Source organism: Vulpes lagopus, chromosome X, assembly GCF_018345385.1.
Source record: "Vulpes lagopus strain Blue_001 chromosome X, ASM1834538v1, whole genome shotgun sequence".
NCBI lineage: Eukaryota > Metazoa > Chordata > Mammalia > Carnivora > Canidae > Vulpes > Vulpes lagopus.
In genome coordinates this window covers 12,362,313-12,434,231 of record NC_054848.1, presented here as the reverse complement: position 1 = coordinate 12,434,231, position 71,919 = coordinate 12,362,313, and the positions used below count along the sequence as shown (strand labels likewise).

The 71,919-nt window shown below is 44.0% G+C and overlaps 1 protein-coding gene across 3 annotated transcripts; it reads right to left on the bottom strand.

The window, feature by feature from the left end:
• Nucleotides 1-30,380: 30,380 nt before the first annotated feature.
• Nucleotides 30,381-67,006, bottom strand: GRPR (gastrin releasing peptide receptor). Of its 3 annotated transcripts, XM_041740170.1 has the most exons (5): nucleotides 66,229-67,006; nucleotides 39,492-39,843; nucleotides 37,033-37,412; nucleotides 31,126-33,392; nucleotides 30,381-30,912 (listed from the first exon to the last, which is right to left on the bottom strand). In XM_041740170.1, the coding sequence occupies exons 1-4, from the start codon at nucleotides 66,639-66,641 to the stop codon at nucleotides 33,353-33,355; spliced, it is 1,185 nt and encodes a 394-aa protein (XP_041596104.1). In that variant the 5' UTR covers nucleotides 66,642-67,006; the 3' UTR covers nucleotides 30,381-30,912; nucleotides 31,126-33,352. The 3 variants fall into 3 exon arrangements, with proteins under 3 accessions (XP_041596104.1, XP_041596106.1, XP_041596105.1); XM_041740172.1 differs by having other exon boundaries at nucleotides 31,126-37,412; XM_041740171.1 differs by lacking the exon at nucleotides 30,381-30,912 and having other exon boundaries at nucleotides 31,052-33,392.
• Nucleotides 67,007-71,919: the final 4,913 nt, after the last annotated feature.

The following is a 71,919-nucleotide window of genomic DNA, read 5'->3' as shown; positions in this document are numbered from 1 at the left end:
GTCAACGTTCTCAGTGTTCCTGTAACTCCCAAAATTAGTCTAAAAAAGCAAAGGCCCTTGCTGCATAGGTGTTGAGAATGGTAGTGAAAATGGTATCTGTGGTCTCCCACAAAAACATGACACATCTCGGGACGCCTGAGTGGCTCAGCGGTTTAGTGCCTGCCTTTGGCGCAGGGCCTGATCCTGGAGTCCCTGGATCGAGTCCCGCATCAGGCTCCCTGCGTAGAGCCTGCTTCTCCCTCTGCCTGTGTCTCTGCCTCTCTCTCTCTGTGTCTCTGATGAATAAATAAAATATATAAAAAAAAACATGACACATCTCTGGTCACAGACTTGCTCGTCTGTGAAACTGGGCAGGTGCTACTGGAGTGAGATTTTTCAGCACTACCAAGTGATGAAGGCTGATTTGACAAAGCTTCCTGTGGGCTGGAACCTCTCCTAACAAACACTCCTGAGAGCTGGTATGGCTCGACAGAGAGAAAGGGAGCTGGATTCCTAGTCTGTTTGGCTACCAAGGTGCATCCTGAGAGGTGCATCCTCTGGGTGGTAGAGACTCAAGAGAATGTTCTCACTGGTCACGAAACCAAGTTCTTAGGACACAGTACAAGATGAAAGGAAAACTTCATCTGCTTTTTCTTTTGGCTAAGTCTTGGGTCTCTCGGAGCCACATTAATACCTAGGAGGGATTTGCCACAGGGTAGGGGATTGTGTGCTGTCCTATAGTGTACTTCAGTGTGCAGAAGTTTTCTTTTTTTCGTTTTTTAAAAAGATTTTATTTATTCATGAGAGACACACTCAGAGAGGGAGAAAGAGGCAGAAGGAGAAGCAGGCTCCATGCAGGGACCCCAACGTGGGACTCGATCCTAGGACTCCAGGATCATGCCCTGGGCTGAAGGGAGGCGCTAAACCACTGAGCCACCCAGGCTGCCCGCGCAGAAGTTTTCTTGAGGTTGGTGGGTGAGTTTGTGTCAATCTAACTTGTTCCATGACCAGCTTATCCTAATATGAGAGTCTTCCTGAGGTGGCAGCTGCTCTAACGACTTCTAAGCGCTCATCCAGGGCCCACTAATTTTGTGGCTTGGGCTTCAAAAATGTCCCTTAGCAACAGCTTTTAACTCACAGCAAAGTTTGTCTAGACGGAGGCCAATCTGCTGAGAACTATGAACTCACCAGTGTGGGAGGCCAGTTCAAACAGTAGGCTATGGGACCTATGCCTGTGTTCTGTCGTATGGAAATTCCTTTTTATGAAACAGGACACAGAAGACAGACAAAGGAAAACAAAGACCATCTCTGGGATGAAATGGATCAGTAACCAAGAGCAATCTACCGAATGTAACCCAATAGTTGCTAAGCCCAAGGAACTAGTTCAACAAATATATTTTTTTTCTGCTATCTAAATTTAGAAAGAGAGAAAAAGGAATCTCATCATTCTCACTCCATCAGACTCTGCAGATATTGATTCCAGGAGACTGACATGGTAAGAAATATCACCTTCTGCCTGCTGTATGTCAGTATTCCCAAAGATCTCTTAGCGGCGACGTTGTCAGTCTGAGTAGTGTCCAGTGAGTTAAAGTATTCTGCTGACTAAAGCAACTGTTGGGGAGGAAGAATTACTCTGCCCTTCCAACATCCTTCTAGCTGGACTAAGAATCAAATTGACATGAGACAGATGAACAGGAAAAAATCAAGTTTAATAATGTACGGGGAACCCACAGACATGCACTTCCGAAGAGAATGAGGCAACGTGAGGCCTATGGGAGCTAAGGAGAGGGGTCTCAGGATACAAAGGAGAAGAAGACCATTATCAAGAAGGTGAAAGGAGGGGCACCTGGGTGGCTGAGTGGTTGAGCATCTGCCTTTGGCTCGGGTCAGGTCGTAAAATATTTTTTAAAAAGGATGAAAGGAGATGTTTCAAAAACAAAAGTTGCCCTGTAATGTGGGGATAAGTCTTTTTGGTAAAGAAGAATCTCTGTTAATAGCTCTCTTTCTGGTACAAGTGGGCAGTTGAAGGGGAGGTAAAGAGCTGCTGGATTTTGTTCGCTTTTTTTTTTTTTTTAAGATTTTATTTATTTATTCATGAGAGACACAGGCAGAGGGAGAAGCAGACTCCATGCACATTGAGCCCGATGTGGAACTCGATCCCGGGTCTCCAGGATCAGGCCCTGGGCTGAAGGAGGCGCTAAACCGCTGGGCCACCAGGGCTGCCCGGTTTGGTTCACTTTTATCTCCAGATTAGATTCACACTAAGTGGCCTATCTTGGGGCCCATCTACACCTCCAAATTGTTCTTCTTTCTCAAGATTGTTTCTGGCTATTCTCCATCTTGTATTTCCATATGAATTTTAGAATCACCTAGTCAGTTTCTTCAAAAGAAGCAGCTGGGTTGTGATAGGGAATGTTTTGAATCTATAGATCAAATATGGGGGGTGTTGTCTTCTTAACAATATTGTCTTCCAATTCATGAACAAGGCTTGTCTTTCCATTTATGTAGATCTCTTTTAAATTCTTTCAATGGGGACACCTGGGTGGCTCAGCGGTTGAGTGTCTGCCTTCGGTTCAGGGCATGAACCCCGGGATCTGGGATCGAGTCCCGCATCGGGCTCCCCAGAGGGAGCCCGCTTCTCCCTCTGCCTATGTCTCTGCCTCTCTCTGTGTCTCTCATGAATAAATAAATCTTTAAAAAAATAAATCAGTCAATAAATTCAATGATGTTATGTGGTTTTCAGTGTACAAGTCTTGTATTTCTTTTGTTAAATTTATTACTAAGTATTTTTCAAGTTTTGATTTATATATGTGAAATTATTTAATTTCATTTTTGGCTTGTTCATTGCTAGAGTATAGAAATACAATTTTTTTGAGTTTTTTTTTAAAGATTTTATTTATTTATTCATGATGAAACACTGAACAATTTCTCCTTAAGATCGAAAAATACAAAGACGTCTGCTCTTCCCACTTGTAGTCAGCCTTGTACTAGAGGTCCTTGCCAAGGCAGTTAGGCAAGGAAAATAAAGAAAAGGCATCCTGCTCAGCAGGAAGACTGCTTCTTCCTCTCCCTCTCCCTGCTGCTCCCCCTCCTTGTGCACGCGCTCTCTCTGTCAAATAAATAAAATCTTAAAAATAAAAATAAAAAAAGAGGTCCAATAATGACATTAAGACCTAAAGAAATGACCAGAGTGGGATGTTTTTGTACTTTTTAGATAAGGAGACAATAAATCTCTGAGGAATTGACAGGACAAAGAAAACTTAACTTTGGGAGCTTCAATCAATAAAGAATTCTAAATAGAATTTGGCTATCAGAGTAAATTAGTAAAAAGTAACAAGAGTTGTTTATACAGGCTTTTCTTGGCCCTGAATTTCCTATCTCTGGTGATAAGAAGGTCTCTTGACCTCCTGGTGCAGGAAAGATGTATTTTTTGCTTTCAAAGGGACGGAAGAAGGTCTGAGTGTCTTTCTTAGGCTATCTCTTAAGTAACTTTTATTTTTAAAAAAATCAATATACCAAAGTGGAGCATTTTGGGACAACCTGCCCTTGGCCCCTACCATCAGTATAGCTAAAGGTTTGTCAATTTTGTTGATATTTTAAAGAATCCACATTTGGTTCCATCAGTTTTCTTTATTGTTTTTCTGTACCATGTTTCATTTATTCCTGCTCTCATCTTCCTTATTTCCTTCTTTCTTCTTGCTTTGTGTTTAGTTTGTTCTTCTTTTGCTAGTTTCTTAAGGTAGAAGATTAGGTTATTAATTTGAGATCTTTCTTCTTTCCCACCTGAGTACTGCTCTAGCTACATCTCACAAGTTTTGATATGTTGTATTTTCATTTACTTTCTAATTTCCATTATGATTCTTTCTTTGACCTATTGGCTATTTAGAAATGTGTTCTTTAATTTCCACATATTTGTGAATTTCCTAAATTTCCTTCTGTTTTTGATTTCTGGTTTCCTTCCATTATAATTGGAGAATGTACTGTGTATAACTTCAGTTTTCAAAAATTTATCAAGATATGTTTTTATGGCCCAATGAATGGTCTGTCCTAGAGAATGTTCCATGTGCACTTGACATGAACATGTATTCTGCTCTTGTTGGTAGTGTTTTATGGATGTATGTTAGGTCTAGCTGGTTTATGGCATTGTTGGTGTTTTTAAGAGTGAATTTTCAGAGGTCCTTATACTACTGCTCTGGAAGTGATTTTCCACTGCAGTTTAATTGAACAAAAAATAGCTTTAGGATGATGCTTTCAAAGAACAAGGATTTTCTTTAGATTGACAACATCAGTATTAACAAAATAACTTACTTAGCTTGTACTTGTCACTTCAGTGCCTCATGAAGCTGTAACCTCATGTTTGGTTGCTTCTGGGAAATGTTGTGGTTTTAAGATACTAGTGAGAAATTTTTCTTGGGCAAGCTCTCAAACTATACTTAGTAGTTGAAGATGTAAAATAATTTTCCTGGAAGTATCTAATGTCAAAGGTTGTGGTTGAGTTTTTGAGAAAACCATACAGATAAAAAAGTAATAGGGAGACATAAGAGACCAAATTTAATTGAGATTTTGCCATCTATAGGACATTTGACAATGTCTCGAGACATTTTTGGTTATCTTTGCTAGAGAACATTACATGTATCTAGTTGGTAGAGGCCAGGAATGCTGCTAAACATTCTAAAATGCACAAGACAGGCCCTACAACAAAGAAAAGCATCCGGTCCAGAATGTCAATAGTGCCAAGATTGGAAACCTTGTTCATAGATTAAATCTAATCTGTTGAGATCAGAGGAGGAAATATTTAAATCTTATTAAAGTTTTACTACTATAAACATCATGTGTATATTAGGTGCCTTGATTTTTTTTTCATTATTGACTATATTCCCATGACTTATTTAATAAGTGTCCTAATTTTGTTTCATTGAGGAAAGGAACTCAGAAGTACGAGGTAGAAGAACATTTCTAAAGTTAATGGATGACAAACTTGAAATTCAGGATATATTACTGAAATTAACATAAGAGATCAACATAAGATAAATAGTATTAATGGAAAGAGGCCTTTTTTTTAAAAAAAAGATTTTATTTATTTATTCATGAGAGAGAGAGAGAGACAGGCAGACTCCACGCAGGGAGCCCAACGTGGGACACGATCCCGGGTCTCCAGGATCAGGTCCTGGGCTGAAGGTGGCGCTAAACCTCTGAGCCACCCAGGCTGCCCCTGGAAAAAGGCCTTTGATAGGAAATAATTATCTCACTCAGCGATTAATCACGAAGAGGTGTATTTTCTTAAGGACTGAGAGCAATTCAAAAATTGATCAGATACCTCTTCTCTGTATCATACTAAATACTTAGAATACTTTTATTAAATTTTGTTTTAGATTTCATAGACTCTGTAAAGATATTTAGGTTTTTAACTTATTTTTTTTTCTTTGTCTAATAAGTAGCGCTCATCCTCTAGATTCCACTGGTATGTATGTTCCATGAGGGCAAGGATTTTTTTGTTTTATTTTATTTTGTTTCAAGTGTTTTGTTTTCTAATGTTCTCCCATCATCTAGAATAGGAGTCAAAAAACTTATTCTATGAAAGGCCGGATAATAAATATTTTCACCTTTGCAGCATATAGTTAGCATCACGACTGCTCAAGTAGGATTGTAATTGGCTATTCTTTGTTTGTATGAAAGTAATTGTTTTCTGTATATTGATTTTATAACCAGAAATATAGTGGAATTCTGTATCACTTGTAAATTTTTTAGTTCATTTTCTTGGGTTTTCTACCAAAAATTATAATTTTATCCATGATAATGATAGCTTTATCTCTTCCTTTCCAATTTTTATGCCCTTTCATTCCTCTAGCCTAATTGTTTTGGCTACATTTAAAAAAATTAAATAATGTTAATAAAAACTATCCTTGTCTTGTCCTGGTTTTTTTTTTTTTTAAAGATTTTATTTATTTATTCATGATAGAGAGAGAGAGAGAGAGAGAGGCAGAGACACAGGCAGAGGGAGAAGCAGGCTCCATGCAGGGAGCCTGACATGGGATCCGATCCCGGGTCTCCAGGATCACGCCCTGGCCCAAAGGCAGGAGCTAAACCGCTGCGCCACCCAGGGATCCCTCTTGTCCTGGTTTTAATGGAAATGCTTCTAGCATTTTCCTATAATCATAATACTGACTTTGGTTATGTTCTATCATAAGGGAGTAGATTAATCAATTTCTGTTTTATTAATAGTTCATTTAAAATCATGAGCACATATTGAATATATCAAATGCCTTCTCTGATTCTACAGAAAAGTGTTAAGTCCTTTTTTTCTTATTTGTTAACCTTCCAATCTCCAGTTTACTTAGTCTTCCAAACATGCTTTTTATAGTCCCACATTTATCAGATAGAATCATGGTCTCTAAGGATTTAACTTCCAGTCCTCACTGTTGTCCCGTTCTGATGATAGTTTTAGCTGTCAGCTCACCCACGACGCCCATGGTCTGTTCACATCGTCTTGGATAGAGAGTTCCCAGAGAAAGACTCCCTGTATCGTTTTAATTTATCATCCAGTGGAATTCTATTCTCTGACATCCACATTCCCAAGGCTACTTCCAGTCTCTTATATTATCATCCAGTAATTTCATGGTGGGAAATTATCCCTGAGTATTTGCTCTTCCTTTGGAAAGCAGGGTATCTGTGATACCTTTTCTATTGTGTTTCCCATGCTTCCTTTCCCTGGAAGCTTCCAGCTGGGTTAACCAGAAGGAAAACTTGCATGAGATTTGGAAGCTTAGAAGTTAAGCAGCAGCTACGTTTAGCAGCTATATTTACGATCTGCTACAGAGGGCCAGGCGAGTTGTCACTGATCGGCTGGCTGACCTTGTCAGCAGGGGCGGTACCTGGACACACAGCTCATCCAGCTTCTTACAGGTTCCCTCCTTAGAGTTCTGTGGGACAAGTGCATGTGCTGTGCTATGGCAAAGCCAGCCTCTCTTCAAGGTTACCCATGGCATTGAGGCTGGAGAGAGTAAGAGATAGATGCAGGTTCCAGTTGGTCTTTGCTGTTATCTGCGTACAGGTCACCTCCAGTTGCGGGTCTAGCTGATCTATAGTGACTTTTGGCGGGCTCAACACTAAGTGCAGAGAAAACAGTCTTTTTTTTTTTTTTTAAAGATTTTATTGATTTATTCATGAGAGACACACAGAGAGAGGCAGAGAGACAGGCAGAGGGAGAAGCAGGTTTCATGCAGGGAGCCTGATGTGGGACTCGATCCCGGGATCTAGGATCACGACATGGGCTAAAGGCAGGTGCCCAACCGCTGAGCCACCTGGATGTCCCCAGAGAAAACAGTCTAATGCAAACTATTCTATCATCCCTACAGTAAACCCTATAATAAATCCCTTGCCCTACACGCATTGTGTTTCTACTTCTCTGTTGAGCCCTGCTTGATTCAGATTTTCTCGTAGAAATTATTTCACCTCTTCTCATTAGTCACTTTAGGAAGTCTTCTGGTACAATATTATTTCGTACAGAATCATTGAATTTTATATATTTTGTGTCATAAGTTCAACATCAATATTAAAATGTAATTGAATTATATTGAGGAAAATGTCCTTGTTTCTCAAGTGCTAGTAACTTACTTTTTTGTCTGAGGGAAAGTGGTCTCCTGAATGGAAGCCACTGAAATTGTTGGTAATGTATGCTGATCCCTCAGCTCTAATAATCATATTTCATGATTAATTTATTACACGGCTGTCCTGGGAGACCATTGGTCAAATTGTCCTCAACTGCCTGGATTTGTCTTATCCCTCAATATACAGTCAGTGAGTCCACTCTTGTTAGAAACAAATAAGACTAGAAATTGGGACTTTTTTCTCTTGTACTTAACTAAGTCACACTGTGTGCATGTCCTCAAAGATAGTTTATATGTACTGCAATGAATGAAACATGGACTGCTTAAATATTTCTCTTTTCTTCCTTCTTATTTCTTATTTTTTTTAGAGAGAACATGACACGGGTTGTGGAAGGGGCAGAGGGAGAGGGAGAGAGAGAAGCTCAAGCAGGCTCTACACCCAGCATGGAGCCCAACACAGGGCTTGGTCTCATGACTCTAAGATCATGACCTGAGCCAAAATCAAGAGTAAGAAGCTCAACTGTCTGAGGCACCCAGGCACATCCTGCTTAAATATTTCTGTGAAAGTTTTTTACTCAGCACAGAAAAGATGGTGCCAGTTTGCTATAATGATATCGTTTTTACATTAGAGAGGGACCTAACAATTAAACATTCCTTTTGTGAGGCAATAGAATTCCATTTGGCTGATGATTGTAGTTTATATTTTCTGCCATTGGCAATTTTTGAGGAGTTGATCCCCTCATGGGCAAGACCCTCTAGGTTCATCAATTGCCAGCGTATCTGAGCCACACCACTATACAGATTTGGGGCAGATAATTCTTTCTTGTGGGGGACTGTGTAGTGGCATTTTAAACCTTTATCCACTAGTTCCCAGTAGCACCCCCACACTCAGTTGTGACAACCAAAACGATCTCCAGACAAAATCACCCCAGGTTAAAAACCACTAAGCATTTTGTTTCAGACACACTTGGACCATGGGTTGGAGGGCAAAGAAATCTCACAAATGGAGGGTGTAAGTCATGGTGGCCACAATCTGAACACTGCTTAATATTGTTTGGGGAAGAGAATAAAGAGGAAGAATAAGCCAAGTTAATGTTGTGACCTTCATTACTGCTGTGTGAGATGAGCCAGGATGGAGCGGGATGCCATCTTTTCTTAAGTACTAGAATGCATCTGATTCTGTTTCTCTGCATCAGCTTGCCCAGGGAAATAAATAAGTTTGAGCCTGAGGGTTGCTAATTATATTCATTGACTACATGATAGGTGTTACAATAGAATAGTAACCTGTTACAAAGAAATTATGTAAAAAATATTGCCTTTGGACTTTAGTTTCCAGTAGTAGGACAGGCAAAGTTTCCAGATTGACCCTCCTGCTGAAAACAATTTAAAATACTAGATTTTAAAACTTATTAGAAGAACTGATAGTTGGGAAGAAAGGAACATGTAGGTAATAGATTGAATCAAGATGGAAACCCAGAGAGGGAAATAGTGCACTGAAGCAGTCTTTGATACTGAAAGTACTGGCCAAATTGATGTGAACTTGAACTTCAGCGCACACTCTTGTGAGGCATGGATTCAGGGGAACAAATCAAGGGCGTTCCTAAGAGGAAGAGTCTAACAAAAGGCTCCAGCCAAAACACTCGGGGCCCAAAGGGCTATAATGTCAGAGGACTGTAATGAAAATTGTTCTCTGAACCTTTGTACTGAGAAGAGAGGGAAGAGATACCCTCAGGAAGATATAATCATAAACTGCTTCTTTAGAGTCTTGGCAGCCCAAATTCATATTTCTTGAGTGTTCTACAAAACCTGAAACCAATAATCTAGTGGTTTTAGACAGGTTTGCTAAGTGCCCACAGCTGGCAGGCAAAAGCAAAAGCCAATTCTCTCTATACTAGGACTTTCATTTCAAATCCTCAAGGATTCCAGTTAATAAATTTTCTAAGAAATACAAGCAAGAAGGGCACCTGGGTGGCACAGTGAGTTAAGTGTCCGACTCTTGATTTCAGCTCAGGTCCTGATATCAGGGTCATGGGTTTGAGCCCTGCACCAGCCTCTGCACTCAGCATGGAGTCTGCTTGAGGCTCTCTCTGCCTCTCCCTCTGCCCCTCCTGCTCATGGGCTCTCTCTCTCAAGTAATAAATAAATTTTTAATTTAAAAAAAAAACAAAAATTTTTTGGAAAAGGCAAAAGGCAAAAGAAATTCAAAAATGGAAAAAGAGGGACGCCTGGGTGGCTCAGCGGTTAGGCACCTGCCTTTGGCTCAGGGTGTGATTCTAGGTCCAAGGATTGAGTCCCATATTGGGCTCCCTGCAGGGAGCCTGCTTCTCTCCCTGCCTGTGTCTCTGACTCTCTCTCTCTCATGAATAAATAAATAAATCTTAAAAAAAAAAAAGGAAAAAGAAATGTGGCACCATGAGTGAGAATTAGCAGAAAAAACAAGAGCAAGGAGAAACGGATTTACAAAGTTTTCACATATTAGTCACAGCATATAAAATAGCTAATAATTACTATACTTAAAGAAAAAAATAGATAATTGAGGGTAGCCTGGCTGGCTCAGTGGTTTAGCGCCGCCTTCAGCCCAGGGCCTGATCCCAGAGACCTGGGATCGAGTCCCACATCGGGCTCCCTGCATGGAGCCTGCTTCTCCCTCTGCCTGTGTCTCCGCCTCTCTCTCTGTGTCTCTATGAATAAATAAATAAAAATCTTTAAAAAAATAGATAATTGAAAAAATACATTCAAGGGACAAGAAATTGTGAAAAGTAGCCACATAGATTTGAAATAGAGCCTATAGAACTTAAAAAATAGACAACTGACTCAAGAAGAGGAATTTAACAGAAAGTAGACCCAGTTGTGGAAAAAACTAATAAACTGGAAGATTTAGCTGAAGAAATTAACCAGAATGCATCAAAGAGACAAACACAAAGAAAAAGTTAAAGATAGGTTAAAAGAATTGCATGAGAATTGCATGAGAAGACTAACGTACATCTAATCAGAATTATAGGGCAGCCCCGGTGGCGCAGCGGTTTAGTGCTGCCTGCAGCCCAGGGCATGATCCTGGAGACCTTGGATCGAGTCCCACGTCAGGCTCTCTGCGTGGAGCCTGCTTCTCCCTCTGCCTGTGACTCTGCCTCTCTCTCTCTCTCTCTCTCTGCATCTCTATGAATAAATAAAATCTTTAAAAAATAAAAATACTAAAAAAATAATCAGAATTATAGATGCCAAAGATAGAACAAATGGTCACAGGTAATATTTGTACATAATTCATTCGACATGAATTTATAATTCATGTTCACAGGACATGTTCATACCAGAACAGAACTACCATATGCTAAACAAGAAATGTTGAATTTAATCCAGAAACACAAGACTTAGTATTTAGAAATGAATCATTAACAAGAAAACATTAAAATATCATATTAACTTAGCAGATGCAGAAAAAGCATTTGAAAAAAACCAGCATCCTTCATAATATAAAAGATTACCTCAAACCTTTAAAATATATACCAGAATAGGAGGGAACTACCTTAACCTGCTAAGAGCACCTATTAGGTTAAAACAAATGAAATTGCTATTTTTGTAAGTCAAAAATGATCAAATGTCACCAATTTTTATATTTTTCAACCTAAAACAACAAATTAGGGCAAACATCATAGTCAATGGTGACATCCTGAATGCCTTCTATCAGAGGTCAGATATAATATGAGGGACTCAAATAGGGCAAAAAACGAAACATAAGGAAGAATTGGAAAGAAGCAACAAAATATTACTCTTCACAGAGATGTGATTATGTTTCTAGAAAAGCCTAAAACATGCACCTATAAATGAAAATAAGAGTTTAATAAGATTACTTGATCATGTAAATCATTAGAGAGATACACCACATTCAACGATTGGAAGACTCAGTATTGTCAAGGTATAGAGTCTTCTCAAACTGATTTGTAGTTTAATTCATAGCAATCAAAACTCCAATAAATATGAAAATTGGCAAGCTGATTCTAAAATTTATGTGGAAGAGGACTACCTGGGTGGCTTAGCAGTTGAGCAGATGTCTGCCTTCGGCTCAGGGCATTATCTTGGAGTTCTGAGATAGAGTCTCACATCAGGCCCCCTGCAGGGAGCCTGCTTCTCCCTCTGCCTATGTCTCTGCCTTCTCTCTGTGTCTCTCATATATAAATAAATAAATAAATAAATAAATAAATAAATAATCTTTGAAAAAAAATTTATGTGGAAGAGTTTGGGGTCAAGAAGAAAAAATGAAGAAGAGCAAAGTTGGAGGGATTTACCCTCCCAGGTAGCAGGGCTTACTATAAAAGCTATAGTAATTAAGACAATGTAGTGTCATCTCAGGAATAGACTAAGAAACCTATGGAACAACACAGAACCCTGAAATATGCTCACATGTGGACTTTTAGCACAAGATTGGAGGCAATGGTACATTATTGGGGAGAGGATGAATTTTTCAGTAATTGGCATTGAATATGGATAAAAAAGAAATGTCATACATTTCTCAAAACTTACCCAAAGATTCATGCCAGTTGAATTAGAGGAATAATATGAAAGGCAAAATAACAAAAGTTTTAGAAGAAAATATGAGAGAATATTTTACTCTTTTTTTTTTTTTTTTTTGAGGAAGGGGGCAGATGGAGAGGGAGAGCGAGACTCTCCACTGGGGGTGGAGCCCAACGTGGGGCTCCCTCTTACAACCCTGAGATCGTGACCCAAACTAAAATCAAGAGCTGGTTTAGCTTAGCTGATTGAGCCACCCAGGTACCCCAAATATTTTATCATCTTAACATGGGGCAAGATTTCTTACATGAGATATAAAAAACCACAAAATTTTAAGAAAAACATTGATAAATTTGAAAGAAATCCTTGAAATTAAAGACTTCCTTAAAATTCACCATAAAAGGGAATCAATCCCTGGGTAGCTCGGTGGTTGGGCGCCTGCCTTCGGCCCACAGCGTAATCCTGAAGTCCTGGGATCGAGTCCCACGTCGGGCTCCCTGCATGGCGCCTGCTTCTCCCTCTGCCTGTCTCTCTGCCTCTCTCTCTCTCTCTGTGTCTCTCATGAATAAATAAATAAAATCTTTAAAAAAAATTCACCATAAAAATTATGAAAAAACAGGTAGTATAAGATATTTACAAAACATGTTAACTATGCGAGGATTATATAAAGAACTCGTAAAAATCAGTAAGGAAACAACCTAGCAGAAAAATAAGTAGAGAAAAAAAAATAAGTAGAGAATTTAAATAGACATCTCAGAAGAGGATATCCAAATGAGCAATAAACATACGGTGAGGCCATCAACCTCAATAGTAAACAGGGAAATGCAAACTAAAACCCCAAGGAGGGCAGCCCGGGTGGCTCAGTGGTTCAGCGCCGCCTTTGGCCCAGGGTGTGATCCTGGAGACCCAGGATCGAGTCCCATGTCAGGCTCCCTACATGGAGCCTGCTTCTCCCTCTGTCTGTGTCTCTGCCTCTCTCTCTCTCTGCGTCTCGTGAATAAATAAAGAAATTAATTCAAATAAAATAAAACCCCAAGGAGACATCACTACACATCAACTGGACAAAAAATTAAAAGTAGAAAAGTACCAAATGCTGGTAAAAGATATAGATCAACATATTCTCTTCCATTGTGGTGAAAATTAGTATCGCCACTTCGGAAAGAGTTAGGTACGACCTACCTAGTAAACTTGAACATGTGCATGTCCTATGACCCAGTAGTTCCAGTACTAGATATGAAACGTAGAAAACCTTTTGCACAAGTGAACCAGGACATAGCTACAGAGGTTTTCATAGCAGCATTAAACAACTCAAATATTAACCAAAGTGGAGAAATACATTGAGGCATATTTACCCGTTGGAATGTGTATCATAAGCCCTGGCAGTTGGCTTTTCTTCTTGTAATGCAAAAACATGATTTAAGTTTTGATTGCGGAGGATCTGTGTCAGAGAGGGCTGTGTGCTATAAATGCGTTGCCAGCCGCAGTAGATCAGATAAAGAGCCATGCCATGCCCTATACCCCAGGCTTTTTTGTTTGAGAGATCCTGATTGATTGCCATAACTGACCATTTGGGCCACTATTTTTTCTTTCTCTCCCTATGCTTTTTTTCTTTTTTTTTTTTTAAGATTTTATTGGGACACCTGGATGGCTCAGCGGTTAAGCTCTGCTTTCAGCTCAGGCCTTGATCCTGCAGTTCAGGGATCGAGTCCCACATCGGGCTCCCTGCGTGGAGCCTGCTTCTCCCTCTATGTTTCTGCCTCTCTCTATGTCTCTCATGAATAAATAAATAAAATCTTTTAAAAAGATTTTAAATCTTTTTTAAGATTTTAAAAAAGATTTTAAATCTTTAAAAAATATTTTAAAAAATATTTTAAATCTTTAAAAAAGATTTTATTTATTTATTCATGAGAGACACAGAGACACAGGCAGAGGGAGAAGCAGGCTCCCCACAGGAAGCCTGACATGGGACTCGATCCCTGAACCTGGGATCACACTCTGAGCCGAAGGCAGACGCCCAGCCCCTGAGCCACCCAGACATCCCTCTCTCCCTATGCTTTGAATTCTTGCTCTCATGTTTTATATTTACCAATAAAGAGTGAACTTGCAGAAACCCTAGGCCCCCATCCTTGACCCCAGTAAAAGCGGAATCCCAGGTTAGCGGTCTCCCTCTCTCTCTCTCAACCTCTCTCTCTCTCTCTCTCTCTCTCTCTTTACCTGCAATGTCTTTGTAGAGCCCCAGGTGTGCTGTGTAACTTCCAGGTCCCATAAACAGTAAGCTTTCATTTTTCTTTTTTTTTAAATTTATTTTTATTTGTTTTATTTCATTTTATTTTTTTAAGCTTTCATTTTTCAAAGTTGCCTGATGGTTATTGGTTATTGCTGAAGAGCACCTTAAAAATCATAATAAAAGCCACAAGTGCCAGTTCAACCACAACAGTGCTACTGATAGGCTGAGACTAGCACAAAACAAATGTGACACGGTAATGGGAATGAGCAAACTAGAGAACCACACGCTTCAACGTGGGTGAATATCACAGATATAATAGAAAACAAAGAGAGCGAGTCACAGATGATTGCTTACAGTGTAGTTCCATTTATATAAAGTTCAAAGGCAGGTCAAGCTGGACAAAGGATTAGATTGCTTAAAGATATATTCAAAGTCAGGGGAAAAGAAAAGAGAACAAATAACACAAAACTCAGAATAGTGGTTACCTCTGGGATAGTGTCTTAGCTCAGGCTGCTAGAAAAAAATGACCGTAGGCTGGGTGACTTACACAGCAAACATCTGTTTCTCACAGTTCTGGAGGCTGAGACGTCCAAGATCAGGGTGCCAGCAGGTTCGGGTCTTCGTGAGGGCCCTCTTCCTGGCTTGCTGAAGGCTGTCTTCTTCTTATGTCCTCCCGAGGGGTGGGTGGGGGGCTACCTCTGCTCTTATAAGGCCACTAATTCCATCATGGGGGTTCCACCCTCATGACCCAATTATCTCTCCAAAGGCCCCCACCATAAATACCATGCCACTGGGGCTTCAACATATGGAAGGGCGGGGGGTGGGGGCACAGTCATTCAGCCCATAGCAGGTAGGAATGGGTGGATCGCTAGGGAAGGACCACTGGGGGGTTCCTGAGGTACTGACAATGTTCTGTTTCTTAATCTACATGTAGGCACATAAGTGTTCATGTAATTATTCTTTCTTCAAAAAAAAAAAAGATTTATTTATTTATTTATGAGAGACACACAGAGAGAGAGAGAGGCAGAGACACAGGCAGAGGGAGAAGCAGGCTCCATGCCGGGAGCCCAACGTGGGACTCGATCCCGGGACTCCAGGATCGCGCCCCAGGCCAAAAGCAGGCGCCAAACCACTGAGCCACCCAGGGATCCCCCCATGTAATTATTCTTTAAACTCTATACATGTATTTTATAGGCTTTTCTGTATGAACTATAGCTTTCAGGGTTGTTTGTTAGGAGTGATCTCAAAATCCCACTGGATAATCTCAGTGCATTGATGTCCTGAAATTTCTGACTCATGGTCAAAGAAACAAAAGAAACTTTAACCCAGAAAAGAAAGACACTCCTGATTTTGCGAAGCTCTTGTTTTTTCGTGCTAGTGTTGTGATTGAGGGTTCTGGTTCCTTGGAGAAATGTCAAAAGATGCTAAGATTTTTTTTTTAAGACTGTATTTATTTATTTGAGAGAGAGAGAGTGCACAAGCCCGGGGGGGGGGGGGGGCGGGCAGGGAGAAGCGGGCTGCCTACTCAGCAGGACCCTGAGATCACAACCCAGGTGAGGACAGATGCTTAACTGATTGATCAAGATCTTTGATCCCTAGCCCATTGGCCCACAAAACAGGGGGGCACTGTTTTGTTCACTTATCTGTTGTGTGTGCAGGGAGCCACCCTGGCTCCCCAATAAATGCACAGAATTGAATGAACGTGTTCAGTGGGGAAGTGTGGAGAGGGCCCTCTTCTGCCCTAGGGGCCCTTGTCACTCCTGCCCACCTCATCACGCATCTGCCCATCCTTCAGCGCTTGCTCATGGCTTCACCCTCCGCGAGTTCTTCTCAGAGCTTAGTGTGAGGCCAACTCTTCCTCCCCTGTGTTCCTCCCTGTCTTGTTTCTCTTCACAGTTTTCATTTTGCCCATTCTTGAGTATTTTGGGTATGTTGACCAAGCCCACTTATCTTCGCCACTTTTTTGGGTGCATGTTGGGTTGGTTTGGAAAAGAGAAGCCGTTTCATGGTGTGTCTGCTTTCCTTGGCGCCATAGAGCTGACTTGAGGGGACTCCATTCTAGTGAACAATGATCTAAAAATATTCACATTAGCCTGGCGGGAACCTGTGCTTTGCTCTTAGCACCTTCACAAGACTCCATGCGTACAACACCCACGGAAAGCAGCCGAGGTGTTTAGGGCTCCCCAGGCTCCTGGAGAGTGCTGTGTGGCCTGACATGGCCCTTGCTCTGGGGAATATGGCCCAAAAAAAGGAGAGAAGGAGACGGGAGATGTTTCTTCCACTGCCACAGTGGCATGTGCACCCCAAGACTCTCACTCACCTCCGGCCTGGCGGCTTTTCTCATGGGCAGGGAGCTTGTTCTTCTGACCTTGAGGCGTGATGACTAAGGACAGCAGAAAGGGGGTGGCAGCAGGGCACGTGGTGTGGCTCCCAGGAGAAGGATGAGGGGCTGCGAGCCCTTTTGCCAGGGCACTGCTCTTGGACCCCACGGGGCTCCTCTCCTGGTCAGCCTGTCCCCTGAGGAGCCCTGAGGAAGTTAGGATATGTCTTAGGCTGCAGCCGGCCTTGCCTGGGGCTGCCTGGGGTGACGGCAAGGGCTGGTAGTGGGGATCCTCTGTGCCGGTGGAGGCCCCTCACTTTACAGTCAGCAACATCATATCCTCTGTTGGTGGGGCCTGGGCCCCTCCCTTCTGCTGTGCTGAAGTTGACACCTAAAACCGGGCCCTCACCTTCTTGGAATCCCTAAGAGGAGGCGAAGGGACACCTCAGCCCACCGTCCCTGCCAGGGGGCACCGAGGGCTGACAGCTCGGTGAGGGCCTTCTCTGGCCTGGGCTCATTGGGAGTCCCTCGACGGACATGAGCCCACCGGCCTCTGAACAAAGCCCTCACCTCCCTGCCTCCTTTGAGGGAGAGCTGGGGGTGCACCGCATGTGGCTACCCCTGCACGGGGCTCCCAGGGCTGCCAACAGCGCTGGGCAGAGTGAGCTCTCGGTCCACATTCAGGGTCCACATCCTGGACACTTGACTAGTCCTGGAACTTCATCCTCCACTTTTCTGCGTCCCTGCCCCTCAGACCAATGTCCTCACCTTCTGGATTCCCCGAGGAGAAAATCAGGGTGAGCTGCAGCTGGCCAGGGCTGAGTGGCACCTCTGAGGGCTGACAGCAGGCCCAGGACTGTTTGGGGCCTGACTGACATGCATCACGGCTTGGGACTCCTCCACCTCCTGATCTGGGTCTGTCAGCCTCACACTTGAGTCCTCACCTTCCTGAATGCCTAGAACATGGGCTGGAACACATCTGCTTACCCCGCCTCAGGCCTCCCAAGGCCAAGAGCAGGGGTGGGGCTCGGAGAAGTCCCCTGGTTTGGGGAGAGTCCCTCTCATTAGCACGCAGGTCCTCACCTGGACCCCCCTGAGGGCCAAAACTCCTCCCTCTGTGACAGTAGGGCCACCCATTACACCAAGGCCCTTCCATCCCTGTGACTCTCCGGGCCAAAATGACAGGCTCCTGGACTATGCGGGGATAGGAACCTGCAGGGCTCTGTGGGACCCTCCCTGCCAGGGGGAGTCCCCTCCTATCACTGAGTCGTCACCTTGTTTGCGGTCAGTTCCTGTGCAGAAGGGGCCGCTGCACCGAAGCCCTCCTCTTCCTACTGCCCTGCAGGCCGGACTGAGGCTCCCTCGTCTCACAGCTCTTCTCTGGGCCTCCCAGGGTAAGCGGGGGGGATTTGGGGGCCTCCTATGTTCTCAGGTGGGTGTTTCCCTCGCTCCTTCGCTGTCCTCACCGTGACACCGAGCACTGTGGTGTCAGGCCCCTTCCTGGGATGCCGCTCCCCTCAGATCAGGATTCTCGCCTTCCTGGAGTCACGGAGTCGGAAGACGGGGCGAGCCAAATCCAGCTGCAACTGTTCCAGACCCTCGAGAGCTGACAGCCAGGGCAGGCCCCCAGGGATCCCACTGTTCTGGTTGAGTCCTTTCCTCGTTCTTCATTCTAGGCCCTCCCCTCCGTGTCCATCAGCGGCCCGCACTTGCCCCTCCACTGACCTGAGGCCGCCCTCCTTAGGCCAAGGCGCTCATGGCCCTGAGAGCCCCGAAGGACGAGTGCATGGGCAGCCCTGCCCGGGGAGCTGTAGGTGTGAGGGCAGGAGCAGGTTCGTAGTCTCGGAGAGACCACCTATATTCCGGGGTGTCGATCTCTCCGTCCTCCTACGTAGGGTTCCACATCTTGGCTCCTGTTCCTACATGAAAGGCTGCGTCCCTGCAAACTCAAGCAACTTTCCTACTGCAAACCCTGCAGATAGAATCGGTGCGGCAGGAGTGATGGGAGACTGGGAAGCCGCCGCTCAAGGAGCGGGCCCACGACAGGTGTTGGGCTGTCAGAGAAGAAGCCAGAAGGAATCTTCTCTTCACCAACTGGACTTAGCCTCTTATGTAACTTGGGTTCTGCTGCATTGACTTTCTATAAGGCAGGGATGGAGCTGCGTGGGTTTGTGAGCCCCTGGCTTTTGAGGTGCTGTGACACTGCGTAGGTAGATGATCCTACGGTCGCCAAATACTGTCTTTTCCTCTATTCACACCACTTCTTTGATATTTTATTACTCCAGCTACGTATTCGAAACCAGTAGTCTGTGTGCACAGCCCTCTTTTTATCACCTGAGATAGATCTCGGAGTCGTGAAACAAAATGTGAATTATGACACACAGTATCTGCCTCTGGCTGAGAGGTGCAGGGTGGTGGGGGATCTAGATAGATTCACACCACGGGTCTGGCCCTGGCCACTCTGCGGCCTACCAGCAGGGTGACCTCAGTCACGTGAGTAAACTCTCCGAGCCCCACATTCTTTATCGGTGGAGCAGGTTGGATAAGCCCTGTCTTCCAAGACCGATGGATATTGGAATATATGTTGCAAATCCAGCACAGAGCCTGACAAGTATTGAGATATTTTTGAATAGCAATTGCCATGATTATTTTGACCCAGATGATGCCACATACCACACTGGGACTTTTTTTTTTTTTCTTTTTTTTAATTGAGGAGGAGGTCAGAAAATATGCAATGTTCTAGGGAGGGGAAAAAAAAAACCCAAATCAGCCAAAGTGCTCCTTACTAAATAAAACCAAATATTTCCCCATAAGATGGTTAGTCACTTGAATGTGGCATGTGGTGAGCTTCCCAGGTGGATACACCGTGACGCTACTACAGGTGTGTAAAGGGCCATGACTTGCCTCCCTCTCAACTGCCCTTGCATGCAACCCATCTCCTTTATTTAGATTATTTATTTATTTGACAGAGCAAGAGAGAAAGAGAGCACAAGCAGGGGGAGCAGCAGGGAGATGGAGGGGGAGAAGCAGGCTTCTTGCTGAGTGTGGAGCCTGATGTGGGGCTCGGTCCCAGGACTCTGGGATCATGACCTGAGCTGAAGGCAGATGCTTAACCGACTGAGCCACCCAGGTGCCACCCCCCATCTCTGTCTTTACTCATTTCACCACCACCCAAAAGCTAGACATCATTTAGAGTTTGCCATATTCCACAGAAGAATGCCCAATTTAGGTTTCCTTTTGATGGAGTGGTCAATCCCCCACCTGCCCCAGGCCAGGGCAAAGTGGGGGGACTGACCAGCATCCCCCTTCTTCTCAGGAACTCTGAGGACACTGCAGTGCACAAAACACCCAGCTAGTGCCCTGTGTCCACCTGCCCGAGAACAGAGAGCCCAGGAGCCCTTCTACCCCTGCTCCAGGTGGCTGAGGACTCCTTTCTACTTTTCCACCTCCCTAAGGGACTGTCACGAGTCTCTCAGACATTGCAGACGTAGCCTTTCCACTGTGAGAGTCTCCATCTGGGGCTCTGGGCCCTGCTCACCATTTCAGTGGCTTCAGCTAACCCTTGGTGCAGCCAAACTTACAAGTTCCCTCCCCCAGGAGACTGGCAGCTGCCCAACCTGCCTTGTCTGGGTATCTACCCTGGACTGCTTCCGTGTGGCATCTCCTCCCTCCCCCTCTCTTCTGTTGACTGTCCCTTCCGGATTAGGAGCGCATCTCGGCACGTTCCTCATGTGGTAGCTTGTCTTGGACTCCCCAGTGTTATTGGCAGGGCCCGGGTCTTTGTGTGCACGTCCTAGGACTAGCAGGAAGCCTCGAGCAGCAGATGCTCCATTCATGTTCATGAACAAAGGAGCCAACGAGAGCTCTAATTTGTGACGATTTAATTTCTCCCACATTCTTGAAAGGCTAATAAGCAAATCCAAGCATATATCTTTTTTTAAAAAAATATTTTATTTATTTATTCATGAGAGACACAGAGAGAGAGAGAGAGAGAGGCAGAGACACAGGCAGAGGGAGAAGCAGGCTCCATGCAGGGAGCCTGATGCGGGACTCGATCCCAGGACCCCAGGATCACGCCCTGAGCTGAAGGCAGATGCTCAACCACTGAGCCACTCAGGTGCCCCCCAGGCATATATCTTTTTTATTTATTTATTTATTTATATCATTATTTATTTATTATTTATTTATTTATTTATTTATTTTTGGCATATACCTTTTAATTCTACCAAAAGAAAGAGCAAAAGGAGTAAGGAAAACCAAGAATTAACCACTTTTTACTTTTTTCTCCCCCCCCCCCCCGCCCCCCAGCTTGTTATCTCAGTGTGGGATTCTGTTACATTTTAATGAAAATCCTATTCCTGCGCTATGTTTTTCTCATCCTGGATCACAATAAAAGACGCAGGGATTTTCGATTTGTTTTACGAAATACAAAACTAGGACTCTCAAACTTGATAACCCGCCGTAAATACGCGAGCTGTGTTATTCGTAAACTTGGATTCTGAATTTAAATAAACCTTCTCGAAAAAAACACGTTGGAGGGAGAAGGGAGGTAAACCTGCACGTTGCTTAGAAATAGCAAGAACACAGAGAAGAGCCGACCGTGCTGCCTCCGGCTCCGCCTGACCGCCCGCCCGTTGGCAGGTGGGTGGCCCTTTCGGCCTGCAAGGCCGGACCCGCTCTTGGATGTCACCAGCTGCTGGCGGGGGGGGGGGGCACCGGTGGCAGCCTGGGCTGCAGCCCTGGCCTGGGCTCGCTTCTCCTCATCTCTCAAAGCCTCTCCGTGCTGGGCCTGGAAGGCGCCGGGGCCGGTATCAGTGGCTTGGGCCAGGGGCTCCAGGCCTTTCACGGTGCTGGGCTCAGCGTAGGCCCTGGGCCCCCGCAGGAGCGCTGGCGGGCCCCTGGCGGTACCCCAGGTCCTCTCCCTGCACCAAATCTTTGGTGGCGAGCTTCCTGGGCTCCCCAGACATTAGGTGCCTCTGCCGGGCCTAGACCCCCAGCACATTCAGGGATTCCCACGTCTCCTCAGGGGCACGGTGGCCACTGACGACGATCCCAGCCGAGACGGGCATCGGGAGCGCGTTCCTGGGAGAGCCCACGCCTCACTCTGACGCCCTTGGGTGGGGGCCCACCTTGTGAGCAGGGGCGTGCGGGTGAGTGCTGGGGTCAGCTTCCTTCAGGTCCAGGCCGAAGACCAGATCCAAGCGCCAACGTGGTGGGGCAGCTCATGCCTTGAGCTCAGGAGCGTAGGCCCCGTGTAAGAGGGGGCCGGTCTCCCCCGCGGGGACAGGTCACTGCTGCAGGACTCCCCCGACCCCGAGGACCTGCGCAGGGTCACCGTGTGCCTTGGGCTGCGGCCTGCCAGGCCTGGCTGGGACCGAGACCCTCGCTTGGCCACCGGCTCTGATCCAGCTCCCCTGCCCCCTAAGAAACGAGTCGTTTCACCCTGACAGCTCTGCCCAGGGCTTTCCAGGCTGACCCCACAGGGAGGACCGTGCCCAGGCCTCCTCTGTTCTCCGGCGGTTTCCCTCATTGCTCACGCTGGGTTTTCCCTTGCACTCCTGCCAGGGCCTGGGGCTTCTCTCTGCTGAACTAGGGTGCCCAGTCCTTAAACTAAGGCCTTCGTTTACAGAAACTCTGCAGGGCGAAGTCAGGGGCACCTGAATGTGTCAGCTCTGTCCTGGGCCTCCCACGGGAGAGGCTTGGTGCAACTGTCTCCTTTGGGGGTTGACTGGTCCCCATTTCCTCCCTCGGTGGCCTCACCTTGACACCTCACCAGTCCTGGGACTCCACTTTCAGTGCACCTGAGCCTATGCCTTTTACACCAAGGTGTTTGCTTAAATGGGACCTTAGAGTTGGAAGTTCGGGGTGATCCACTTCCTGCCAAGGCTACTTGGGACCTACAAAACCTGAGAACAGGGTGGGGACTGCATGGGATTCCACAGCTCTCCACGGGTCAGTAGCTCATCTTCACCCAGAGTTCTGACCTTCGCTCAGGGGCAGACTTCTCACTCCTCATTCTACTGAACCCAGTGAACCAGGCTCAGACCAAGGTCCTCTGCATCCCTGTGTCACTAGAGGAGAAGTTCGGAGACACCACGTCTGGGTACAGCTGCCTCCAGCCTCCTGGAGCTGAGAGCATGGGTGGCATTCTGGTCTGCCCCCTCTTTTGGGGGAGAAGTCCTCTCATTAGCACTCAGGGTCCTCATCCTGGACTCCTACCTGGGTGTTGGGTCTCCTCCCACTACAGAAGTGAGGCCACTTCCTTAGGGAAGGCCCTCGGCTCCCTGGAGCATTTCAAGCAGGTCAGAACTTCCCAGAGCTGGGGGGCAAGGGCACGGGGTGGCTGAGTCCATCCTATCAGGACCGTCACCTTGACACCTGACCGGTCCTGGAACTCCACCCTCCGCTTACTAAAGTTTGGGCCTTTTAGACCAAGGTCTTCCCCTTCCGAGTTCCCCAAGGTGGAAGTGAGGGTGAGCTTCTGGGTATCCGAGGCTGCCTGGGGTGTCAGAGGGCCGACAGCGGGGGCAGGATCGTTTGGGACTCCACTGATACACATCAAAGCCCGGGACTCTTCCCTCTACTGATCTGGGTCCATCGCCGCCCACCCCAGTCTTCATCTTCCTCAGTCGCTAGACAGGAAGCCGGGCCCGAGGCGTCTGGCTGTCCCTGCCTGCTGCTCCTAGGCCTGGTTGGCCCCCAGAAAAGGGATCCATTCGTTAGCCCCGAGGATCTCGCCAGACTCCAGTTAGGGCCCATGATTCTTCCTGCCGCAGAGCCGTGGCCACCCCACCTGGACCTGGCGCCTCCCCCGTGGTGTGCTTCGCAGACAAGCTGAGTGACTGTGCCGGGGCTCCCAGTGCTGATGCAAGGGTCAGGCCTCGGGGGGCTTCCTTGGTGCTGGGTAGTTGCTTCAGTCCACCTTCAGCGTCCTTACCTGCATTCCTGAGCAGTCCTGAAATCTGTTTCCACTAACCTAAGGTTGTGATTGATAGATCAAGTTCCTCGCCTTCCAGAACTTTCTTTCTTTCTTTCTTTTTTTTTTTTTTAAAGATTTTATTTATTTATTCATGAGAGACACACAGAGAGAGGCAGAGCCACAGGCAGAGGAAGAAGCAGGCTCCCTGCAGGGAGCCCGATGCGGGACTCGATCCCAGGACTCCAGGATCAGACCCCGGGCTGAAGGCGGCACTAAACTACTGGGCCACCCAGGCTGCGCCCTTCCAGAACTTTCAAGGCAGAAGTCAGAGTAAGTGACATCCGGCCAAGGCCGCTAGGGGTTTCTGAGGGCTGTCAGCAGGGGTGGTTCTTTTTTTTTTTTTTTTTTTTTAATATTTTACTTATTTATTCATGACAGAGAGACAGAGGCAGAGACACAGGCAGAGGGAGAAGCAGGCTCCATGCACCGGGAGCCCGATGCGGGACTCGATCCCGGGTCTCCAGGATCACACCCTGGGCCATAGGCAGGTGCTAAACCGCTGAGCCACCTGGGATCCCCAGCAGGGGTGGTTCTATGGCAACCCAGTGCTGTCAGTCCGAGCCTGGGACTCCTCCCCTACCCACTTGAGTCCACGGATCTCGTACCCTCTCTGAGTCCCGAGAAAGGCAAGTGGCATTGCTACAGACGCCCAGGCCTGGCAGCAGGCGTGGGGCTCCGGGCAGCCTCCTCTTTTGGGGACAGATCCTGTCTTTAGTACTCAGGGTCCTCACTTGAACTCCACTTAGGGCCCAGACTCGTCCCCCTGCATAACCGGCCCTGCTCCCTTTCCACCCGGGCCTCCCCGACTGGCTGCTCAGGCAGAAAGGACGAGCTCCCCGGCTGAGCGCTCGGCTCCCCGCAACTGCGAACAGGCCGCTGGGGATGCGGGACTCTCCTGGCCTATCTCCAGGTCCTCACCTGGGCTCCTGCTCTGGGGGCTCCTCACTCTGCAGGACTGGGGCCCAGTCCCACGAGATCAAGGTCTTCCTCCTCCTGAGGCCTGCAGGCAGAAATGAGGGGCCCCTCGGTGGGACAGCCTGCCTCAGGCCGGGCTTCCCCGGGCGTGGAGGGGGCTCTGTGGTATCTCCTCTGTCGGACAGTGGGTGATTCATCACCTTGCCGCCCGGCTGATCCTGGGGGGACTCTGCTCTCAGGAAACCTGGGGCTGTTCCCCTCAGATCAACACCCTTATCTGCTGGGGCTATAAAGTTAGAAGTTAGGGTGAGCCAGGTCCAGGCCTCGGGGGACTCGGTGGGACCCCACTGTGCTGTCTGGGTCCTCCCCTGGAAGCCTAGTAGACGCTCCTATCCCTCCTCCTACTGACCTGAGGTTGCCCTCCTTACACCAAGGCTCTCATGTTCCTGACAACCCTGTAGGGTGATTGGGACACTCAGCATCACAGGCCTGCCTGGGACACTACAGGTCTTCAAGCAGCCGTAGGCCAGTGTCTGTTGTCTGTCTTCTGTCTATAGTCTGTCTGTAGGGATCCTCATTTCGGCTCCTGTCTCCTTGATTAAAGGCTTCCTGGGAAATGCCGCATCCCTTCAAGCTCTTGAGCAGTTTCACGACGATAAATTTTGCAGGAAATAGTTCCTTGCCTCAGAGTTATGAGAGATGAGGAAGCTGTAGCTTGAGACAAGAGGCCTGGGACAGGTGGCGTTGCTGTCACCAGCCAGACTTAGCCTCTTATGTGACTTCAGTTCTATTAGCTTTCTCCAGGGAAGGGACAGAGCCTCAGGATCTCTGAGCCCCCGTTCTTTGGAGAGGATGTGACATTGCATACGCAGATGGTCATGTGATCGCCAAATATTAGCTCTTCTGTTTTCTTTTTTTTTTTAAACAAGGATATCCATTCTTGCCAATTTTTTAGAGATTTATTTTTATTTATGATAGACATAGAGAGAGAGAGAGAGGCAGAGACACAGGCAGAGGGAGAAGCAGGCTCCATGCAGGGAGCCCGATGTGGGACTCGATCCCAGGTCTCCAGGATCGCACCCTGGGCCAAAGGCAGGCGCCAAACCGCTGAGCCCCCCAGGGATCCCCTGCTCTTCTGTTTTCTTTCCTCGCACTCTACATTTACCTTAGCATTCCTGTGGCTCTGGCAGTGTGTTCCAATCGGGCAGTTAGTGCACAGCCTTCCTCCTCACTGCCTGGGATCTATTTTGCAGGAGGGAGAAGAAACGTGAATTAGGAGATGCAAGGCTGGGCCGGGTGGGAGACAGTGGGGGGCTCTCTTCAAGGAGCTGGACTCGGGGATGCGTGAGCAGGTTCACTCTCGTCTCTGCGTGTCCTTAACCGGCGCATTTCCTGTGTTGTGGACCGAATGTCTCTCCCCCAGGGTCATGTGCTGTGATTTTAGTGCCCGGGTGATGGTATTAGCAGGTGCGGCCTTTCGGAGGTGATTGGGTCATGAGGGTGGAGTCCTCAGGAATGGGGTCCGGGCTCCTAGAACAGCACCCTGGGACAGATCTCTTACCCCTCCCACCGTGTCAGACTCCGCCAGCAGGAGCTGACTCTCAACCAGGAAGTGGGTTCTCACCAAGCACCAAAGCTGCTGGCACCTTCGTCTTGGACGTCCCAGCCTTCAGAACTGGGAGAAACGGTACACTGTGGTTGTTTCCAAGCTACCCAGTCGGTGGTATTTTTGTTACAGTAGCCTGGAAGGGCTAAGACCCCTTCAAACAAGCTTGGCCGCCCACAGCGATTACATCAAGGGGCTCCCCAAGGCTCACCTGCCTGAGGTTAGAGGCCAGCGAGCCCTGGTTCCCTTCACTAATGTCTGGAGCGGGCATAGTTTTTCGATAATGGTGAATTATGTCAACAGTAGTTGGGGATGCTAATCGGGGTGCTTTCCTACAGTGTGGGTTGGCAAATTGGACAGCTGCGTCTTACAAACACTGACCTCTGGGGACGCCTGGGTGGCTCAGCGGTTGGGCGTCTGCCTTTGGCTCAAGGTGTGAACCCAGAGTCCCGGGATCGAGTCCTGTGTCGGGCTCCCTGCATGGAGCCTGCTTCTCCCTCTGCCTCTCTCTCTCTCTCTCTCTCTCTCTCTCTCTGTGTCTCTCATGAATAAATAAATAAAATCTTAAAAAACAAACACTGACCTCCGTTCAGATGCTTGCACCTTATTTATCTGCTCAAGATGCTCACCAGCCTCCGGCATGGTGGAAGGGAATCACGTACAACTGGAACGTTCGTCCGGGCACAGGTATGCATCTTCAGCGTTGATAAGTGACTCCGCACGTGGCAAATGGAGGTTGTTTGACAGACCACACAGACCCCCCCACACACAGTTTTGTGGGTTTCTGTCACTGATCCGGGCATTGTGATAGACACTAGGGCTGGGGTGGGGAGGGGAGGGACTGAGGGAGCCTTGCCCCATCAGTTACCATCAGGTAAAATTAGTCTTTCTGGGCAAGGCATGACTTGAGCACAACAGGCAACTAGCACTTTTAGTTGATCTCATTAGTATACCATAAGGAAAGATTATCAATTGCGTGGTGAGTTTTTTTTTTTTAAGATTTTGTTATTTATTTATTCATGAGAGACAGAGAGAGAGAGGCAGAGAGACAGGCAGAGGGAGAAACAGGCTCCATGCAAGGAGCCCGACGTGGGACTCGATCCCAGGTCTCCAGGATCACACCCTGGGCTGAAGGCAGGGGCTAAACCGCTGAGCTACCTGGGGATCCCCTGTGTGGTGAGTTCTAAGATGACTTGAGGCCTGCAAGGCTGATGTCCTGAACTCAGATACTCCCAGTCCCTGGAGAGCAGGGATTTGGCCACTCGGTATGGACAGAATTTAGGTCTAAATGACTAAGGTGGTAAACGTTGGCCACCTGAGGATAGAGGTTCCAAGACTTTCAAGCCAGAAGGTTGGGGGAAATGTGTGGACACCACCAGCTGGCATAGCAAAAGTATCAAGCCCACTCTGGATTTCTTCACAGTAAATGATATTCTGTCAGTGGTCACAAATTTATTTATTTATTTTTAAAAAGATTTTATTTATTTGTTCATGAGAGACACAGAGAGAGAGAGAGAGAGAGGCAGAGACAGAAGCAGGCTCTGTGTAAGGAGCCTGATGAGGGACTTGATCTCGGATCCTGGGATCAAGCCCTGAGCCAACAGCAGACGCCCAACTGCTGAGCCACCCAGGCGTCCCAGTGGTCACAAATTTAATATGCATAGGATTCACTTGGGGATCTGTTAAAATTCTAATGCAAGAGTTCTGGGGCAGGGACCAACAGCCTGCATTTTAAAAAAAAAGATTTTATTTATTTATTTATTTATTAAGAGAGAGAGTGCTCACGGGGGGCAGGGGCAGATGGAGAGAGACAATCTCAAGCAGACTCTGTGCTGAGCCCAGAGCCCAACAGGGAGCTTGATCTTACATGCCTGAGATCATGACCTGAGCTGAAATCGAATCCGACACTTAACCCACTGACACCCAGGTGTTCCAAGAGCCTGCACTTTTAACCAGGTGATGTCCATATTGCTGGTCGACAGACGGTACTTTGAGTAGCAATATCCTGGAAACCTCCTCGAGAGTGGACCCATGCACATAGACCGTTCTAGCAAACCGCACGCTGGTGAGTCAGAGCTAGTCTAGTCCCTCGGAGGGGCTCTGAGAAGCTCTGGGCTGTCATGGAAGGTGGGAAGGGACACTGGGAAACATACTGGGTAGATGTCATAGTTAACAAGTGACCTGGAGCCAAATGCTTGACTTCCCTGCTCCCAGCTCTAGGAAGCAGGGCCGGGATGTGTTCTTAAGGATTCATTTATAACATTGAACACAGTTCAGTCCACATTCAAAGGACCAGAGGCCTGCTTTTGTGTCATTTTCTTGGTAAGATGTTACCCGATATCTCTTGTATTAGAAGCCAAAGTTTATCAGTGTTGAGCTCAGTGAACAGGAAGGTTCTCTGCCGGATGTATTACCAGGTAGCCCCGAATAGATTTACCTTCCCTCTAGCAGAAGAGCCTGATGAACCTCTCCTCGCCCATGTCATCTCCACGCCAATTGTTTTCATTTTTTTAAAGTCTGATGACCGTATGGAAACCCCAATCATGACACTTTACTTGACTTCCTCATTTGTGAGATGTGAGATTGTGTCTGGGCATTCTCTGGGGGTATTTTCTAACTTCAGAAATCCAAGACTTTAAAGAGAATATTAAATTCTCAATATTACAATCTGTGCATCAATGAAGCTTCTCCTCTGACATGGTAGGCAGCGTGCTCACAAAGAGTTTAGAGTTTCTGATAAGAAAATTCATCTGGGCTTTGGGTAGAGCTCTCAGCAAGTACCATGGACCAACCTTAAATGTCAATTGGATTTTTATACCCTGCGTGTCTCAGAGATTTTAGTCTGCTTATCTTCCATCTTATCCAGGAACGCTAGAGCTGCAAGGTCTACTGCAGGCACAATCATGAATCACCACTTTTAGCTGTTTAAAACACTGACACTTTAAGGCACCATTTACAGTTTAACGGTGGGTTATACATCCAGAAAGCCTTCTCCCAAGATGACCCCATGGTGGTGGTTATATACACCCCTGCACTCTGGGGCTTCCTTGGCATGGCTATCAGTGTGCCCCTCAAGGAATTTGTTCACCGTATTTGATAGGCATGCCTGGTTACCTCTTCTCACCTTGAGTGCAGGGACCTTTGACAGCCCCCATTTGCAGCCAGTTGTGTTCTTTTTTTTTTTTTTTTAAGATTTTATTTATTTATTCATGAGAGACACAGAGAGAGGCAGAGACACAGGCAGAGGGAGGGAAGCAGGCTCCATGCGGGAGCCAGATGCGGGACTCGATTCCAGAACTCCAGGATCACGTCCTGAGCCGAAGGCAGACGCTCAACCGCTGAGCCACCCAGGTGCCCCCAGTTGTGTTATTTCTTGAGTGCTTTCCTGCTCTCTGATGGCTATTATTCCAGAAAGCAGAGGTTCTCAAACTTTGGTACTTAAGCCTTAAAGAGAGCAATTTGGAACGACCGTCAAATGATAAAAGTATATGATCTTGATTTCCGCCAACTCCACATTTAAGACGTTTTCCTATAGTAGCAACACTTGCTCATGCAGGAGATTATGGATGTTAATCAGTGCAACACAATTCATTATGGCAAAATACCAGAAACAACCTAAATGTTCATCAACGGGGGACTGAATAAATAAAGTAGGAGATACTGTACAGATATTAGAAAGACTGGGAGAATTTTGTATGATGACACGGAAAGATCTCCAAGGAACGGTATGTAGTGAAGCAAGCAAGGGGCAGAACAATGCATATAATATGTCACCACTTCTGCAAAATGGTGGTGGGCTGCAGGAAAACACATATTTGTATTTATTTGCGAGAGCGTAAGAAGCGTCCGGTAGCTTTTGCATATGGGAGCGTAGCCACGGTGGTCACTCATGGGAGGGAGTGGTGATGGCTGCTGGGAACTGTGAGGTAGCCTCGTGACTTTTCACTGAATACCTTTTTTATGCTTTCAATTTTGAATCATGAGGAAAGCTTACTTATTCAAAAGCTAAATATATATTTTAAAGGTATGAGACCAACCCCTTGTGTTCTGAGCAATCACCTGGGGAGCTTGTTTTAAAGTGCCGATTTTTAGGCCAAACCCCTAGATGTTCCCAGTGGATTGGGAATTGGGAGAATCGGCATTTTGCAACAAGCAGCCTGGGTGATTCTAATATAGATGGTTCTGGAACAGAAGAAGAGCCCTGGAACAGATGGCCACCAACTACATCCATGCGACAGCTTTATTTTTATTGAACGTTGAATACATGCATCTGTCCATTTAATAAATTATGCCTTATTATATTAAGAAATAAAACACATTTCTTATCTCCTATGACTTAAATATTCAGCTACACAGATTTGACTTAATGTCACACAGACCATGTACAATGTGACAGAAGCATTAGAAACGTCTTGAAAAACAAGAATACAACCAATGAGCACACTTCATAGATAGAATTTCACACGGTCACACAGTTAAGTTTGCACATTTAAAAAGACCTGAATCATTCATATTAATATTGTGGATTTCTTATAAATAATTCATTAGTCTAAGGAGTCTAGGCAAAGCCAAGGCATGACATTATTTATATTAAGTACCACACCTGGAACTTGTTCTGACTTATTTTAACACAGAGCACATTTCTGATGCAATAAATATTTACAGTTAATAGTAACAAGTACAATTATAATTTACAAAATATGAGTCTAATATTTAAAACAAAACAGAAAATGACATAAAGGAGTTTGTGCCAAGTATTTTTACAACTCAGACCTTTTTTTTTTTTTTTTTTTTTTTTTTAAATTTTATTTTTTATTTATGATAGTCACAGAGAGAGAGAGAGAGGCAGAGACACAGGCGGAGGGAGAAGCAGGCTCCATGCACCGGGAGCCTGATATGGGATTCGATCCCGGGTCTCCAGGATCGCGCCCTGGGCCAAAGGCAGGCGCCAAACCGCTGCGCCACCCAGGGATCCCCAACTCAGACCTTTTCAACCAATTTTATTACCCCAAATTCTGCTGACTTGGATGCAAGAAGGGCTGTGTTTGAGTCTGTTAACTCCAGATTACAGGGGAAAACATTTTTTTAAATCAGTTTCATTTTCTTAATGTCATACATTATTGATATATCAATAGCACTGGCTAAAACTGAAGCAAAGTGATGAAAAAAATTGGATTCACAACGGTCCTAAATTATGTACTGTACTTTGAACACTGAAATCCCGAGGTATACCAAAATTTTCAAGCTTGTCTGGGAATTAATGAGGTGTTGAATGTGTGAAGTTTTACTGTCCATTAAAACGATCCTTTTAAAAAACCATAACATTATGTGAGTCCTTCCATGTCATTATATGGTTCTGGAAATGAATTTTGAATTAGGAGAAAAAAAGGGAAATATCTTCTAGAATGTGAGCTCAGAACGAGCAGAGAGACGATGGTATGGGAGCTTGAAGCAGGGCACCTAGGGCTAGGCACTCAGATACCGGAGTCCACACCTGTGCTCAGAACTTAGTCCAGGACGTATTTTTCTGATAAAGGCTATTCATGTGACCTGGGTCTCCAGGCTTCTGGAAAACCACCTGCTATCATATCTTCCTGTTTGGGGGCGAGGCTAATCCTAATTCAAAGAAGGCCGCCCGGATTGACTGTTCTCGCTTGGGTCCTCTGTATATGGCTGTTTGCCAGGGGTTCTTTTCTCCTCGGTTAGTCCCAGAACTGGGTGGGAAATTCTTCCCAGGGCTTCCAGTTGCAACTGAAGTGTGTCTCTGGGGGCAGCTTAACTAAGGCACTTCCTTGCCCACCTACTCTGTGCTATATTTCGGCCTCTGCTGTAGCGAGTCCTTCACTTATGTGCTTAGGAACATCATCCATCCCCTTGTGTATGTCCCTCAACCTCCTCGGGAGCTCGTGCCTTAGGGCAGAAGCCACAGTAGGGCATGGGACTGTCAGTTACCCTGAACCTAATTGCTCACATGCGCAGGGTTTGGGAAGCAATGCTGAGCAGTGGAATGGATGGGGTCTTAAGAGATCCGGGGCCATGCTCGGCTGTGCCATGTGACCTTGGGTGAAGTGACCTCCCTGAGCCTCAGCCTCACCATCTGGACTTTTCAAGGTGCTCGTGAGGAAGAAGAGAAATATGCTCAGCACTGCATTTGGCACATCACTGGTGCTTGGTGAAGTCGGGCCCCTTCCTTTCCAACACTTCTAGAGCCACAGAACTGCACTGAGGTTTCCCACAGATACGGTGTGTTCTGTAGCTTGTGTTTCTGCTCCCAAGGATCCCGCCCTTCTTCTCGTAGACTTCCACTTCAGTGTGACATGGACTACTGTTCCCGCTAATAGGCCTCTCTGGGGAAGCCAACAACGACTTGGTTCCCTGCCTTGGGCCGAGTTAAACAGACTCACTTTGTAGGCACAGACCATCCTATAAACTGGGAAAGTGATGACCACACCGTTCTTCAATATCACGGAATGGCCATGAATATAAATGAAATCAGATTACGTTGGACCATATGAAATCACCCTTTTGTAGGTCAAATATGGTTCAACATCTGTAGTTTCGTGCTTCAGCCTCACGGTTCCCTGGGTCTCTCGGGGTCACTAGTAAACGTCACTTACAAATGTCCATAGTAAAGGATGTTAAGCAGCTCTTTGGCCAGCAGGGAAGGCTTGGATTAGATGAGACAATGATATAAAAGTGCTTTATAGACCATGAAGACTAGGTAATGGAAATTATTTTTGGAATTAATCGTGGACATGTAATATTTTAACCCAGGGGCTCTTAAACTTTTACAAAATTAGATAAATTCCACTGAGTGCACTTCTAACGTGATTTCACAAAAGAAAAGTCTGTTTTCAGTGTGCGATTTGGTGATTGCGCTGGATATATTCAGCTGGAGTTCAGGCTTGGCCCTCCCTAAAAAAAGGGCGTCTTTGAAGGCCAAAGTCCCGGTAAGAGATTGCTTGATATTAAACTTACTGTATTTGTGTTGAGGGGGTAGGGGGCCGCCAAGGTGGGGGCCGAGAGGAATGACCGTCACACACAGAATAAACTAGAGCTTGTGAGAGCTTCGTTTCTTTGGATAGCTGACACAGCCCGGCCCCAGGAGGGTGAATATTTTCTTTGTTTTCAGCTGTTAATCCATTTTGTGAAAATTCAGCCAAACGTTAGACAAATGTGCAAAATGTGCTCCATTCCTCCCAGCAACCCAGGGTTAGTTCTGAGCCACTCTCCAACAACAGCTCCTCTGGGACCTGGATGTGAAGGGCAGAAATGGCAAGAACGTTTGCCTGTTTCCCATCTCACCACCACAGAAGTGAGTACTATCTGTTCATTCAACTCTCATATGGTCAGGGTCCCAGGGCGATCATTTCTATCTGGCTTTTGGGAAAGTGACTTAGCTCCCGTTTAGTCCACAGATTGAGGGTGTCATTCAACTTGTAGTCCCCAAACAAAGCTAATCTCTCTAGTAGAAGACATCTGGGACACGAACAGACTCTGAAACCAATAACCACCTCGACTTTTGGCATAAGCCAAGACTTAGTAACCTCGGTGTGCCTGTGTCCTATGGACAAGTTCCTTTATTTAGGTCCCGTGTGCATTTTCCTAACAGGCTGAGTTCGGTTCATCTGAAGCAGCCTCTAAATGGTTTATTTACCTACGGGTTCTCCGTCCTTCAAGATGAAACCAAATTGTTTGTGTGGCAAAGAGGGAAATCTGGGGCTTGTTAATGAGGCAGAAGGCCAGGTTCGGTGGCGGAGTGAGGCAGCCAGAAGAACAGGGTTTAGCTATCCACATTTATGGGGACTCATCAAATCACCAACAAGGAGGGGCCTCATCTGCGCCAAGCAGGGAGGATCATCTTGCTGTGGAAGATCGCTCCTAACAGCAGCTGCGCCTTCCCTGCCAGCAGCAGCCGTTGGTGGGAAGACTGCCTGGTTTATTGCTTAATCTATCACTGTTGAGCTGCCTGCCTCAGGGAGGCTCAATTTAAGATAGATTGAAAGGTAGTGTCTGTCAATTGAATAAACACAGATGGTTTTCCACAGCAAAAATTGATTTTTTTTTCCTTGCCAAAGACATAAGCGCTAAACGTGATTATCTTTGGAAGCCAGGCGTGAAATGTCTTAGCTCCAGCCCCTGCCACGCTCTGCCCTAACAGGGAGGTGATCTCACATGGGGCATGGGATGTCTCTCACCGTAATTTTAGGTTCCTGAGGTGGAATAAGAAGTTGACTTCCCTAGAGAAAGGCCAAGCTAAGTCCATCCCGATAAGAAGGTTTGAACCCATCCATCAGTTGATTCACAGAACAGTTTTACCAGTCCTGGGTCACTGGCTGGCAGTGGCCTTCTCCAATCCTTTCATTTAGGAGTCACAAAGAGGTGCTAAGATTTGCCTCAGGACACACAGCTAGACCTAGGCTTCGATCCCCTCACTGTTTGTCCAGAAGCTACGGAGGAGACTGACACAGTCTATGCCGCGATGTTACCTGAAGGAGTCATTAAGATGAGTCCCACTGCCCAAATGTCTTTGAAAGCAGGTAGATCAGAGGTGCTTGAACAAGTCACACTAAGTACCCAGAATGCTAGACACTGTAGCCCCTAACTAGATATGAAGTCGCTTACACTCAAGAGTCTTGAAGAAATCCAAGGGTAAAACTGTGGAGTAGGAGTTCAAGGTAACAGGTGCAGGGAGGTTGGAGGTGAGCAAGGAAAAGTACCTTTTGTATAAAGAGGAGATTGAGCAATATGTTTTCTTATGTGTCTTTCAGCTTTAATTCCAAAACATAATAAGCTAATGGGGCATTATTCATGTGGATTATTCCAGTGAGCCCCTGGAAGTGATAGAATCGTCCCTCTTCTTCCATTCCACTACTGTGACCGTGACTGTAGACTGTCCGCTGGAGGATTTCCAAGAGGAGTTGTTACAAAGGTAGCAGAAGTGGGACAGCTGTGAGCAGGTGGGCTGTATAAACGCTTTAGAGGCAGAACTAGAAACAATGACAAGGCTCAGAGGAATTTAGCAGTAGAGGGACCCTAGTCCTGTCCTCTCATTCTAGAGATGAAAAAAAAAATGAGTCTAGAGAAGGGAAGTTGATAGCTAAGCTCACAGCTAGAGACAGAGTTGGGATTTCCAGTTAAAAATCTTGGTTCTTTCAGCTTCACTACCTGTCTTGCTTTTCAGACTGTCCCATGTCATCGTGGACTCCCAGGAAAGCAGGTGGGCACGGTACAGAAGTGCATGCAGCAGGGAGAGGCGGAGAGGTCTCACTCCGGCTAATACAACTGTAAACACGCATCTTTACAACCGTCTTCATCCTAACTTCTAAAGCTCTGTGGACAGAGAGCCCTTCCTTGTATCAAGAGATGAAAGGCCACGTGGAAAAAAGAGAGCTGACAGTTCCTTCTCACTTGGACAGAGAAAACCAGAACTAAAACCGTCTTTGGATGTAAGGGATACACATTAGGGCACGTTTGCAGAATTTGGATTTACCCGAAAGTGGCTTAACATGTTTGCAGTCTCTCAGAATTGGCCTATCCTAGAGTCAAGAAAAACTTGATTCAGGGTTTCTAAAGTAAGAGAAGTCAAATTCCTTTACTGAGAAAAATAAAAAGATTTCAGTCCAGTATTTTTCTGCACGTGGCTGTTTCATAAATCCTCCTCTTTAGAAACGTAATGTATCTGTAGCTGTTTTACAGTCAGTTCCTAAAGCTAAGCCCTCTGTAAATTACTTCTACATATTCAAACAGAAATACATATTACTGAAATTTTATTCATTTCCTCCCACAGACTTTAGGTAAACATATGTTAAATGTAAACATGTTTCTGTTTCCACTCAGATGTGATCTGGTTTTTGTTTTTTTCTTTCATATGAAATTACTGCTTTAACGTAGCAGACAAGAACAGCCAAATCTAAGTAAATACACTTGGCTGAAAACCTGTATACCAAAAATAAATACTATACTTTATGTACTTATAAGTGACGAATTGAGAACACAATCAGCTCTTCCCAAAAGAATTTCTCTTCTATGGTAGAGCTAACTATACGATGGATGACTGAAATGGGGTAACACCAAAAAGGATCTCCGCCGAGTTAGAAGTCAGAGTGTGAGCTAATCAGTCCACAGGCTTGCATGGATCTTGGTATATGTGTCTATGTGTTTGGTTGTGTTTTTGCCTTAAAATGATGTGTTGAGTGTTTCTCCTGTGTCCTCAGTAACGTCTTTTAAAAACAATCAAGACTCAGGATTTGTTTTAGACTGACTTCTGGTGTTATCGATTTGAGAAGGGTCCCTCTGCCCTCTGGTGCCACTGAAAAGGGACAGGACCCAGGCGTGAAAACACGAGTCCCAGTCTCATACATGGGACTTTGTCATAGGGTTGGCTTTCGTGTTTTGAGTGTAAAAACCAGTTTCTTGGTTTGTGATTATAAGTAGTCCTAAAAAATGACTCAGATCATATTTTTAAAGTGCTAGTTTCTGCTTAAAGAAATAACAAGGTAGAGTCTTTCACAAAGTGGACATCTAATGTATAATTTTTCTGCTTTACAAATCTGGTTGTTCATATAGTTTCTGTGACTTAATTGGCCATCCTTGTATATCAGCGCTTGGTGCTTAAAATGATAATTTCTTATTTGTTCCCTTTTCTAAAAAGGGGGAAATTGGCTCTACATCAGAAGAAGCATTCACAAGTTGAAATGGAAAACGTAAGCCTTGCTGGGCCTTTCAAACATAAGAGCAATCCATTTGGGCTTCTCTGCAACCTGCCTACACACTCATAGCCTTCCAAGGGGTCGTTGGAGGGTATACAACAGATGTGAGCGTTCTTTACTAGCCAGAAAGTAAAACCAGGGACCCCCTAGGGCGACAGGGTCAAGGTCCCCCTAGACATACCCTTCATGACAGATGTTTCCATTGATGAGGCTGAAGGTGGCCACAGAGGGGTTGGTACTCTTGAAGGAGGTCATGCAGGTCGTGCTTCTGCCGGTGCTGTGAGAGCGGGTCATCAGGCCAGGCCGACAACAGAGGAGCTGGGTGTTGAATTGTTTCCTGAAACTCTTGCTCAGCAGGTAGAGGGCAAATGGGTTCACGCAGGAGTTGGTGAAGGCCAGGAGGCGGGCACAGATGCTGGTGATGAAGTGGAGCATGGAGGTGTCCACCTCGGAGTAGTGGTAGGAGCGGTACAGGTAGATGATGTGGTTGGGGAGCCAGCAGAAGGCAAAGAGGCCCACGAACACCAGCACTGTCTTGGCAAGGCGTTTCCGGGATTCAATCTAAGGAGAGAGTCACACACACAGAGACAGAGGGACCAAGGGACAGTGTGGGATGAATGCAGAGAGACAACGATTCAGACAGAGAAAAAGAAAACAGGGAGAAAGAATTGGGGGGAATAGATGAGCTCACAAAGCCACAGAAAAAGAGTTCAATGGGAGAAGGAGGACAAGAGAAAATCAAATAAAATGAGAGAACAACCGAAACAGATGGAAAAAAGGGGGGAAAGTCAGAAACACAGAAATGGAAAAGTCAGGAAGTAGAAATCCATGAAGTGGACTATAGTTAGAACGTGCCACTGAGAACAGATCTTTAAACAAAGTTGATTACATGCTTGAATGGATTGCACAATGAAATTTTGGTAAGTGACCTCTTTTTCCTCAGGAGAGCACTGGTGCAGTCTATCAGCCGTATGACTCCATGTCTTTCTTGGCTCCACAGTTAATAATTTCTTATTTCCTCTGATGCTCAAAAAAACCCAGCCAGCTTTGTTCTTTCTCATTGGCCAAACCAAAATAACTTCCTATTACTATTTTTTTAATCTCAAGTTCTTTCTGGGCTAAACTATGCAGGAAGCTTCTTAGACACAGTGGGCTGAGGATCTCCTTCCACTTCCATCACCCTCTGCTACTACTGCAAGGGGAGATATCTTTCTTATTAAAGAATTTTAGGGGGCAGCCCGGGTGGCTCAGTGGTTTGGCATCACCTTCAGCCCAGGGCCTGATCCTGGAGACCCGGGATCGAGTCCCACATCGGGCTCCTTGCATGGAGCCTGCTTCTCCCTCGGCCTGTGTCTCTGCCTGCCTCTCTCTCTCTCTCTCTCTCTCTCTCTCTGTGTCTCTCATGCAAAAATAATAAATAAAATCTTTATTAAAAAAAAGAATTTTAGGTACAATGGATGTTCACTATTGAGTGGTCTTTCAAATACAGAGACCGTTTCACTGAGAACTGCCCCTCTCTCCTCATAATTGAGGAAAGAAAAAAACCAACCAACTTTTTTTTTTTTTTTTGCCAACCAACTTTAAAGGGTGAAGCCACCCACTGAATCGGCTGTACATTTAAATGGATGGGGCATCTTTCTGCTTTTTCCGTCATAAATACCACAGGATCTACATTTGGGCTAGAAAGCAAGAACTGACAAAATCGAGAAAGCTGGAGCCCCTGGTTTCTGCTATTCATATTTCAAGTTTGAAATTATGCAGGGGGGCAGCCCCGGTGGTGCAGCAGTTTAGTGCCGCCTGCAGCCCGGGGTGTGATCCTGGAGACCCAGGATCGAGTTCCACGTCGGGCTCCCTGCGTGGAGCCTGCTTCTCCCTCTCCCTGTGTCTCTGCCTCTCTCTCTGTCTCTCATGAATAAATAAATAAAATAAAATCTTTAAAAAAAAAAAGAAATTTTACAGGGTTATAGGGGATGGGGAAGGGAGTCTAATGCATTTGGAGGGCATTCTGCATAATGGGCACTCTAGGTCACGTATGTGCTCTGGCTTTTAACCTTACAACAGCCTTACAATATAGGGGGCGATCACCCTATATCATGGGTACGAGAACTGAGGCTCAGAAAGAGTAAACGAGTTAGTCATGAAGTCTGGATTTGAACTCCAATCAATGTAAGCCTATCTTAATCGAACTTTTCTGTTTCCTCAACCAGCTTCACTTTCTTGCTCCCTCTGCTTTGTCCTTGTGTGGTAGTCCTCCTCCTCCTCAAACAATGTGACTGGAGTTAAAAGAAGTCACATCCCATTGAGTCTCAACATTTTATTCTGTTAACAATGCTTGTTCAGATATTTCTTAAAAAAAAAAAAAAAAAAAAAAAAACCAAAAAACCAAAACCGTACTTCAAATCTTCCAGATTCTCAACACCTCCCTAGCTTAGGTCTTTAGTAAGAGAACAAGATTATAAAGGATACCTGAATTCTTGGGCTTCTGTGGCTAGAAGTTTCCATTTCCCATCTGCCTGCAGATCACCCACCTCCTTTAATTGCAGAATCAGGTGACATGACCACCTAAATACTATACCTGTCAGTGGGGTGCAAAAGGGATCAAATCCCTAAAGAGGAAATGAATCAATTCTAGGCACCCACCTGCTTCTTGACATGTATATTCCCTTCCACAGGCAGATTGTAAGCACTCTGGATCAGATTTCTAGCAATGAAGTAGTAGTAGACGGAGATAATTGACAGTGGGATGATGTAGAAGACCAGGAAGGAAGCCATGGAGTGGATTTTGGGGTGCAGCTCGTTAGAGTGTGGGTATGGGGCACAGCTGATGAAGGTCTGGTTGGTGCTTTCCTCATGGAAGGGATGTAGATCAGAAAACACAGCCTCCGGGATGGCCAGAAGCATGGAGATAACCCAGATCAATGCAGCTTTGAGGCAGATCTTCATCAGAGCATGAGAGGCCTGGATATCCATTGGCCGGACGATGGCTTTGTACCTGGGGCAGGAAAAAGCGAATGTTGTGCGTAAATTGCCTAATATTATTATGGATGCCAGGGCAGGGACTAGGGTGAGGCAAGCCAGGCACCTGGGTACAATATTTGAGGAGGTGCTCACTCCCAGGTTCATGCAAGTGCGGACTCTACTCACACAACCATGACAGCGAGTGCCTCCCTAAATGTTATACCTGAGGGACGCCCAGGTGGCTCAGTGGTTGAGCGTCTGCCTTTGGCTCAGGGCGTGATCCCAGAGTCCCGGGATCGAGTCCCACGTTGGGCTCCCTGCATGGAGCCTGCTTCTCCCTCTGCCTGTGTCTCTGCCTCTCTATGTCTCTCATGAATAAATAAATAAAATCTTAAAAAAAAAAAAAGTCATACCTGAGTACCTCACCCTCCTTATCCTAGTCCTGGCTCTGAAGGATGTCACGTGCTCCTGGTTCTTCACCCACAATCTCTCTTAATTGTAAGGATACTTCTCAGAAAAGCTGAAGCGCCTTTCATTTTTCTTCTTAAGTCATAGAAACTAGTAACAAGCATGTTTAAAGACGGATATGGTGGGTGGGTGGGGGGTGCCTGGGTGGCTCAGTGGGTTAAGCGTCAGATCCTTGGTTTCAGCAGGTCATGATCTCAGGGTCATGGTATCAAGCCCCATGTCAGGCTCTGTGCTCAGCACAAGGTCTGCTTGAGATTCTCTCTCTCTCTCTCTCTCTCTCTGCCCCTCCCCTGACTCGTACTCTTTCTATCTCTCTCTAAAAGAAATAAATAAAAATCTTTTTAAAAAAAGGACACAGGGACAAGAGGGGCAAGAAGGTTAGCTTTTTAAAAAGATTTTATTTATCCATTCATGAGAGACAGAGAGAGAGAGAGAGAGAGAGGCAGAGACACTGGCAGAGGGAGAAGCAGGCTCCATGCAGGGAGCCCGACGTGGGACTCGATCCTGGGTCTCCAGGATCAGGCCCTGGGCTGAAGGCGGCGCTAAACTGCTGAGCCACCCGGGCTGCCCTGTTTGTTTGTTTTTGGCAAAGCCTTCAATTTGAGTATTCAAATGCAGTTTAGGGAACCTGAAGTCATTGAGTACTTACATTGGCCTCTTCTCTTTTCCAAAGGGTGCAGAACAAATAGCCCACTGAGAAAGTTATACCAGGAGCATGCCTGTGATTGTCAAATTAGTTTTCCCCTGCCTTCCTTCTCTCCCTCAGCTTCATCTTCTCTTGCAGTATTTGGGTCCCTCCTGGATTCTGAGCATTATGCACCCCTGTGTTGGGCTGAGTGCTCTAGGAAGCAGACACTGAGATGAAACCAGGAGGATAAGATGTCTATTGGGGGAGTAATACCTGTGAAAGGCAAAAGGGAAGGACGCAAGATTGGATGGAGGGGAGCTGTCACACGCTGATGCAGACCTGACAAGGTCCTACACCAGTGAAAGTGACCAACCATCCTAATTTGTCTGGAGATTCCCCAACTTTAGCACTGAAGGTCCTCCATCCTAGGAAATAGCTCAGTCCCAGCAAACAGGGACAGCTAGTCACCCTCTACCAGCCTAATGGGGAGCTTGGTAACAAAGATTGCCCAGCAGAGGAGTCCTGTCCTGGGTGGAAATGGCCAGGCCCTTCTACCACCAGCTGCAGGAACTGTCCAAGATGATCATGACCGTAGCTCAAAAGCTGAAGTGGACCCTGAAGGAACCTACAGCTGGAGGCTATCAGCTCACCACAGTCCCTGCAGCTGGATAGTGAATCTTTTCTTCAAGGGAGGTCTGAGCAGAGCATCCCAATGTCTGCCACAACTCCCCGTACAACACCTAGTGCAGTGGGGTGCACACCTGTTTTGTGTGTGTACTTGTCTGAGAACCCACTAGAGGATGGGCCTCTGGTAGACAAAGAGTGTCTTCCATCTTGGCATCTGCCAGCACTGTGATCTGCACACACTTGACAAATATTTGTTCAGTTGAACGTGAGCTGCGATAGTGTGGAAGTTGATGTGAATTGGGACCAACTAAATGTGAGGGTGTTCATCGCTGAAATGCTGTGTTAAAACTGGCTCCACCATTGATACTCTTTTATACGATGGACTTCAGTGATGGGAGAACACTTATTCCCACTTGCTTCCATGTTGATTAACTTCCACTGAATTACCACTCTTTGCTGTACCCCAATTCCTCACTCACTTTCTGCCTCCCTCCAGGGAAAGAGTGTGAGTTATTAAGAGGCGAGTTTGAGAAAAAGAACACAGCGTGTGCACTGGGCTCAGAGAAACCTACGGTTGTCTAATTGTCCCTGACCAGGGGACTAGCACATGTAATAGAGGAGATCAGGTGTTTGCAAGTTCATTATTGCTGTGGACCGAAGTCACATTTTCCAAATAGCTTTACCAGGCATAGAAGAAATCATTTTTTATTGTTCTAGATTTCTTTATCTAGCTGTTCCCAGCTCAGGTAGAGAAAGGAGGGCTCTTATATAATGGACATTCCCAGCACTCCAGCACAACACTATAGTCCGGCTTCAGTGTACCTCAGTTTGCTTTTCCATCCATAAACTATATTAGTTCATTTTAAACAATTACTGAAAAACATAAAAATTTCGAAGGCAGTGTTATTTTCTTCTGGCACTTTCTCTACGCACTAGTCACCTCAAACATTTTCATTTCTAGTTTTGAATGTAGGCGAGGAATTTATATCTTTAATTAAAGGTATGTGAACATATATGGCCAAAGATGTATCTCTGATAGCCAAAGCTATCTCTGATAAATCAATTACAGATAAAGTAGTAATTATGACTTTTATCTGCGTTTTCTGGCAGAGAACAGTCATAAGTACCATTAACACTCCAAGTGAAGGTGATTCACTCCTGCATGAGTGACTCACTTCTGCATGAGGCAGAAACCAGAGTGAATGGCTTACCTCCATGTCTCTTGGGAATCTTGTACTCCTAAGTGCAAAATACCATGGGAACTGTTGAGCTGCTATTTCAAATTCACAACTTTTGAAATATAAAAGATAGTATGAAAACATTACTTTTTTAGTCTTGCCAGAAAAATAATTTTAATCTAAATAAGCTTCTAGATCTATGTACCAGTTTTCAGGAAATGTGGGGATAAAAGAATCTGCTAAATGATGCCAGGAAGATTCAGTCAAATCCTGAATTGGAAAATTCTACGGGAGTGACTCTATTTTTTCCCAACAAATATATGGCATAAAAAAAGGAGAAAAGATATATATAAAAAAAAAAAAAGGAGACCTACTGAGATGTGTGACATACTAAGTGTAATGTGTAGGCTCCTTTTGGATTTTGATTCAAACCAAACAACCATAAAAAGATATTTTTGAGACTATTGAGGAAAATCAAATACAGATTTAGAACTGGTGATATTAAGGAATTATTTTTAATATACTGGGTATGATAATGGTATTGTGAGTCTGTCTTTTTAAAAAGACTCTATTAAAAACATGCCCTAAAATATATACCATGAGTATATTTACAGTGAAATAATATAATGTCCAGGATTTGCTTTTAAATATTCAGATACATTCATATATCACTTGTGCAATTAAAAAATAAGTGAAAATGCACTGCAAACAATTTTCTGTTATGGAATATTCATATAAAATCAGAGTAATTAAAGAAATCCCATTTACTAAGCTCTTGCTTTGTGCCAAGCAGAGAATTACACCTACATTATCTAATTTATGTTCCAGACAACAGATAGATGCGATTATCCTCATTCTACAGGTGACAAACTGAAATTCAATTTCAGAGGTGGGGGGAATTAGTATGCAATTGAGGACCAACTCCTTTCAGGATATCATAGCTCTTTCAGAAGACAACTCTGGGTAAATCCTTCTTAGAAGCAGAGAAACAGGAGCACTTGGGTGGCTCAGTGGTTGAGCATCTGCCTTTGGCTCAAGTCGTGATCCCAGGGTCCTAGGATTGAGTCCTATATCAGGCTCCCAGCAGGGAGCCTGCCTCTCCCTCTGCCTGTGTCTCTGCCTCTGTCTCTGTGTGTCTCATGAATAAATAAAATCTTTAAAAAAAAAAAAAGGGAGAGAGAGAGAGAAACAGACCAGAAGTTTCCCAAATGTGTCTGGAACACACCAAATGCCCCCTGCAAGTCTAGTGGTTCTATAGAGCATGGAACATGTCAGTCTATTTCTTCTTCTGGTTTAGACAGCTCTCCCTGGAGCTCCCAATGCAGGGGGTCGCCACTGGGGGTTCTTGTTTAGGAGTGATGGCTAGTTGGACTGGGGTGGAAACCTGATCTGAGACCAGCCAGTGAACTGCCTGACCAGCAACTGAAGAGCTTACGCATTTAAACTGAAAAAAATGAGAGGATGTAGTTAGTTGATAACAGATGCTGGAAATAAGATTTTGATGTCAAAGAAGGGATTGGGCATATTTTAACCACGTACAAGATGAATAAGCAGAGTAGGTGGATTGAGAGAAAGAGAAAGAATGAGGCACACATACAAGAGTAAGCTGATGGGGTGCCTGAGTGGCTCAGTTGATTAAGCGTCTGACTCTTGATTTCGGCTCAGGTCATGATCTAAGGGTCATGAGATCGACCCCGTGAGATCAAACGCTGCATCGGGCTCCATGCTCAGCATGGAGTCTGCCTGAGGCTCTCTCTCTGCCCCTCTCCCCTTTCTCCCTCTCTAAAAAAAAAAAAGAAAAAGAAAAAGAAAAAAAGAGGATGAGATGATGTGGCCTTGAGTGAAACAGAGGGTCCTTGGTTCCTGGCCCACCAACTGCTTTTGAATGTACAAGGGGTCTCCTGTTACAATCTCACAGTTCTCCCTTTCCCTTTTCACTTGAGTTTGAGTGGCTTCTGTTCTTTGTCAACAAAAGAGCCTTATCTAGAATAGTTAGACGAGATGGACATTTAAAGTTATCATCAGATTTATTTCCAGCATCATTCTGCATACATCATCTCCTACTTGCTGCCCTCTGAAAGAATGAGCGATGGACTTTAATTGTACTCAGGGGACAAAGAGTCTGTGGTCTGTTCCTAAATTCTCCATTACTTTCCTGCCTTCCTCCTTCCTTTCTGCCCAGTCCCAGAGTCTCCATTCATCTGAATCCCGTCCTTCCAAATTCTGGTTGATAAGTATCATCTTGATGAAGCATTTGCTGCCCAATCTAGGCTTCCGTGATTCCTGTTCTTTCTCCTAACCTGTCTAATTTTATGACAGGATTATCGATGCTCTTCATTTAATGTCTACTGTGCACCATCTTGAATTGTCTGCTAGCTTCCCATGGGTATGTCTTTTCTACCTGACTTCCTAATAAATGTCCTGAGGTTAGAAGCTTACATCTGTTCCTCTTCTCTTCTTTCTGTATCGCTGAAACTGCTCCAAGTCTCTTGTTCTGCATGTCACTCACTTCAAAGTAGAGGCTCAGTGCGTACTTGCTAATTAATTAATAATATGTGGCGTGCAGGTGTGTCTCTTACTCCCAACTTCTCAAAAATGAGAGTAAATTTTCTTTTACATATTTAGTAAGAATCATCCTTCCATAGACTGACAAATTCACTCCTCTGATACTATGGGGCTCAAGACAATTGCCTCCCACTCCTGAAAACATCTGTGCTTCATTTTTCTTATGCAAACATTGGAAAGGTCAGAAACATTCTGTGTAATAAGATTAATGTCTCAAAGAGTTTTTTGGCAAATAGAAGTAGCAGACTCCCACTCTCAGGGTTGGAAAACTTTGCCCACAGAAAAGTATGTCTTTTATTCAAATATGGGCAGTTTGTTTTTAAGGATCCGGCATTTCGGCCCTCATTTGTCCATAATTACCTACTGAAGTCTGTAGGAACTGTTGAACCACAGTATTTTAAAAGCTCCTGATGCACACTACCTGGAGTGGGCTGAGGTGAAGAGAAAGTGAAAGGAATGAAACGGTCTCTAGGTAATTGGCACATTGTTGGCATTTAAATGAGAATCCTAACACCTAATCAGTTTTGACGAGGCTCTTAAACATCAGCTTGATTTTCCTCTGAAAATAACACCAGGAACTTTTCTGAAGAAACATGAGGGGATTATTAGCTGACTTGTAAAATGACTGTAATCCCGAGAAATGGGATCTTACCTCCCTTTGAGCTATTACTCTGCCAGTGGAGAACTTGGTGGTCCTTGGTACGAATCCGTTATTTTTAAGTGTGTAACAGATTACAGTTACTCTTTTCTGTTTTCTCCAGGCCGAATAACTCCAATGCTCTTTTTCACTCCTTCTTGATATACTCTGGTTTGCTCTGGGCTTTAATGTGGACTTAGGAGCAGAGATCTGGTTCCTAATGGTGATTCTACCCATTAGATTTATGGTCTTGGACATAAATCTAAGGGACTCTGCACTTCAGTATTCTCAACCCTCCACAGGAGATAATAACTGCAGTCTTCAATGTAAGAAATGATTCTGGCAAGAACGATAAAACCACCGAGGGAGAGGTTATAGGGGAACAGGATATTCATATAGTTTCAAAGAGTCTCCCCATAGACTACTATCTAATTGCAAAGAGGAAAAATGTACCTTTATGTTGGGGAGATCCAGAAGTCACCCCTTTAACCAGATGGTCAAACCCAGAGTGAACTTCTCCACTAGTTAGAGTAGGCACAAAGTCTATGGCCCATGATACTTTTAGGGGTTTAGAAAAGGGTTTCAGTTTCTTTTAAAATGAGAAGAAAAAAATGAATATAATTCATCTTGGATTATATTTATCTTTATGCTGATATAACTATAAAATATAATTCTTAATATTTTTTTAATGGAGAAAGGGTCCCATAAAGGTAAAAGTGCCAAGGGCCCATGAAACTCATCATTTGGCCCCGATTAAATTTAGCATCACCAATACTGGGACCATCTGAAATCATTTATGTGCCTCCTGATAAAATGCAGTGGGAAGAACACAACATTGCCTATGCAGTCGTCTTGCCCAAAAATTTTAACCTGAATCTATATATGAGGAAACAAGGAGACAAATCCAATTCTGGAATATTCTATGAGATAACTGGCTTAGATTCATCAAAACAGTCAACATCATTTTTTTAGAAGAATATAGGAGAGCTACTGTTACACCTTAAAGGAGATAAAAGAGATGTAACAAGTAATCCATTTCACAATATGTACATATAACAAATCATTATGTTATGCATCTTAAACTTATACAATGTTATGTATCACTTATAACTCAATAAAACTGGGGAAAAAAAGAACCAAATGTAATGCATATGCCTTAATTTTATCCTGGATTTTTTTTTTTAAGTAATGAATTATTTATTTATTTATTTATTTTGGAAAATAGGGGAAATATGACTACATATCAGATGGTATTAAGGAATTATTGTGAATTTCATTAAGTGTGCTAATGATATTGGGGTTGTGCAGAAGAATGTCCATGTTCTTAGGGAATACACACTGAAATAGGAGTGAAAGGTTAAGATATTTGCACCTTACTTTGCAGAGTTCAACAAAATAAAACAAATGTGTATGTATACACACACACACACACACACACACAGAGCAAGAACAAAGTCTAGGAAATGAATTGTTGAATGTGGGTGGGTATTATATAGAAGTTCATAAACAAGGGAGAAAACATGCTAAAATATAGAATTTTAAAAAGATAAACTAAAGAAAGAGATAAACTAACAGTAAAATAACATAAAATAATGTGTTAGGGGCACCTGGGTGGCCCAGCTCAGGTCTTGATCGCAGGGTTGTGAGTTCAAGCCTGCACTGGGCTCCATGCTGAATGTGGAGCCTACTTATAAAAAGAATAAAATAAAATAATATGTTCTATAGTTTATTCTCTTTTATTAACTGTAAACCTGTTTGTCATCGGAAAAACTTTCTTATAATTCTAACATGATTGAATGTGTCATATCTGATTAGTGCCTATACCAGGAATGAGGGAACTTTGTTATAGTCACATTGTTCCCTGGGGCTTGCAATTTTAGTATCATTTACAATCTGTGGGGTTTTGTTTAGCTCTGTTTTGTAGGAATATTTTCAAGCCACTTGTCCACTTGGGGACATTAGTTTAGTTAAAACTAGATCATACCAAAACACAGCATTCTGCAGAACCTCTCCAAAACCTGGAAAGTGGAGGGAAGAATGAGGTGTCATTGTTGAGTCTCCTTGAACATGATGAGGGATCCTCTGCTGTGGACTCAGGGAGAGACTGAGCCTCAATTTGGACACTGCATATTACTAACGTTTAATTCATCTTTATTTTTAGATAAAAATCAATATAAATAGAAATTTTTATATTTTCCTCCCTTACCTGTTAGACCAGGTTGCACCTCTTCGGGAGGGCATGAACCCCACTTTGCAGTCCTTACAGATGGAAATTTCCCTTGTAAATGGCTCTTACAAAAGGGTATCTTTGGTTAGGATTTTCAGAACTTGTCCTGTCTCTGCTGTTTCTTAAGAAATAACCAGCCTAAAATCATCCTTATGCCAAAGTGGCACATTTTGGGGTGGCAAATTCTGCCCCCCTTTGGCTGGCATTGAAATTAAGGGAGAAAAGCAAAAAAAGTATTAGAATGTCTGTTTCCCACCTGCTCCATCCATCGTGAAAACGCTATGTTTCTAGGCAGACACAAAATTCACTTCTTCCTTGAGTCTGTTATACTGAATCTTCTGCCTTTTTTACTGCTGTATACACACCCTGAAGTTCCCTGTGGCCTGGGCCTAGAGTAAGGTCTGAGCTCTTTCATAAATTCAGAGGCGTCAGGGCCGAAAGAGGCTGTCCAAATGAGACATGGGAGCCAAGTTGAAAATGGCATCAGGGAAGATCTAGAGTCTGGCACAGGAGAAGGTTCAGAAGTGCAGGTGCTATTTCTGGGCTATGAGGGATGCAGAAGCCGAGCATAAGATGGAAAGAAGAGATGCAAGCAATTGTTGGACATCTTATGATGCCCTGGCAGAAGGAGTTGGGCAAACACTGACCTTTGGGCCCCAAATGGGTTTCAGCAGGATGACCTAATTCCAAAGCTCAGAGCTAATCCGATAAGGGAATTTGTCAGAAGGGGTATAACCAGGAGGAAATACTACAGTTCCCAGTGGGTATGTTTAAAATGACAAAGGAGAGCAGAAACCCAGTTAAATTTTAGTAGGTGTGCACACATCCTGGTACAAGTTGTTCGTAGGCCATTCCTCAAAGATGTTATGGAGGGAAGAACATATATTTATAACTTGTTAGGCTTTTTTAGCAATTTATGAGCCAAAAAGTTTGAAGAACATTTATAAATCCCACTTTCAAGTTGTAGTTGGACATGGCCTGCATTTACTCTACCGAGTAACACAGATGATAGAGAATGGAGAAAAATCACAAAGACAGAGAAAAATCACCCATGCTTTAGGGCGGAAGATAAAATAGACTCGGGGTAATAAATTGTCTTTATAAATTGTCATTCACCACCCAACCGACTCGGAGACAAGGATTTAGGTGCAAGTAGTTTGTTCGAGAGGAGATCCCAGGAAGCACAGGGCAGGAGGGTGTGGCAGAGCTTGGGTTTCAACATCGGCCCTGAGTCCAGATCTTAAACCGTGAGACCTTCAGATCTCCGTTTTCTTCATCTGTGAAAGGGAACTCATGGTATCACTCTTACTTGCTATAAGGAGGAGCTAAGTGAGGAGTCTCAAAAGTACTCTGAAAAGTAGGAAGCACGATTTAAATAAAAAGCGATTGCATTTCATGAAAAGAAATGACTGTCCACTGAATAACACCTGGGTGAGATTTCAACAACATCCTCTTGGCTCCCTTATGAACATAAATAACAATCATGCTCAGGGTACACTCATTCTCTCTCTCTCTTTTTTTAAGATCTTATTTATTTACTTGCAAGAGAGAGAGAGCAGGCAAGACAGAGAGCACAAGGTGGGAGGGGAGGGGCAGAGGGAGAGGGAGAAGGAGAAGCAGGCTCTCTGCTGAGCAGGGAGCCCGACCTAGGTAGGACTCAATCCCAGGACCCTGGGATCATGACCTGAGCTGAAGGCAGACACTTAACCAACTGAGCCACCCAGGAGCCCTGGTACACTCACTCTTGTGACTAGGAATTCTAACAGTTCATAAAGAAGTTAATACATTATCTCATTTCATCATTACAAAAATTGTAATAGTCCTATGATATATTAAAAGTAAATACCACCTAGGGCAGCCTATGTGGCTCAGCGGTTTAGCGCCTGCCTTGGGTCCAGGGCCTGATCCTGGAGACCTGGGATGGAGTCCTGCGTCAGGCTCTCTGCATGGAGCCTGCTTCTCCCCCTGCCTGTGTTTCTGCCTCTCTCTTTCTCTGTTTCTCATGAATAAATAAAACCTTAAAAAAAAAGTAAATACCCTTATCCCCATTTTATAAATCAGAAAACTGAGACCTGTAAACTCACACAGTTGACAATGCGAAGAACCAGGGCTCAAACTCAGACATGTATTCAAATTCAGTGCTTTTGAATTTGTCCTCACTATGAATAGCGCTCCACTAAATTGACCTCTAGGCATTAACAATAAAAGAAAGAGAAAACAATACAATGAAAGAAAGGACAGTTACCGTTTAATAGGTAGGGAGTTTCAGTTTGGGAAGATGAAAAAACTTCTGGAGGTGGATGGTGGTGATGGTTGCACAACAATGTGAATGTACTTAATGCCATAGAACTAAGCACTTCAAAAATGATCAAAACAGGAAATTTTATGCTTTGTATATTTTACCACAATAAACTCAGGAAGGAAAGAGGAGGGGGGAGAGAGAGAGCGAGGAAAGAAAAGTTTGGAAGTTTGTCACCAGGCAACCTCAGGGGTGTCTTAATTAAGAACCATTGAAAAAGTTTGCTTTGAGTCAGCAAAGCTATCATCATGGAAAATGGTCTAGATAGTGCATTTGAATGACTTTTTTTCAGTTAAAAATTTTAGTATAAAAGTGCTAACAGCCTTTTCCCAAGACATCTCCCTTGGCCCAAACACCATTTCTCTAACCATTTCAGGCCCACACAAATCCCTGAAGGTACTGAGGAAATGATTCTCCGGGAGCACAATTCCACCTTTTTGCAATTTTAAAGGGCCTTGCTTCCCTGAGAAGAACTTAGAGGAGGCAGTACTGTGGGTGCTGGTGAAACCGTTTGGAAGAGGCAGTGAGAAGCTCAGTGTGTGGTCACATCATTCCCCATGAGCAACGGGAAGCTTCTGCTTGGGAAGCTTCTGCCCCCAAGCCCGCCACCCATGCAAACTGGAATCCGGGTGAGCCTTGAGCTAAAACTCTCTCCTTTTCTTCATTTAAACAATTGTTAGCATCACAGAGGACCCAGGGCACACTGGAAAAAGACACATATCTTAAAGATGTTGGGGTCTGACTCAGTTTTTGATTCGAAAGCAAATGCGCAGGACGACAGGGCCTCATACTTTTATTTTATTTTTTAAAGGATTTTATTTATTTATTCATGAGAGACATATAGAGAGAGGCAGAGACACAGGCAGAAGGAGAAGCAGGCTCCATGCAGGGAGCCCGATGTGGGACTTGATCCTGGGACTCTAGGATCATGCCCTGAGCCCAAGGCAGATGCTCAACCGCTGAGCCACCCAGGTGTCTCAGGGCCTCATACTTTAAAGCACCACACAGCTGTCTGATTCGTGTTGCATTGTTTTTATTCTATCCCCCAGGAAGTCTGTCCTGGCTAACTGGACAGGGGTCGTGGATCCCCCTAGGTTCTACTCTGATATTACGATAGTGATGCAACGGGACAGATGTAGCTGCACTTGTGATGAACGCCCCATAATGTCTAAGCGTGTCCAATCACGAGGCTGGACACCTGAAACTAATGTAACATTGTGGGTCAACTATGCTCAGAAAAAAAAAATACCAACACTCGCTGCTAAGTGACTGCGTCAGCAAGCGTGCACACGCTTCTACATCAGGGACGGCAGACTAAGGATCTACTGGCCAAAGCTGTCCCTTTTCCTGTTTTCATGTGGCCCATAAGCAAAGAAGAGTTTTTTACATTTTAAATGGTCGGGAAAAAAGTAATCAAAAGATGAATCACATTTTGTGACATGTGAAAAGTACATGAAATTCAAATTTCAGGGTCAATAAATAAGGCTTTACTGCAATACAGCTATGCCCATTTTCTTTTCTTTTCTTTTTTTTTTTTTAAGATTTTATTTATTTATTCATGAGAGACACACAGAGAGAGAGGCAGGGACACAGGCAGAGGGAGAAGCAGGCCCCATGCAGGGAGCCCGACGCGGGACTCGATCCCGCGTCTCCAGGATCAGGCCCCAGGCCGAAGTTGGCACTAAACGGCTGAGCCACCCGGGCTGCCCCCACTTTCTTACATAATATCTGTGGCTGCTTTTGTGCTATAACGGCAGAGTTGAGTAGTTGCAAAGGAGACACTTTATGGCCCATAATGCTGAAAATATTTATTATATGGCCCTTGAGCAAAAAGGTTTCCTGGCCCCTGGCCTGTGTGCACTGAATGTGTGAACACGGCCAGCATTTCTGCTGCTCTCTGCCTGTCCATACCCAAATCGCTGGTTCCTTCTTTATTGGAGGAAAGAATCTGTCTTCCATGTCACACAGCGCTCTGCCTGTCAGGCTTCTTAATTTGTGATAATGAAGACAATAGGCCACTGACCTTTGGCGTTGGTCTTCCAGTGTTAAACACCCATTGTTCAGGATGCTTAGTCAATGTATTAGCACAGGCAGGTACTAATTCAGCATCTCAAGCTCCGCTTGGCACTATGGATATAAAAGTCCCTGACCACTAAGGATTTAAAAATCTGCTCAGAGAAGCAAGCTATGCCCCCGGAAAGCCCTGATACAACAAGAGAAAGATACACACTAGGGTGCCCTTTGTGAGACATTCTTAGAACAGACGGTGCTGGGTCAGTATATGAAGTGCTTACCATGGTACAGACGTATGAGAACATGGTTTACGACAAACCTGCTTTCTATATAATTACGGAATAGAGAACTTAAGAGTCATCAAGTCCCATTTCCTGTACATCACAGAAGAGGAAACTAGTGCCCACAGAGGTCTCATGGTCGGTTGGATGAGAAGACTGGAACCTGGGTCTCTGGATTCCCAAGTTAGCTATATTTAACTGTAGCTCTTCAGAGTCTCAGGTCTTTTTAAAGCACCAGTAAAGAATGCTTGAAACTAAATATTTACTATACTTATCTTCATCCTGTAGTACATGTTTTCCTCAAACCATCATTTTAACCTTCAGTTTCAACTCTGCTGACAACCTAGGAAAGAAAAGATGCCAAATTCTGATTTTTCTGTTCTTCTGTGGTGTTTCCAATCATTTAAAGTGGAAGGGAAGGGATGCCTGGGTGGTTCAGTCAGTTGAGCACCCGACTCTTAATTTTGGCTCAGGTCATGATCTCAGGGTCGTGGGATCGAGTCCCATGGGCTCTGTGTTCAGCAAGAAGACTGCTCCTCTCTCTCTCCCTCTGCACCCTCCCTGCTCAAGCACATGCGCACATGCACGTGCTCTCTCTCTCCAACAAATAAATCTTAAAAAAAAAAAAGTGGAAGAGGAAAAGAAAATACTGAAGTTCTTAAAAATCTGTTTTGATTGCTATTTATTTAAAAAGAAATAAGCATTTCCCGTATGCTCTCATGGAGAAACCACTGTGGATTGTTTTTACATAATTTTGTACTTTTTAAAATTATGTTTAACATATCTCTCATAACAGAGGCCTGACCCTGGTATGAAACTGCCAATAACAAAACAAAACAAACAAAAAACAGCACCAAAGGGAAAAAAGAAACCTTGAAAAGCTTGAGGTTGACCTGTAGTCATTCTATTTATATGTAGACAATGTAAAGAAATAAGTGAGTCACATGGACATATTATTATTGTTACAATAAGTTCTTCTCACACTGGAAATAAATTTTTATGTGATGCACTTCGCATTTTCTTCCTGCTTCTTTCCTATGTTACCTGTAGCTATTCCCACTGGCCAACTGGTCTGAGTACAATACAAAAAAAAAAAAAAGGAAAAAAGTAATAAAGAAGTGAAGTTTAAAGAAATGTACATCAGGAACATTTTGGCTCTTTCCTTCCCACAAAATTTTAGCTGTTATCAATCACTGCATAACTAAATGCTGGCTCTAGCTCTTGCTTATTGGGGCTAAGAGTCCTGGCTTAGTTGAAAGATCCCAGAGGCTTTGATGTACCTACAATATTTGGCAGTGTCCACTGCTGCAGGCCTCAGCTGAGACTCCTGACTTACTCACTTTGAAGTTAGCCAGAGCTCACTTCTCTGAATCGAAACTCCTGAGATAATGTGAGGCTATGAATGCTGATCCCCCAGGTCTAACTAGGGAGTTCTGTACTCTTCTTCAGAGGAACTGGGATATGGATAGCTTCTAGGGCAGCAGACCCAGGTCTTTAAGAGAGGTGGGATGGGATTTTCCACTTCTGATAATGGCAAACCAGCTAGTTGCTGAGTAACTCTCCTAAAATGAAAAGTTAGAAAATCTCTTTGAAAACATCAGAGAAATACCAAGGCAGTAAGGATTTGAGGGGCCAAAATCCTGGAGAGAAGGGAAGTGAAAGAGACGACAGTGTTATTCAGTACCATTTTCCCTTAAGGCATTTACCAAGTTTCGAGCAGCAACAGAGAAATAAAGCTGAGCAAAGCTTCTAGAAGTTTTAGGAGGAAGGAGGACAATAAATAGAGTTTAAGGCCCACCAAGGAGAGGAGGCCAGGCAAACATCCCAGGCTTTCAGTTCAGATTCCCAAAGGGAGACACCCTAGTAGGAGGAGTGAACTATTTCTCAAAACGACCAAAGCCCAGTCTCCAATCTGCTCAGTCCCTGATTGGGTCAGATATACTACCCCCTGCTAATTATCTGTAAGAAGCAAGAGCTAATCTTTTCTGGAAGATGGTAACACTCAGAGCCTCAAATTATTTACAATTCTTCATATAAAATCAGGTAGTCAAACAAAATTGCCTCATACACCAGGGGGCAAAATAAAATGGCCAAAATACAAGAGAAGAAAATCTATAATAGAAACCAGCTTATAGAGGTTCCGCATGTTAGATTATCAGAGAGGGATTTTAAAATATATTGGGACTAATTCAAGAAATTTTATGACAAGATGGAACCAGATGGAAAGACTAGACACAGCTGAAGAGAGGATTAGTGAGCTGAAAATGGCCTGAGTGTAGTTCAGTGAGAAAAAAGGATGGAAAACACAACAAAAGGAGCAGGGAATTTATGGGTCTTGGTGAAATGAGATTGTGTTTAAAATGGTTCCTAGTAACAGAGGCGTGACCCAAGGATGAAATTTTCTGCCTCAATAAAAGCAAAAACAAGCAAAGGAGGAAGAAAACTCAAAAAGCTTATGTTAATCTGTAGTATTCTGTTGATATGTGGACAGTATAAGAAAGGAGAGGAAAAAAAGACTTGGAGAGAAGCAATATTTAAAGTTGCAGTGGTTGAGAACTTGACAAGACCGGTTAAAATTTACAACCACAGATTTAAGAAAAGCTATGAATCTCAAGCAGGAAAAATACAAAGAAAACCACAGCCAAGTGCATAATAGTAATGCTGCTGAAAACCAAAGATAAAGAAAAAATCTTAAAATCAGTCAGAGACAACTCAATAATTTTAGAGAGGCAACAACAAAACTGACATCTGTCATCATAGTGTAAGTCAGAGTACAATAAATGGCAACTTCAAAGTGTGAAAGATCAGAACTGCTGGCTTAGAATTCTATATGCAGTGAAAATATCCTCCCCCAAATTCCATCAAATGAAGGCATTTTCATACACTCAAAACCAGAAAATGTATCCCCACTAGATTTACACTAAATGAAATAGTGAAGGGCATTCTTTGGACAGAAGCAAAATGAAGTCAGAGTTGCAGGAAGAAATAGAGAACAACATAAAAGGTAAATACAGGAATAAATTTAAATCTAAAGGTAAATATGTGAGTGACTGTAAAGTATGTAAAAACAAGAAACATAATGAGTTGTGAGTTTTAAAATACAGAGAATTAAAATGTAAAATAACAGTAGCCCCCCTCCCTGAAAAGGCAGGAAAGAGTTAAAATAAAGTAATTAAAATAAAAGTGTCCTTGCATTGCAATCCTTGGATTGTCTGGGAGATGGGAAAGTACTAATTTATAGCAAATTCTAATAAGTCAAGGATACATGTTGTAAACTCTAGGGTAGCCCTTAAAAGAATACTCAGAAGAGCTCATATAATTAAACTCATGGGGAGGTTTAGAATAATTAAAACATTCACTAATTAAAAGAAGGCAAGAAGAGGGGCACCTGGGTGGCTCAGTGGTTGAGTGTCTGCACTCGGCTCAGATCATGATCCTGGGGTACTGGGATTGCATCCCGCATTGGGTTCCCCACGGGGAGTCTGCTTCTCCCTCTGCCTATGTCTCTGCCTCTCTCTCTGTGTTTCTCATGAATAAATAAATAAATAAAATCTTAAAAAAAAAAAAAAAGGAAGGCAAGAAGGATGGGAGAAAGGATAAGGAGACAGGTGAAACCAATAATGACCAAATAATAATGTGATAGATTTAAATCCAAATATATCAGCAAAGTCAAGTTTATCAGAGTGTCTGTGTTTATAGAACAGAAACCTGTAGCCAGATTATAAAGGGGAAAGACATTTGTATAAAATGACTCATGTTATGCATACTCACAAAACACCAACATTGATAAGGAAAGCTTAAAACTCATAATGCAAAGACATCCATGGCGCAGGTTAGTGGACGTCATCAATTTAATGAGTACTTAAGTTCACTCAAGGCATAAAGCTTCAAAAATTGTGAAATTGTATAGCTCATATAGGAAAAAAAATTGATAGTGGCTTTCTCAAATAACCTTAAACATTTTATAATAATCCTAAACATATATGATATAACCAGTAATGCATTATGGAGCTGAAAGAAATTTTAAAAAATCTTTTAAAAAATATTTTATTTATTAATTTATGAGACACACACACACACACACAGAGAGAGAGAGAGAGCAAGGCAGAGACACAGGCAGAGGGAGAAGCAGGGTCCATGCAGGGAGCCCAATGTGGGACTTGATCCCAGGACTCCAGGATCACGCCCTGGGCCGAAGGCAGGCGCTACACTGCTGAGCCACCCAGGGATCCCGAAATTTTTCTAACCTTTCCTTAATAATAGGCCAATTTTAATCAGCCATGCCACAAATCTGACAAGGCTTTCTAATTTCACTATAGAAAAGACTATCACCAAACCATAGTCATTTTAAGAGGAGACAAACGAGGATGAAGCCAAAATATTTAAGAAAACAAGTGTGACGGACATGTGTCAGGCAGTTAATTAATAGTTACTATGTTATTTTTCTGGACTTTGTGATGTTTGTAGAATTTATCAACTTATTTAAGTTGTGATTTCTAAATTTAATATATTTCTTAATCTTTCAAAACATTCATGTCTCTACCTAACTTTGCATTCATAATTTTACTTGTTTTTCCATTAAAAAGCATTCTCCAAATAGTTCCCATAAAACCTGGATAAGGTCTTGTCATCTACAGTTGGGATGACTACTGCAATCATTCTGTTAACCATCAAAGGAGATGAACATGATTCACAAACCATAATCCAGCCTTCCAGGCTCTCTTAGTAGAATCTACCAGAATTTACTCATTTTTTTAACTCCTTCTTTCATGTTTCCATCCAGTCATGTATTCAACAAACACTTATCAAGCCTCTCCTACAGGTTAGGGATGGTTTTAGTCTCAGAGAATATGCTAATGAATGAGATAGCCTCCCATTTTGGGAGGGTTATATTTTTAGTGGTTGAAGACAGATAGTAAACAAGCAAATAGATGAACAAAATAATTCTCAAGAAAATAATACTGGGTGATATTTACCAAAGAGGAATGAAGACATACCTTCATACAAAACCCTATGTGAATGTTTATGACAACTTTATTCAAATCACCCAAACCCCAAAACAACCCTAATGCCCACTGACTGAAGAAGGGATAAACAAACTGGTCTATCCACGCAGTGGAATACTACTCAGCAAAAAAAAGGAATGGGCTCCTGATAGATACAACAACATGAGTTGAAAGAAGCCAGACTTAAACAACTATATACTGCATAGTGTCATTCATATGATATTTTGGAAAAGATCAGTGGTTTCTAGGAGTTGAGGGTGGAGGAAGGGGACAGACTACATAAGGACATGATAGTATCGGGGGGTGATAGAAATGTTCTACATCCAGACTATAGTGGTGGTTACATACTGGATAAGTTTGACACAGTTCTGAGAAATGTACACCCAGAAGTTTACTATATGTAAGTTATACCTCAATCAACCTGAAAAAAGAAACTGGATGATGGAATAGTGTGGGTCATTCCTTTAGACTGAATAGCCAATAAAGACCTCCTATAGAAAGTGATATTTATTTTTAGGGCAGGGGCAGAGGGAGAGAGAGAATCTTAAGCAGGCTCCACACCCAGCCAAGAGCCCAACATGGGGCTCAATCTCACGACCCTGAGATCATGACCTGAACCTAAATCAAGAGTCAGACTCTTAACTGACTGAGCCACCCAGGCGCCCCTATAGAAAGTGATATTTAATGTGTAAAATGAACTGCAGCTTCTTAAGAGTTTCCTCGGCAAATCAGATCATTTCAAGTAGCAGCAAATATCAGATACTAATCAACAGAATTTCAAAGATGACTGTAAGAAACAAAATCCCTTGTTCCATTACTGGGAGGTAGAAAGAGAGGAATGGAGAAATTTTTTTTCTTTTATTCTGCAAAACATGTGTTTTAATTGAGAGAATTCACGCAAACTGTACACACCAGGAGGATTTACAAGTGCAAAACTGCTAATTTAGTCTATTTTCAAAGGATATTATTGGCAAGCACAGTTCAAAAAACCTCACCAAGAAGCCCTTTCAGGCTATGCAGTATATTTCATGATCAAGTTAGTGTTTTTTTTTTTCTTTTGCCTCCGTGCATATTGTCAGAAATTATAATTAATCACACAAAAGTCTAACACTTTAAAAGATAGTATGTGAGAGACAAGGTCAAAATGCTTTTCTGACCTTCTCTCCACAGCACTTTGGTTGAAAGAGCCTTGCTGGGAAACCCCACTTCCACTGCCCCCTGGGCACTCCAGAGTCTGCCAACAGCCGTGGCAGATCCATCACCATGGGGAAACACGAGTTGAGCTTCCTTCTAGAGAGGCAGTATGCTTCAGAAAAATCATACTATAGAGAAGTTATGAATTGGTGGCTCATGTAAACTCCTCCAACAGAGGGATATTCTGGAAAAGATGATTTATAAGAAATTAAATTGTCTTCTCTCATGTGAAGGGCCAGTCTCCTTGGAATCAATGAAGCTGGGCTTTAGAACATTAGAGGAGCCTTGGGAATCACTGGGGTGATCCCCTTAGAAGGGCACCACCTTGGAGTTACTCAGGTTATCCTACCTCAGAACAGCAGGGTTTAGGATCAGTAGCTTCCACTTTCCAGGGAAGGGAAATGGAATCAGACTCTGTATCTTGATGGTTTCTGAAGAAATGTTTCCAGTTCCCCTGAAGGAACTAGGACTTAGAATGAGGAAAGCAGGATTATGGTCTGACTGTACTCTGAATTGACAAGGCCAAATTCCATCGTTGGTCTCTGTCAAAGAAGGGCTTGAACTTTAAGATGACTTCTACTTGTCACTGCTCAAACATCAACCAAGCTGTGGTTACTGTCCTCTCACTAGGTGAGCCTGGTGTCGTAGAAGGCACAGACCCCATGGATCTTCCCGTATGATTAAGGAAGTAGAAAGTATATTGTACAAAGGACCCAGTAATATGATGCGGGACAGATTTGGTATTTCATAGACAATACAGGCAAAAACATCTTGAGAAAGGGGAAAATCAGCAAAAGCAAAAGATCAGGGAATGCTTCATAGAAGAGAAGGGATCTGGACTGTGCCTTGAAGGATTCATAGGATTTGGATAGATGGAGGGAATAGAACCCAGCTATTAAGGAGAGGGAAATGAAGTCAGAGAGGGGAGAAGTCAGAAGGCACATGTGGAAGCAATGAGAAGAGTTTAGCTAGAGGGGCGCCTGGGTGGCTCATTCGGTTAAGCATCTGACCCTTGATTTCTGCTCAGGTCATGATCTCAGGGTTGTGGGATCGAGCCCTGAGTTGTTGGGCTCTGCACTGAGTGTGGAGCCTGCTTAAGATTCTCTCCCTCTCCCTCTGCCCCTTCCTGTCCCCCACTCCGATCGCATACTTGTGCTCTCTCTCTCTCTCTCTCTTAAAAGATAAAAAAGAGTTTAGCTAAACAGTGTTTGTTCTGGCAAGCCTTGGGATAGGAAGATAGAATGATAGAATGGCAGATGGAAGAGGGCCTGGCAAAAGAGAATGGAAGGATCAGAGCGAGTTCATAATGCAGACCTGGAAAGTGAACCACACATGTATTTTTCAGGTCTCAAAACCTCCATCAGTGGGGCGCCCAAATTCCTCAAACCTGTGGCTGGTAATTGTACTGGGCTGCCTGGTTTCTTCCCTCTTCATTTTCGGGTATCTTCTACGAGAAGATATTTGACAGACAGGAACAGCCCACGCCACTAGGAGGCATTTGATATTTGCCTATGTGAGGAATTCCTGATACCCTCAATGAGATCAATTAACGTGGATCTTGGAAAAGAGATTTGGACCCCAAGATGGAGAGCAAACTCTCTTCTGTCTAATAGAACTCTCTGCAATGATGGAAATGTTCTGTACATTCACTGTCCAGTAGAGTCATGTGCCTACTGAGCCTTTGACATGTGGCTGGTGTGACTAGGGAGCTGAATTTTTAGTTTTATTTGGTTAGTGCTAAGATGGTGGACCATGCAGCTTGAGATGTCAGGAAAGGCCAAAACTACATTATCTTATAAATTCCTTGCAATGAATTCAAACAGTCTATACTTCAAGAAGTTTGCATAAATGCAACTCTTTCCTGTTTTTTTTCACATTCCAAATCACAAGGGAGGGGAAAACGTACGAATTAGTCTTTTCCATGGAGTCAATGAAGGATCACAATTACAGTGGAACTCCTGTATATGTCTACCTTTAGGATTCATGATGCCAGCTCCATTCTAGCAGAAATAGCACTGAATAATGATACTGAAGCAGGCACAATATAACCTGGGCATTATATGCTGTCAACATTACACCTAGCTTTAAACTTCACATTTACTGGGAAAAAAAAAAAACAAAAACAAACCTCTCCTTATCCCTTCTTCTGTGGAGGGCCCAATTCCAGTCTTTTTTTTTTTTTTTAGATTTTATTTATTTATTCATGAGAGACACACAGAGAGAGAGGCAGAGACACAGGCAGAGGGCAGAGGGAGAAGCGGGCTCCATGCAGGGAGCCCGATGTGGGACTTGATCCTGGGACTCCAGGACCACGCCCTGAGCTGAAGGCAGGCGCTAAACCACTGAGCCACCCAGGGATCCCCCCAATTCCAGTCTTAAACTCCATTTACATAATACAGAGGCACCTGGTACAAAAATGGGCATCTAGTAGGAACGACCAGTACCTAAAAAGTAGAACACTGTGCACCTGCCCATCCACTCACTATCTACCTATCATTTCATCTATCCATCCATCCACCCATCTATTCATCCCCTGAATCTATTTACAGATTCAGAAAGAAAGGTTTTTCTTTTATTTACTCAAACAGTGAGAGCTTAACAGAAAGGAAGAGATAAGAAGCTGGTGACTGTATGAAACATTTTAGAGTATGCTTTCAGATGAATTCTGAAAAAGGAGAAGAAAAAGAATGAGAAGAAAAGTATGCAGCCTCTCTCTCTCTCAATAAATAAATAAATCTTTAAAAAATTGAAAAAAGAAAAGTATGCATTAATTAACCATAATTTTAATTAATCAATATTTATTGATCACCCATTTGGTCCAAGGAACCACATGAAGCACTGTGGGAGATATGAGAATATATAAGAAATCTCTGCTCTCAGCATGCTTAATAATCTACTTGAAAAGTTAATACAATGAATGTACCAGAGGCCAAAAATAGACAAATGAGTGAAATACTTCAAAAGAGCAAGATGAGAGAAGTCAAAGATAATTCATGTCTCAGATAATAAGCTTTATGTTTAGGGGAGGATTAGGAACTTGGGGCTAGAATGGTCCAACTTAGGGCTTTAAGGAGGAAGTTTGAACCATATTCAGAATGATAGGCAAGATGACAGACTAAAAAAAAATTTTTTTTTGGAGGGACCTTAGAAATAATCTAGCTCAACTCTATTACTTTATAGATGATTCAACTAAGGCCAGAGAGTTAAGTGATTTCATCCAACTCCCTTAAATGGGCAGTAATGGCAGCAAAAGCCTAAAATGGAGGACCATCAATGCCCATTCCAAGCCCATGCATCACATGGGGAGTAGAGTCTTCTATGCTGGAAAGGAGAAAGCGTTCTGGAGAGTGGGCAGGACAGCATAAGCAAGGAAGCAGAGCCAGGAACCTGTCAGAATGACCACCACGGACGAGGACATCAGTGCGTGCCTAAGGGGAAGAAGGCATGAAAGGAGAGGGCTCCAGGGACCAAGTGTGAAGGGGCTTGAATGCAAGTCTGCAATTGGTCAGATGTGTGCAACCCAGAATTCTGGTTTCTGGGACTGCCTTGAAGTTTCTCTCTGACACAGTGCAGCAGTATACACTTTTCCAGAAAACCATTACTCCTTTCATATTAACAAAGACTCAGGTTCGCCCTGGGGAAAGGAGGACTGCAGAAGGGAGATGGGGATGAGTCCTGGCATCGCTGGTGAACCACAGAGGGCAGGGATGGATAATTATCACTATGCCATTTCCACCTCAGAAACCCTGATTCAGGAGATTTTGGATAGGGGCTAAGAAGCTGTAGAGTTTTTGAGCTCCCCATTGGTTTGTGATGATCATCCAGTCTGAAGGGTCTTCTGGTTCATCCTTTTACCAATCTGTCAAATACAGACTAGCACTTTAGAAAACTCTTTGATGATCTTTACTAAATATATGCCCCCTGTGATCTAGGGATTCCATTCCCAGGCTTAAACACAAGAGAAATAAACATGTATGCTCCCCTAAAAGGCATGAATAAGAATATCCAGAGTAGGTTATCAGAAACCCTAAACTGGAAACAACCCAATGTCCATCAGTATTAGAATGGATACATAAACTGGGGTATGTTCATACACTGAAATACTGCATAAGAATTAAAAAGAACAGGGCAGCCCGGGTGGCTTAGCGGTTTAGTGCCGCCTTCAGCCTGGGGTGTGATCCTGGAGACCCGGGATCGAGTCCCACGTCGGGCTCCCTGCATGGAGCCTGCTTCTCCCTCGGCCTGTGTCTCTGCCTCCCTCTCTCTGTGTGTCTCTCATGAATAAATAAATAAAATCTTAAAAAAAAAAAAGAATTAAAAAGAACAAACCTTTCCTATGTGCACCAACATAGATGACTCTCACAGACATGATAAGCATAAGAAATGTGATTCCCTTAATATGAGATTAAAGAACTGGCAAAAATAATCTACGTTAATTGAACTCAGAACAGTGATTGCCTCTCTGTGAGAGTGGATATTAACTGGAACGAGGCCTAAAAGAAACTCCTGGGGTGCTGGAACTATTCTCTATCTCCATCTGGGTGGTGGTTATGTTGTTATGAAGACATAAGTAAAAATATATTGAGCTCTACACTTGTTCACTTTCCTGTACCTAGATCATACCTTATTGAGAAAAAAAATATAGATAGAATGTGTGGGTATTTGCCCTACCATGAGGGTTATTATAACTCATGAGGTTATTATAGGACAACAATAGCTTTTTAAAATGAGATAAATAGGGGCGCCGGGGTGGCTCAGTCAGTTAAGCGGCTGCCTTTGGCCCAGGTCATGATCCCAGGGTCCTGGGATTGAGCCCCGCGTCGGGGACTCCCCACTCAGTGGGGAGTCTGCTTCTCCTTCTCCTTCTGCTGCTCCCGCTGCTTGTGCTCTCTTGCTCTCCCTCAAATAAAAAAAAAATCTTTTTACAAATGAGATAAAGAGGGCAGCCGGGGTGGCTCAGCGGTTTAGCGCCACCTTCAGCCCAGGGCGTGATCCTGGAGACCAGGGATTGAGTCCCACGTCGGGCTCCTCATGTGGGGCCTGCTTCTCCCTCTGCCTGTGTCTCTGCCTCTCTCTCTCTCTCTCTCTGTGTGTGTGTCTCTATGAATAAATACATAAAATCTTTTTAAAACAAATGAGATAAAGAGATAAGTACAGTTTTCTATTATTTAATTAGCTCAATACTTATTCTTGTCAAAATTGGTTAGATGCACTACCTATGATTCAGGAGATCCATCAGCCCTTTGAAGCCTTAGCAAAGCGTGAAAAGTTAGTTACATGGGAGCTAATAGTAGGGAAGGACACACAGTAACTAGAAACTTGCTGAGAACACACCAGAGCTGCCAAAGGCTGTAACCCGGCTTTTGAAAGAGTCTTTCTGCTGATGGGGAATTTGGTCTACTCTGCAACTCTGGAAGGAGTCCCCTGCAGCTGCATCTTTATATTCCACACCCTCGCTCTCCTCTCTGCCCCCCCCCCACCCCAAGAAGAAGGTCAACACCCTCAATACCACTGCACCCCCAACCCGGAATCCAAACTCTTATCTTCCCATCAGGAAAACTAGCCTCCTTCCTGAGATGCCTTTGGTCATTAGTAATGAGCCACGGACTTTGTGCCAGCCCCACAGTTGCCTGTCCTGGATCAACACGGGAAACCGCCCGTGGCCACTAGTACCTGGTGGGCTAATGTCCAGGTTAGAGCAAGCTGGAGGTGAGAGAAACCCTGGCCGGCCGGTACGATGTGCAAACCTTGTCTCCAGGCTATTATTTTTCCATCTTTGAAAATGAACAGTGTACTTCAGGCAGCTAAGTATAAACACATGTCTACAAATACTGATAACACTATCTTTATTTGTCTATTACTTGACAAAGCCAGATCACCTGGGGACTGTTTGTTCCTCTATAAAATGAAAATCCACCACCATATGTATTAAAATGTGGGACATTTTCTTCAGAGTATAAACTTTCAAGAGCTGCTTCAATGCCCTTCCTGGTACACTGTCAAATCCTTATGTATCTTTAACAGCATAACATACAGTGCATTTTAAGATAAAAATTTATAGGGGATCCCAGGGTGGCTCAGCCATTTAGCACCTGCCTTCGGCCCAGGGCATGATCCTAGAGTCCTAGGATCGAGTCCCGCGTCGGGCTCCCTGCATGGGGCCTGTTTCTCCCTCTGCCTGTGTCTCTGCCTCTCTCTCTCTCTCTGTCTGTCTCTCATGAATAAATAAATAAAATCTTTAAAAAACAAACAAACTTATAGTCTCTGGTTCATTGTTCCAGTTTTTCTTAATTTGACCATATCCTCCACGATGCTTCTGGAATCTATCCACTGCTACATCAAGTTACTAGAGCTCAGAAGTATATGATATAGGCAGCATTGTGTGTGTGTGAACAACCTGCAGATATTTTCTGACTGGCTCCTTCAAGCAAGTGTTTTCTTACATAATAGATGCTTGGTAAATGTTCAAAGAAGGAATATGAATTTTTAAGACAGAATAAATGAATTTTTAAGCAACATGTTCACACAGGAAATGCAGTTCACAAATACGAGAATTTCCCAGAATAAAACGCCGGACTCCCTCCCCCCACCAAAAACCCCCAAAGGCACTGTATATGGAAGTACATCAATAAAGATATTAAAATTCAAAATCAAACTTGAATGGAACTTTCTCGAGGAAAGAAAAAAAAAATCCAAGCAATGCTTGATTTCACTGAAGAGACACTTAGAAAAACCAGCTCTCTGGTTACACAGAGCCAAATACAAAATCAGCTGTGAGAAAAGTTAAATGGCCTGAGAAAAATAAACTTCAAGGAGATGCTGCTTATTTTCTCGTCTTGTTTATTTCTGAAAGAATATTTTGAGGAAGAAATTCAGTGGGACTTTTCTGTTGTCTGAAGACTTGGAATTGGTTCTAAGAAACATTTGCCTGGGGTGTAAACTCCAGGTGTGATATTTTTTTTCTCACCAGTCAATTAATCTTGCAGGGAGGGAGAAGTTAGGAAAAAGCAATGCTAAATCGATCTGTCTCCAGAAAATACACGTCAATCTTATGCTCAGAGATTTTTTTTTTTTCTCATTTGTCCCCTTTCATCCCATCACCCACTCCGTTTTCTTACTTAAACCAATACGTCAAACTCAAGAAGTAATTCCCAGAAGAAAAACGTGCCTGGAAGGGAATCTGTGTTTGAGTAAAACTTCTGGTGCAAACAGCTCCATCTGCCCCAAGCTGGTGGCTCATTTACCAAGGGGTCTACTACCACCCTAGAGAGAATGGGACTTTCCTCCAGAACTTACCTGTCCGCCGAGAGAGCCGTGAGGGTGAAGACAGACACCCCCACGGAGGTGAGCTGTATAAAGGGGATCAGTTTGCAGCCAATCCTGCCAAATAGCCATCTGTCAGCCAGGTACCTGCTGGCGTCCACGGGGGCGCATGTTACCAGGAGGAGCAGATCTCCCAAGGCCAGACTGGAGATGAACAGGTTCGGCACGTTTCTCATGGCCTTCACTGTACAGAAGATCTTGATCAGGGTGATGTTGCCGATGAGGCCTATCAGAATGATGACCCCGTAGATGGCAGGGATGACATAGAAGATCCCTGGGTGGAACCAGTCGTCGTTCATGGGGACATCTGCACTGTGATTGGAGACGTTGCAGTGCAAAAAGTGGTCCACTTCCAAGTTCAAAAGCAAACAATCATTCAGAGCCATCCTCTAGGTTCTTTCCCACCTAAAAAGTGCTCTTAGATGCTGTTGCTTAACTTTGATTTTGTAGTTGGGTGAAAATGAGGATAAAAATCTATGCTGGGCTCTTGATCTTCTTTAACAAAAATACTCTGAGTACGTATAATACTATGGCATTCAGAGAGGTCTGGCGCTATTTTGATGCTGGTGCTGCTCTGGTCTTCACCTGACCGATGCGATACATAGCTAAATTCACTAAGTTAACAACAAAACAACAAAAAAGTCAGCCGGAAAGGGCTTAGAATTAAACCCACCCTGTAGCAACTCTTTCTACCCCCATTCTAGTCTGAGTCTCCCTGGCTGCAGTTTACTAAGAACTTTTAGCCGGCTATTTTCACACGGCATTTCCTATCTTTCCTGATAGTTAGAACCTGAAGGTTTAAAGTGGGTAGAAAAAAAACTGCACCGAGAAAGCCTCAAATCCTATAGGCAGGATGCTCTGCACGTCACCGACTTAACCAGCAAACGGCAGCTCTGCGGAGCTGAGGCTCTGCAGAGGAACCAGGGCGACTTACAGAGAATGCCAGCCCCCTGCTGGACACTTCAATCACTGCCCAGGAGGCTGCTCTCCCCAGATGAGAATCGACCCCGCAGACTCACAGGTGCCCTGGGCCTCTCATTTCCCATGCGGCACCTGTGGCAGGTATTTAATAGGCATTACCAGCCCTCGGCAAAGGCACCGCTAATCTTGCTGATACTGTGCCCACGAATCCAGATAAAACTCACAGCCCAATTTCTCATCTCTTCCAATGCGTTAAAGTTGCTATCAAATGAGGTCTGGATCTGAATTAAATGCACACGGATGCACGCGGGATGTCCATGTGTGAGCTGTCCCACCTGCCTTCCCAATGCCTCTTTGAACGCAGACAGCTACTGAGGAAAAACAGGCGGGGGATTTGTGCCTTAAACCTTCAGTAACTGACATCTGGGAAAAGCCGAAGCAGAACACGCACACGCGCTCTTCCCCATAGATTTGCCGGGCCACTGGGGATCCCTGGGTGGCTCAGTGGTTTAGCTCCTGCCTTTGGCCCAGGGTGCAATCCTGGAGTCCCGGGATCGAGTCCCATGTCGGGCTCCCCGCATAGAGCCTGCTTTTCTCTCTCTCTCTCTCTATCAGGAATAAATAAATAAATAAATCTTTAAAAAAAAAAAAAAAGATTTGCCGGGCCATCATTATTCCCTTTGCCAGGGAGAAATAAAATCGAGAGCCAGCTGCATTCTCAAATCTCAAAGATCAGTAGTCTTTTTCAGAAAAATGGGATTGTTCTCATTGGCTCTAAAAATTACACCAACTGGCATTGTGATGCAGTTACTTGCAGTTTTTTATGGAATGCTCGCCATGTTTTAGAGCGACTTTCCTCTTAAGCCCTAAGTGGGCAATGAACTGAAAGGACTTAGAGTTAGAATACCAAGGAATTGGGGAGTGGAAAGAAAGAACTTAGAGTTGACTGGGTGCCAGAAAAGGCTTTCTGGAGGAGGTACTACAAGTTTTGACTTTGGACCCTTAGCCAACAACTTAAAAACATAGGACACGGGTTTATCTTCAAGACTTATGTGGAGCCTGCTCTTCAAGCGACATCACCAGAAGTCAGTGACTGACAGGTACAGCCATTGAAGCTTTGGTTTTTCAAGATCCATAAGGAGTAAAGTAGCTTGCACTTGTCACCAGGCCAGAACCCACCAAAAAAGACTCCAAGTGCGTTATGATAATTTCCATTGGCAGGTGACAACACTGAGATGGCCGCCATGCCCTGCCCTTCCACAAATCCAGAGGGCTTGTGCTCCCCTCAGCCAGTAAGAGAGAGTCTGATGCTGCACACCTGGAGTGGGAAGAGCTGCTCAGTGGAGTTCAGTGTCACTGGGTAAGGAGTCAATAACCATGAGCCTAGTGGTGTTGATTAGTTGCTAGCAGTAATACCTTAACAATGCAGTACATGGCTTCTGTGCTTCCGTCTTGACTCCTTCACGTGCTGCCTTGGCAAATTGGGTAGGCAAATTACTTGGTGTCTTAAACTTCAAGCTCCTAATCTGTAAAATGGGCATAATTTGTGAAGTTAACTGAAATTGTCCACGTTAAGACTTCACAGCACTGGGCACATAGTGAATGCTCAATTAATATTAGCTGCTCTTACGATAGCTGTTATTACTGTTGTGGTTGAGAGAGATTAGTGTTTTTACTTTGGTTTTACTAGCGGTTTGACTTTGGAAAAGTCCAATGAAGTCAGAAGAGGGACTGACCTTGGATCAACTGGCAAAAGGTCCTACTCATACAGGTAAATCAGCAACTCCTCCATTTACTTGAAATACATTGATCACGTCGGCCAGTTTTCAGCACTGTGCAAGAGCCTGAGAAAAAGAATACGAAGATACATGTTATTACAAGATCCGTCACCATCCCAGCTACTCTAGCTCATAGTCAGAGGACCTGGTTTCAAAGAATAATGCAGGAAGGGTTTTCATGTAAATTCTGCAAACACTTCTGTTTGTTTTATACCAGATTAATAATTTTGCTTTTTGAAATTGCTATGGTGGCTTTCTTCTCTCTGACCATTTACCTTTCTTCCTCTCAACGATGATGATTGCTTCTAGCATTGTTTTTGGTCACCATTATTGGAGGGATTGCCTCATATGAATGATGCCAAAACTCAGAGGAATTCACCACTTGTGGACTAGGAGAGTTAGTGAGGCATCAAACCACCCAGGGTTGTCCTGAAGATTTCTAAACTGCCTGGCTATAATATCATATTAAACCCGCCATCTTTGGCCCTTTTGATCTTCTGAAAAATGCCTTGAGTATTGTTTAAATAGAAATAAACTCTGGCTTCTTAAAAAAAAAAGTGGCACCAGTTTAGACCCCACTCCCTCCCTAGAATGAAGCAACTACCTTTTCTCCAGAGGTGGCATTTGATCTTAAAGGTTGAGTGAGTGTGTGGCAGGACCTTTGAACAAAGAAAATAGTATGTGCCTAGAATAGAGGCATAAAAGAAAGAGCACAGCAGTGAGCAGGGGACAGCTTTAGGTCCAGAAAGGTCCTGGATCGGAAGAGAGAGGTCGGGGAATGAGCTAGGGGCAGGTTTGGGGGACATCACAATAGATCGTGTACTCTTGTGAGGTTTGGTCCAGGGAACACATTTTTGGTTAACAAAGAAGACTTGTGGATGTTGTTTCCCTTTCTTTCTTTAGACACCCCCCTGGGTGCTGAGTCGGCCTCATTTCTTAATTCCAACTGAGCCATAAGTGTTTCTAACCATGTAAATTAAGCTGATGCTGATAGATCCTGATTTTTCATGGCTGGCGTTAGCCTTATGTGTTCCACGCCACTGTAGACTGTTCTAATCATATTTTAGGAGTACGGATATATTGAGGTTCAACACCTAATATTTTCTTGGAGGAAGGATGTTTTAAAAAGCTAATTAGAAAATTTTGATGTCATTTCAGCTAATAAGCTATAATGACCCTTTCCATCCCTACCGTTATGTGTCACCTTCTGGGAGATCATCAAACATATTCAGACGTTTGTTTAGCATTTCATTTAATGGTGAACAGGAGATGTTTTTGACTTATGAAAATGACATAGAACAAATATAATACAAAGCCCCTATCCTCAAAGACTTGTTTCCAGATAGGATTGAAGTGTGTGTGACTCAGCATCCTTTCTTATGTGTCAGGGCAGGGTGTCATTTCTATTTTGGTCAAGAGAGTCACATTTTCCATTCTTCCAGAAAAGTTGGTTTCCTATGAGACTTGAATATGGGGGTGGGGGCAATGACTTGGTAGAACTTGGGAGAATGGTTGGACTTGACAGAAGTAAAGAAAGTGGAGACAAAGTCTCTTCCTACCACCTGTGTGCATGGCACTTTGTCTTCCAGTAGCTGGTATTCTTGGTGGAGTGACAATGAACATACACAGATATGATAAAGTAACTAGAGTGGGTAGGGTTTGTAGGTGGAGCCAGAGTAAAGAGTAGGGAATGCTTTGGGTCTTTTTAAGAGACAGTCTGCTTGGAACAAAGGCTTGGAGGGGAGTAATAAATGAGAAATAAAGGAGACTGGATCTACTGGGGGAGACTATATTTAAGGTTTCAGTTTGGATTTTAGCCTGTAACACACTGGTCCTTAAAAAAAATCATCAAAACTGCCTGGGGTGCTTTTTATTTATTTATTTATTTATTTATTTATTTATTTATTTATTTTTATTTTTATTTATGTATTTATTTTTGCTTTTTTTTTTTTTTTTTTTTTTTTATTTTTTATTTTTTATTTTTATTTTTTTTTTTTTTGCTTTTTAAAAATACAGATTCTGAGGTCCTACCCCAGACCTATTGAGTCAGAATCTCCAGGGATGGAACCCAAGAAACAGTGTTATTCATGATGTGCCCAGGGGATTTGAGCAATCTCCTATGCTGGGGACCAATGATGGTGGCAACCAATGATGCTGGCGGTGTGAGATTCAGAAAGCCTGGCAATGTGACAGCACTAGTGTTTTTCCCTTTGTGGAGGGAGAAGGTGAGCAAGGAAGCAAATTTAGGAGACTGTTGCTAGGAGCCCTTGCTACCAAGTGTGGTCCTTGAGCTAACAGCATGTGTATCAACCAAGAGTTCCTTGGAAATACAGAATCTCAGGCCCCACCCCAGACCTCCTGAATCATAATCTGCATTTTGACAAAATCCCCAGAGATTCATGTGCACATTATAATAGTCTGAAAAGTGACAATCTAGGTGTTAGGGAGATATGGCAGAAAGGGTTAAGAAACCAGGGCAGGAAGTGGGAGCAGATGGGAAACGAATCTCAAGTTCAGAATGGAACCAGTAATTGGACCAATCTGAAGCTGAATGAAGAACCACGAATTGAGGCTTTTTGCCATCCCTGATAATGGCTGGGAAGTGTCCCAGACTGAGAGACAGATAAGATCTTTTTGCCACAATACAGGGGCAAGAAGCTCATTACAAACATAGGGAATATAGGCAATTAAGAAGCCCAAGATGGTGAATTTTTCTTTTTAGGCTCGTGACTCAGAGAATAAAGAGCAAGGGCAAGGAAGAAGCCACTGTGGAGAAAAATGCTGAATCTGGTTTTAGGTATACTGAGCTCACTATTTGACAAAGAGAAAATAAGGAGGTCAACAGAAATGAGAGCTGAAATCTGAAGTCAAAGAGGTAAATAATTAAGAGCACTACCTGAGAACTAGCACACTGAATGCCACATCGTAGAAATGTATAGAAAAAGACTTGCCAGGAATCAAGCAC

Coding starts and splice junctions, on each gene's coding strand:
- GRPR (XM_041740170.1), bottom strand. CDS start 66,641: ATGGCTCTGAATGATTGTTTGCTTTTGAACTTGGAAGTGGACCACTTT. Junction 39,844..66,228: donor ACGGCTCTCTCGGCGGACAG/GTAAGTTCTGGA, acceptor TTCCTGCCCCAG/GTACAAAGCCATCGTCCGGC. Junction 33,393..37,032: donor GGAAACATCTGTCATGAAGG/GTATGTCTAGGG, acceptor CTTCACATCCAG/GTCCCAGAGGAGCTGTTGTT.